At 39.0% G+C, this 71,382-nt stretch overlaps 1 protein-coding gene across 1 annotated transcript; it reads right to left on the bottom strand.

The window, feature by feature from the left end:
• Positions 1-13,520: 13,520 nt before the first annotated feature.
• Positions 13,521-53,890, bottom strand: PKIA (cAMP-dependent protein kinase inhibitor alpha). The gene is made up of 3 exons (XM_063299411.1): positions 53,525-53,890; positions 17,565-17,742; positions 13,521-13,632 (listed from the first exon to the last, which is right to left on the bottom strand). The coding sequence occupies exons 2-3, from the start codon at positions 17,713-17,715 to the stop codon at positions 13,553-13,555; spliced, it is 231 nt and encodes a 76-aa protein (XP_063155481.1). The 5' UTR covers positions 17,716-17,742; positions 53,525-53,890; the 3' UTR covers positions 13,521-13,552.
• Positions 53,891-71,382: the final 17,492 nt, after the last annotated feature.

The following is a 71,382-nucleotide window of genomic DNA, read 5'->3' as shown; positions in this document are numbered from 1 at the left end:
AGGAATTGCCCAGATGCGCTGCCCAGTCCGCAGGGGACAAAGGAGTAAAAGTCGGTTGTGGCAGTTCAGGAATGGGCACAAAATCCCGACCAAAGACAGTACGAAACGGCACCTGGCCAGTGCTCTGATGCACTGCATTGTTGTAGGCGACTTCAGCAAAGGGCAGTAGATTGACACAATTATCTTGCTGATAGTTAACAAAAATATTGCTCCAGTGTGGAATTAAGCGCCTTTGTAGATCTGTCAGTCTCAGGATGCGACGCAGTGGACAGCGCTTGTTTGGTGCCCACCAATTTCATAAAAGCCCACCAAAATTGGGAAGTAAATTGTGTGCCTCTGTCAGTCACCAAACGGGAGGGGCTCCCGTGGAGTCTGTACACGTGTACAAAGAAGAGGCGGGCTAACTGCTGTGCTGAAGGAATGGAAGCGCATGGAATGAAATGGAGTTGTTTTCAGAAAAAGTCTTTTACAACCCAAATTACAGTCTTTCTCTGGCTTGGAGGTAAATCCATGATAAAATCCATAGAGATCTCCTCCCAGGGGTGAGAGGGACTGGCCATTGGTTGGAGCAACCCTTGGGGCTTACCAACCTTCCGTTTGGAGCCAGCGCACACAGGGCAGGATGCAACATAGTCTTTAACATCACGCCTTAGTGTTGGCTACCAGAATTGGCGTCTCACCAAATGGAGTGTTTTCACAAACCCAAAATGCCCAGCCAGTTTGCCATCATGGGAACGGAGCAAAATGTCTTTGCGCAAAGCATCAGGCACATAGAGACGATCGTGCTTCCAAGCGAAATCGCGGTCAAAAGTAACATTGTGTAAATTTGCTTGCAACCAAGTGTCAGATTTCAATTGGGAAAGAAACTGTTGTTGCAAGTCTGAGGGAATTGGCAAGCGTCCCAGACGGGGTGAAAGTGAAGCGTCGGTTTGCTGTGCGTGAGTCTGGCTGCGAGTCACAGCTGCCAGACTCAATTGCGGCTCCGTCCACAGTGTACCTACTACATCAGGCACAGTGCTGGAATCTTGGGGTCTGCGGGAAAGTGCATCAGTCAGAAAGTTTTTCTTTCCCGGAATAAATTTTAACTTGAAATCAAAACGGCTGAAGAATTGAGCCCATCTGATTTGCTTTGGGTTGAGCTTGCGAGGTGCACTGAGCGCTTCGAGGTTTTTGTGATCGGTCCAAACCTCGAAAGGGTGGGTAGCCCCCTCCAACAAGTGGCGCCAAGTGTCTAAAGCAGCTTTAACAGCAAAAGCCTCTTTCTCCCAAACATGCCACCGCCTTTCTGTTTCAGAGAATTTGCAGGATAGGTAAGCACAAGGCTTCAAGCATCCCGACTCATCTGCTTGTAGCAGGAGCGCTCCAATGGAGAAATCAGAGGCATCCACTTGCACCACAAATGGTTTGTTAGGATCGGGATGCTGTAGAATAGGTTCAGCCGTGAATAGCTGTTTGAGCTTCTCAAAAGCCACCTGGCATGCGGGCGTCCATTTTAGCAACGCCCCCGGGTTCTTTGCCCTCCGTGTGTCCCCCTGCCCTTTTGTTTTGAGTAACTCAGTGAGGGGCAACGCTATCTCCGCGAACCCCTGGATGAACTGCCTACGCGTGCGTGGCGGCTCCCATGCCAGAATGGCTTCAATCTTAGCTGGATCCATTTCAATACCCTTGTCTGAAATTCTATAGCCCAAATAGTCAATTTGAGATTTATGAAAAGCACATTTGGATGATTTAGCATACAGTTCAGCCTTTCTCAGCTTGCTGAGCACTTGTCTGACCAGTTCTATAAGTTCCTCCATGGTTTCAGTATAGATTAACACATCATCCAAATACACCAAGACCCCCTTGAATAAATGGTCATTCAAGACCTCATTGATTAATTGCATAAAGACCCCAGGTGCTCCTGCCAACCCAAAAGGTAATATTTTATACTGGAAAGACCCCAGAGGGCAATTGAACGCAGTTTTCCATTCATCCCCCTCCCGAATGCGAATGCGGAAATATGCCTCTCTCAGGTCTAACTTGGAGAATATCCCCCTCGCCAGATGTGCTAACATGTCTTTGATTAATGGTACCGGATATTTATTTAATATTGATACTGCGTTCAGTCCACGGAAATCTGTTCAGAGTCTCAAAGTTCCATCCTTCTTTGGTCTAAAGAGCACAGGGGCCCCTACTGGGGATATGGCTGGTTCAATGAAACTGTAATGATTGCCTATTCTGACATACTCAGTCTCACAAGGGGGTTCTTTATGAAAACTGATTTATTGAAAGAATAGTATGCAAATACGAAGAAAGCTGAGAATGAACAAAAGCGTGCCAAATACAAACTAAAAACCCTCGCTTCAAAACCAACCCCGCCCCCTCCCTCCTAGCAACCACCCACTCCCAGGTGTTAGCAACCGTTACCCACATCGGCCTGAGAAAGTAACCTTGAACAGAATCACTAACACAAACATACATTCCACAGTTGCAGTAAGAAGATTACAGCCTGGCATGGCTGGAAATTTCCACCCCACAAACTCGGGGTAGAAAAGTGACATGCGAAACGTTACGATGTATACAGCACATTGAAACGATGAACATGACATATTGCCCCCCCTAAAAATGCAAAATTAAGGAGCAGGCTTATCAGGATAGGCAGTATGAAAACGGGTAACTAAAACAGGTGAGCGAACATGGTGGGCAGCAACCCACTCAGGATGCGGGAAATGCTTCCACCGAACCAGGTATTGTAAGGTAGAACGAAGGCGTCAAGAATCTAAAATTTCTTGCATTTCGAAATGCTGCTGTCCATCAATCATGATAGGAGCAGGTGGGGAGGGGTGTGGATGCCAGCGGTCTGACTGGTGGCAGGGTTTGAGCAAGCTGCAATGAAAAACAGGGTGCAAACGTTTCAGATTGTGAGGCAAATCCAACTTAAAAGTAACAGGATTGATTTGGGCAACAATAGGAAAAGGGCCCACGAACTTTGGTGCGAGTTTCTTAGAAGGTTGGGGTGACTTAATAAATTTTGTGGAGAGATAGACTTTATCTCCAAGTTGGAAAGGTGGTTGAGGTGCCCGTTTGGTGTCAGCATAGCGTTTATAAGTGGCTTGGGCATCAGCAAGAGCTTGCTTTATTTTTGGCCAGGAGTCTCCCAGATGTGCTGCCCAGTCTGCAGGGGACGAAGGAGGAGAAGTTGGTTGAGGCAGCTCAGGAATGGGTACAAAGTCACGGCCAAAGACAGTGCAAAATGGCACCTGAGCAGTACTCTGATGCACTGCATTGTTATAAGCGACTTCAGCAAAGGGGAGAAGATCGACCCAATTATCCTGCTGATAATTAACAAAAGCACGTAAATATTGCTCCAATGTAGAATTAAGAGCCTCCGTGGCTCCGTCAGTCTCAGGATGCGACGCAGTGGATAGGGCTTGTTTAGTGCCCACCAATTTCATAAAAGCCTGCCAAAAATGTGAAGTAAATTGTGTGCCTCTGTCGGTCACCAAACGGGAGGGGCATCTGTGGAGCCTGTACACATGTACAAAGAAAAGCCGGGCAAGCTGCTGTGCTGAGGGAATGGAAGCACATGGAATGAAATGAGCTTGCTTTGAGAAAAAGTCTTTGACAACCCAAATCACAGTTTTCCTCTGACTTGGAGGCAGATCTACGATAAAATCCATAGAGATGTCCTCCCAGGGTTGAGAGGGACTGGCCACTGGTTGGAGCAAACCTTGAGGCTTACCCACCTTCCGTTTGGAAGCAGCGCAAACAGGGCAGGAGGCAACATAGTCCTTAACATCCCGCCTTATTGTGGGCCACCAAAATTGGCGTCTAACCAAGTGAAGTGTTTTAACAAACCCAAAATACCCCGCTAGTTTGTCATCATGGCAACGAAGCAAAATGTCTTTGCGCAAAATTTCAGGCACATAGAGGCGATCATTCTTCCAAGCAAAATCCTTGTCAAAAGTAACATTGTGTACATTTGCTTGTAACCAAGTGTCAGATTTCAGCTGGGAAAGAAACTGTTGTTGCAAATCTGAGGGAACTGGCAACCGTCCCAGACGGGGTGCACCTGAAGCGTCTGGGCGCTGTGCACGAGTCTGGCTGCGAGTGACCGCTGCCAGACTCAATTGCGGCTCCGTCCAGAGAGTCCCTATTACATCCGCCACAGTGCTGGAGTCCTGGGGTCTGCGGGACAGCGCATCAGCCAGAAAGTTTTTCTTCCCTGGAATAAATTTCAACTTGAAATTAAAACGGCTGAAGAATTGCACCCATCTGATTTGCTTTGGGTTGAGCTTGCGAGGAGCACTGAGTGCTTCGAGGTTTTTGTGATCAGTCCAAACCTCGAACGGATGGGTAGCTCCCTCCAACAGATGGCGCCAAGTGTCTAAAGCAGCCTTAACAGCAAAAGCTTCTTTTTCCCAAACGTGCCAGCGCCTTTCAGTCTCAGTGAATTTACGAGAGAGATAAGCACAAGGCTTCAGGCACCCGGATTCATCTGCTTGCAGCAGGAGAGCTCCAATGGAAAAATCAGAGGCATCCACTTGCACCACAAATGGTTTGTTTGGATCTGGATGCTGCAAAATGGGTTCTGCTGTGAACAGTTTTTTTAGCTTCTCAAAAGCCAGCTGGCATGCAGGCATCCATTTCAATAACGCCCCCGGATTCTTTGATCTCCGGGTGTCCCCCTGCCCCTTAGTTTTAAGCAACTCAGTGAGGGGGAGGGCGGTGTCCACGAACCCCTCGATGAAGGACCTATAGAAATTCGCGAAACCCAGAAAACTTTGGAGTTGTCTCCGTGTACGTGGTGCCTCCCATGCCAAAATGGCCTCAATCTTAGCTGGATCCATTTCAATACCTTTGTCTGAAATTCTATACCCCAAATAGTCAATTTGAGATTTATGAAAAGCACATTTAGGCAATTTCGCGTATAATTCAGCTTTTCTCAGTTTGCTGAGCACCTGTCTGACCAGCTTTACATGCTCTTCCATTGTTTCAGTATAGATTAATATTTCTTTAAAATTTCTTTCTTTTTCCCCCCTTCATTCCAAAGGAGAATCAAAACTGATGAGTTTCCCAAGGGGCAGATTCAGTTCTTGTACTTATTCTTAAAGCTGGTTGTGAGGTATGTGTGTGTGACTGTTTGGTCTGTTGTTGTACACAGGGCTGCAACTAGGGGGGCAAGCGGGGCATGTGCCCTGGGTGCCGTGCTGGGGGGACGCCAAAATGGGCATAGAATCCATGTTTGCTCCGGGTGACACAGACCCTAGTTGCAGGCCTGGTTGTACAATCATCTCTGGCCTTACTTTTTCCATCTTTTGGTTAAATCCCAAGAAAGGCATAATGAAGGAACTCTGCTTTGGGATTTTTTCAAAGGGAGCATCCTTTGCCACTTGCAACAGTAAAATAATATCGTAAATATCACCAAAAGACATTTGTGAAAAATTTTAATGCTCTGTATAAATGCCGTTAAAAAACAGAATTATCTTTTGCAGGGAAAGGAGACATTTTGAAAATTGGAGGAAAGAAACTGCACAGTGCAAGTATCATTTTGTAAGTATGGAATTCTAAGACATACAGTAAAATGTGGGGGAAAATAAAAATGAATATATCCAAATATGTGAAAGAAGATTATTTTTACACAATTTTCCTGCACATTTTAAGTTCATAGCTCAAAAGAATACATGTCAAGGATATTTTAATGTTTGCAGCTCAACATGGGTACACAATTCCCACTGTAACAAGAGAGAGAATAGATGAATGATTGACAACAGTGGTCAGAATGGAATATTAAGCGAAGGAGTATCTGTTAAAGGGGACAGTTGAAGGTGGAGGATAGGCAGTAACATCTGCATGAGAGGATCAAAATCTGCAAGATGGCACCTGCAGTGTCCCTGTGCCATTTGTACATGCACTGATTTTGACTGCCTCTCTGCAGATACTTCTGGGCTGAAGATAGAGAAGTTGTATTGTAGATGTTAACAATTTATTAGTATGGAAGTGCAGCTCTGTGGATCTTAACTTGAAAAGGTGCTTCAGAGCCTTCTTATGGAAGCTGCATATTTTCATGGGACTGGGTAGTATTTGAGTTAAGGAGACACCAAAAGCACATATACTCTGCTTCACAAGAAAATTTGGGGTGTGTGTGTGAGGGGCTTTGGATCCCAAGCACTGCATATTCCTAATTATTCCTAATAAGTATATTGGTATCTCCCTCCCTCCCTTTCTATACTGAAGTTCTTCTCTGGATATATTAGAAGTCAGTACATCTCACCCCGTGTGCCAACTTAAAGGATCATGGCAAGGACCTGATGGCTGTCCTCATGTCCTGTTTATGGACTTTCATCTAGTTGAAGACTGGACTAGATGAACCTTTGGTTTGATCCAGTACTTCCTATGGTTGTAGTCTGGAGATCAAAATTAAATGCTGGGGAGCTGAAGTGATTCTGGTATGAAGCATGGAACAAGGATGAGAAAAGCTACAGATACAAGTCAGGTGCAACCCTTTAGGTCATCTATTAAGTATGGTTCTAACTTCTAAATGTGATAAAGAAGGTTGTCTTCTTGATTGATTCATTCAGCTTCTAAATAAATGACATGGTGGGGTATTTAGAGGACTTTCATTCCTCTGAACTGGCAAAGAAGTTTATCTCCATTCTGCCATACGTGGATAATGTGGCTTCCTTTTGTAGTACCCCTTTCTAGGAAAATGTTACTCAATATTATAAGGATAATTAACTGGACATAAACTATCAATAAATCAAAATTATGGATTTTTCCAGGAGACCAAAGGCACATATATGTTATATAAATAGTAATACAATTGATCAAGTGTCCCTTGGGGATGGTCTTCCATACCTAAGGCACCCAGAAACCTTATGGAAGCTATGTAACCCAAAGTGCACAGAGAAATTCTGGCATCCCAAGTATTAGAAGGATATTATATACCAGCAATACTAAAACTATTTGAAGCTAAATCACAGCTTCTTAATGAAGCTCAGTTCCACCTCTTTTCCAATGCTGCATCTTTGAAGTCTCTGCATTTTCAAAAGCAAATTTTCAGGTGCTTCCCTAAGCTTCAAACAGTGGTCTACAAGTAGAGGCTGTAGCATGAAAACTGACATTACCTGGGCTGTTCAACCTCCCCTTTATGACCCTTGGTTATTAGCAGGCCAAGACCATTGTTAAACAGCATGTAGTGTACACTGAGTACCAAACTGATACAGGCAGAGCACCAAATTTTTCAATTCATGAAGCCTGAGGTATGCAGTTATACTTATAGTAGGGCTTTTTTTTTCATTCCTACACACACTCTTAGTTGTGTGGAAAATGTAGGAAGTTACCCTTCCAGAATATCTGTGCCCTTGCAGTGATGGAGAAGTTGAAATTATCAAGCATGCTCTCCATGGCTCATTTTATAAAAGTATTCTTCTTATTCTTCCCTTACGATCCTGAGCAATGTTATGTTTCTTCATTACTTCCTGAAGTTTCATTCATAACCTATAATGTTATCAAGTTGTACATAGCAACACATAAAATTTGATGAGAAATGGCTGGTAGGAAGTGTTATTTTGACCTGCCACAATTTATAATTGCATTTTGGCTCTAATGTTTGTTACTTAGTCTTGTAATCTGTAATGTTGTAGCTTGTTTCTTTGAATACCATCTTTGTGCATTTTCTTATTTTTATTGTGGCATGAAAAAAGGAGGTTTCAGGTGGTTGAATGAAGGTACCTTTACACCTCCAACTTCATGAGGATCAGATAAGACCATGGAAAACCAGGCTGACTTGTAGCTCTCAGAAGCTGTATTCATACAGTACATTGACCTATAAACTAGACTAACACATTAAAGCCTAGCATGTTGTATGAACTCAAACCCATGTAGTTAGTTTATTGTTTGGTGTGTTGTGCAACCCCAGAAAATGTTTAAGTAAACTATATTTGTTTAATCATGAACAAATGTGTGCTATGAACATAGCCACAGTGAGACTGTCAGAGGTTCAGTGCTTCATCAGATATGCAAGATTATGAACAAATAAGCAAAATCTTCTAGTTAAATCAGAAAAAACATAAATTTGTCAATAAGATGTGTCTTTCTGTAAGTATCTGCTTTTAAAAATAATTATAATGGTGAAAATTTAGTGTTAGAACTCCCCCTGCTGGCTCTGAAAAATAATTCTGCAAAGGTTTTGCAAAGGTTGTACAGGTAGTCCTTGTTCAGCGGCCAAAGTTATGATGGCGCTGAATGCGGGGACTTAGGACTGTTCCTCACAGTTGTGGCTGTCGCAGCGTCCCTGCGGTCACGTGATTGTGATTTGGGTGTTTGGCAGCCGGCTCACAATGTCCCATGGTCACGTGATTGCCATTTGCAGCCCTCACTGCTGGCTTCTGACAAAGTCAGTGGGGAAGCCAGCAGGAGGCCGCAAATAGCGATCATGTGACGTGCTTAACGATTGCACGATGACAACTGCAGCAACTGCCACTGTAAGTCGGCACAGTCATGACATTGTACAACTGCGCTGCGTAGCAATGGAGCTGCTGGTCCCAATTACCATCATTAAGCAAGGACTACCTGTATTTGCTGTATAATCTATTGGACAACTGTTTACAACTTCATTGGGCTAGAAGTTATTTCTTTATACTTTGTGTTAGTGGGATAATGTTTTGCAGGAGTTTTGGAATGCAAATACCACAACCCCTAAGTTCATGGCCAGAAATAGAGTGATCAAAAATATCGACAATGGCCGAGATTGTATACTTCTGCTAGAGGTTGCACATGTGCTAGAACAGCTGCTTCCTTTTCCCCCCTCAATTTTCTTAATTAAGAATTAATTATTTGAAGAAAATTGGAAATTTATTTCTTCTGTGTTCCCCATTAAGTTTGAGGAAAGTGCTGCAGCTTCAGAATGATGTATGGGCATGTTTTCTTTTTCAATCTGTTGCTCAAAGCTGACAATGTATACCAACACATAGGCTGGGTTCACACATTATCTAAGTCGTATGATTTGTTTGATTTAGGCTGAATGCAGTACAATATGCGAAGCCAGCAATTGTGACTTATTCACGGCTTAACACAGTGTGAGATTAACTCAGTCACAAAGCTCTGTCTCTGATTATGACATGCAGGTTTTCTTTACTCAGGAGCCCTGAGCAAGAGGGAAAAGATAAGTCATTTTATCTTAGGCTTGAACAAGAGAATTAAAGCATTTTTCTTTGCTTCCAAAATATTAAAAACAGAAACCAGATTAATTGGGAAAGGGCCAGCTTTCATCCAAAGCAACTTGAAATGTGGTATGTTTTTATCTTATGTTTATCAAAGACTCACGTCCTTTTTTGATGTCACTGATGTCACTTGGTGGTAATGGAAAGATTGCTAGAAACTTACACGTATGCTGCCAGATTTGGAATTTGCAGTCGATCTTCAGTTATTACAATAGCAATTACAGTATAACTGACTAAACTATCAAGAAATTAGCCTTGCAGATGAAGCTTAGGGATTCTTCCAAATTGGGTTATTATTAATTCAAAGCAGCAGCATCTGCTAGGGGGGTAGGGGAGGAACAGGCAAGATGGTAGTCAAAACATTGTGATTGAAGCCTGTTTTGCCTGTGCACAGGTAAAAAAAGGCTAGGGCTTTGATCATTTTGCTGTAATCTCTACCTTATCTATTTTGACCCCCACTGTGGACCCTGATAATTCAAAGGCTTAATAAATACTGATTTTAGTTCTTTCTATGTCAAAACACTGATTACACTTCATATTTAGTCCATTCCCAATTATATGCTATCGGCATTGGAAGATGTGTTACATTTGGTGGTATCAAATGTATCCTTTCATGAGATAATATTTAGAACAAGATCGATTTCTGTACATTTGTAGTTTTGCTAACAGTGTCCTAAGATCATGTCCAACCTGTGGTATGGCTGACTAACATTTCTGCTCAACACATTATTGGCAGTGTGGGTATTCCAACAGGGACAGCATCTCCTAATTTCACTTTTTCCCCTTACAGTTGGATATTCACTCTCTAGAAGACTCTCTGTGGATGGTAAGGAAAAAACTGGCTAAATTCATATAACACACTTACACAGCCATTTGCAAATCTTGTGGTTTCATGACCTCTAAAATGGTAAATGAATTTGTGAACCTCCACTCTTCATGAATAAATCTAACAAGCTGCTCCTTGGTAGCAGTGAGCGTGCCAACTGTTTAGCACTAAATGGGTTCCTCATCATCTATCATTATCCCCTTTCTGTATATAGAGCTGGAACTCTTTCAGAACTTGGTCCCACTGTTGCTTTCTGAGAACAATACAGTACAATTTTGCATGTGCAAAATGAGAACTCTCACAGGCCTTTGACTTTGCAAGCATAAGGTTGAGCCAGCCAGGGAGATACTTTCTGTTCTGGACAGTAAAACAACACTTCCCATTCCCTATTGATCTGAGGTATTTGCTGTTGGCTAGTTGGCTGCCCCACATAAGAGCAGTACATCCTTGCAACTCCTGCATGCCAAACAAGTGGGGGAGTGTACACACCAGTGTCTTCTGGACTTCAGCCTTATGCATGCAAAGATGGAGTCATACAAGAACTTGGTCTTGGTCTTCCTAGGCAGCTTGTCCAGGCAAAGCAGGTCTGAGTTCTCACAGAATTCTATTTTGCATACATGATACCCCCACACCCACACCCACCCTACTTACAACTACCTGCAGATTTGGGATTTATGACACAGTTTGAGAACTTCTGCCTCAATGCATGGAGATTGAAATCCCCCAGGACCATATGGCCGGAATCCTTAATGCTAGCTCTGAGACAAGATCAAGATGACCAGAGATGCTGTCAGATAGGAGGGTAAGCTATACACGAGAAGCATCTCTAACTTGTCCTTAATACCTTCAGTTTTAATTACAAGGGCCCACACCTAATTGTTTGCAGAGCAGGACATCTGATCACCTCCAAGGTTTCCTAGATTATAGAGGTATATAAAACCATGCATGGAATGAATAACGTTACAGTAAAGTTTTTCTCCCTTTCTCACAGTGCTAGTACTTGAGGTTGACCATTAAACTAAATGCAGGGGACCAGCAAAAGGAAATAGTTTTTCACCCAGTGCATAGTTAAATTGAATATATTGCTAGCAACTTGCAATGATTTTAAGATAACCAGAAATATTCCTGGAGGTACTGGTTACTGGAAATAACAGGAAGGGGCTATTTCTCCCTAGTCTTGTGAGCTTTGAAAATGCATGTAGTTGGCCACTCTGTGACACAGAATGCTGGGACAAATGGATGTATGGGTTCAGCTCTTACATTTTTCTGAGAAAAGGGTGCTGATTACTTCAGGTGGAAGGCTGTTAGGGCCCCTAACTATTCAAAGAAAACCTGAAAAGAAAATTCTAGGTAATTCAAGATAATAAAGAGGGAAGAAATAGTGTTAATTACAATTATTGAAACTGGGGCTTCTGCATTTTAGATTTACGCAGTGGTGGGAATTTTTTCATATCCTACATTTTATGTTTGATTCTTCCCTTTTTTCCATTTCTCTTTTGACAGCTCTCATTCCATTTCTTACTTTCTTATTCTCCATGTATCTTGTTAGGGAAAAGATGTTATTGAAGATGAAATTGAATCTGTAAGGTCTGTGGAGGAGATAAACATACTGTATAATTAGAAAAACCATCATGCTTAACTTGTTCCCTAAAGGTACTGGAGTCCTACTTCCAGAGTTCTTCACCAGGTGGCTTGTTGCCAAGCTGAGAATTCAGGGAATAGAACTACAAAGAACACCCTATTGAGAAGGCTGCTCTAACAGGTGGCATAGATACGCATTTTTCAGGATGCCTTCACCAGGATTCTTCTTAAGTATACAACTGACAAGCATGCATTATTTCCAAGCTGGCTGGGGAATTCTGGGAGTTGAACTACACATATCTTAAAGTTGCTAAGGTTAAGAAACACTGGATTAGACATTCAGTTCATACTATAAATGCATATAGTAGACAGGCAGAATGTCAGGAGCTAAATTAAATGATGTAGGCTATCAGAATGGATACCTCAAGTCAACTTTTGATTGAAAATGGAAGGTTCTTCAGTCAAAACAGATATATAATTAAGCATTAAGGAATGGAACACCTATACAAGCAAAGGTGTAGAGGAGCAAACTATGCTAATGAGCCATAAACATTCTGCTGGTTTGTTATTTATTAACACTACTGAAGTCAATGCCAATTAAAGTATTTACAGACCTCACACCAAAAATGGCCATGTGACAACTATAATATAGTTATATTGTAAAAACAACAGCCATGATCACAACAGTAAATCATTAACCAATGTTTAGATTTACTAAAAAGCAAAGTTACACTAATATTTTAGTAAAATTACAAGTATTTGAAAAGTGCATGACATTTGAAACAAAGTTGAAAATATGTCTACTTTTTAAATAAACAAATGTTAGGGCTTGGGACAAATTGTGATTGCTATCCATTTGATTGCCACAACAAAAGTAACTTTTCACTTTAATATTGATTGAAAAGTGAGAAGACTCCAATTCTAAAGGCTGTAATAAATTCTTCATTTTAGGAACTAGGTGTCTACCAAAGTGTTGGAGTTTTTTATCTCTCACCAGCTATGAGCTCATTTCTCTTACCTCTCACCAGCTAGGAGCTCATATCTTTTAATATGTACTGTGCTTACTATGATACTTTAGCAGTAACATAGAGAGTTGTTTGAACAACAACAAAAATACTCCTTAAAGAATTAAAGATTCTATATGAATCTTGGATTTCCAACTATCCACAAGCAAAGAACTGTACTGAGAAAACACAAGACACACCTGACAATACATTACTTATGTTAAAGGTTTATCTTGTAAATGAAAGAATGCTGATTAATAATTAAATTAGCAATTTCATCAGTTTAGTAATTGATTTGATGAGCATGTGTACACCACGCACTATGCAGAAAACAAAAACCCCTAGCCCTTTCAAAACAAGTTGTAGAAAAATTCATAGTCACAGTTGCTTTCATAGGCATTTCAAGAAAGGGCAGTGTGGTGCATCTAAATTGTACAATATAAAACATTGTAAGTAATGTAGCTGAAAACAGAGAAGCAGAGTTCTTTAAAAACAAACAGTGCTTCCTTTACAAGTGATTTTTTTTATAGGTGAATACTCTAGCCAGACAACTTCTGAAGATCACTGAAACCATTGTGATACAACCCAATTCAAGCCTCTAATGAGCTGAATGCCATTTGCTACAAGATCTAGATCATTTTACTTTGTGTGGACATTTCACTGTGGGCATTTGTAACGAGATCCATCTGTCAACAAAGTCTCCTGATCAGCAACAAAGTCTCAACCATTGCTAACAAAGGTAGAAAAAGTTCTGTCTACTGTTACCACCTGCATTCCCCCTTTTTGTACTGGATTGTGCAGATTCTGGTAACAAGATCCATCCATTTTAATTTTATGTTTTGTTCAACTGGCTTGCTCACAAGATGCAACTTTTTTTCCAACAGGCTTTTGCAGTTGGAAAATATTCTACAGTTGTCACTGTCAGTCAAACTAAAGCATCAGCTTTCTTCTTTTGCTGCTTCCCCTTGGGCTTCCCCAGTTTGTTCAGTGGGATTTCTCTGTGCATCTTCTTCCCCTTCTGCAAAAACAAAGGTATTTTTTAGTCAAAATCATATGCACCAATGCAACTAAAGTTTGTATATCCCACTGGGTTGATATCTGGCAGATATGGAAGTCTGGGCTGGTTTTAACAACACTAACTTGTTACCTAAATTATATATTATGAGAATTGAACTGTAAAGGCACTCTACCACTTAAATAATACAGAAATGCTGCAGAAGATATTAGATGGGGCTTCATTATGTTAGCAGTGACTAGATGGCATTCTACAATATATTCTATTCCTTTATGAGCGCCAAATAACATGGCATCCCTCACTTTCTATCTACAGAAATTGATTTTAGTATTAGAAATAGGTCAGCATCTAGTATTTCAGGGGAGCAAATTTACAAACAGACATAAAATGATGTGTGGTGTAGCATGTATTTATGTGTTTTTATATTCATTTTCACACACTTCACTTGTGCCATACACCTCAGCATATCAGTTTGTCTAATGGTTGACTTTGAGAGGTCAAAGACTTTAATCTGTACCACTGTTCTTGCTTTTAAAGTAGTTAAATGTGTGCGTGTGTATACACACACACCCTTATATTTAATTCAGAAGCATTTTATAAGACATATCCATAGGGAATTGGAAGAACTCTAAGTATAGAGAAGTTACTATCTCAACTACTAATTCAAATTGTGTTATAGGATCTCCTGAGTTAACCTTTGATTCCTCTCTCTGAAATGTGCCCTGCTGGTTTTCGAGTGTGGCACCAGCCTAGGCTGCAGGGCAGGGGAGGAGGTGTTGCTGTTGTCATCCAAGAATCTCTGGTGGCTACCAGGGGTGCTGTTCCACAAATGCCTGGTTGTGAGACCTTTTTTCTTAGGTTGGGCTTTAGGGATCAGTCAAGATTTATTTTATTTATATTTATTTTCTATCCCACCTTTTTTTTATAAATAACTCAATGTGGCGAACATACCTAGTACTCCTTCCTCCTCCTATTTTCCCCACAACAACCACCAGATGAGGTGAGGTGAGAGTGACAAGGTCACCCAGCCGGCTTTCATGCCTAAGGCAGGACTAGAACTCACAGTCTCCTGGTTTCTAGCCTGCTGCCTTAACCACTAGACCAAACTGGCTCTCTCTCTCAGCAGGGATTGCTGCTGTTGTACCAGCCTCCCTGCTGTGTAGCAGCCTCCCTACTCGAGCTCCTTGACCTCACCGCAGGGCTGGCAGTGGAGTTTCCCAGGCTTATGGTTCTGGGAGACTTCACCCTGCCTTCCTTAGGAGTGGGATTGGAGGTAGCTTGGGAGTTTGTGGAAACCATGACTTCCATGGTCCTGCCCTAAGTCATCCAGGACCCAACTAGGAATAGTGGTCACACTCCTGATATAGAGTTCTTGTGGGAGCGTTGCTTATGTGATGTGGATCTGGTGGACCTATCTTTGGTCCCCGTCATGGTCAGATCACACCCTGGTGGCTATGAGCTTCTCTAGGCCCACACCCCTCAACAGGGGTATTGCCCTAGAGAACTGATTATCTGTGTCATGAATGAGGATGGCGAGCAGGGGGCTCCCATCCAGGCTGTAAAGCACATGCGTAGTACTGAGGAATTAGGTGGCCGTTCAAAGAGACACAGATTGGGCCCGCTTTAGTCTTTGGGGTTTATATGTCTGGGTTTTCCCACGCTTCTTCAGTTTGTTAGGATTCTCTGTTATGTAGCAGTAATAAAACACTAGAGACCTATTCCTTGTCTTAGCGTGGTTCCTGGCTGTTAGGACAATCTGGACTCCTTTCAGTCAGGATTCAGGCCTGGATATGCAATGGAAATAGCATTGGTTGTGCTTTTCGATAATCTCTGGCAGGGGCGGGATGGAGGGTGTGTGGGATGGAAGGTGTGTGATCATCCTGGCTCTACTTGACCTCTTGGCAGCTTTTGATACCATTGACCATGGTATCCTTCTGGAGCAGCTTTGGGGGTGGGGGCACTGTGTTGTCCTGGTTTAACTCTTTCCTCTGGGGCCGTTTCCAGTAGGTGTTGATTGTGGTCCTGCCCTCGGCCCCTGCTTTGTGGGGTGCTGCAAGGGTCGGTGCTCTCTCCGCTCCTGTTTAGCATCTACAGGAAGCCACTGGGTGAGACCGTCCATCACCATGGGGTGAGATATCATCAGTATGCTGACGATACTCAGTTGTACATCCCTGCCCATGGTGAGTTAAGCGATGCCATGACTGCTCTCTCCCGGTGCCTGGAGGCTGTTGAGGTCTGGATGGGGAGCAACAGGTTGAAGTTGAACCCTGGCAAGATGGAATGGCTTTGGGTTCGGGGCTCTTTGGTTTCCAGAGAATTACCATCTTTGGTCTTGAATGGGGTTGCACTGTCCCAGACAGATCCTGTGCGTAACCCAGGGGTTCTCCTGGACTCACAACTCCTGCTCAAAGAGCAGGTGGCAGTTGTGGCCAGGAGAGCCTTTGCACAACTGCATGTTGTGCACCAGCTATGCCCATTCCTGGACCAATAGGCCCTTCTCAGTCACTCACACCCTAGTAAGCTCCCATTTGGACTATTGTAATGTGCTCTACATGGAGCTGCCCTTGAAAAATATCCAGAAGCTTCAGTTGGTTCAAAATGCAGTGGCCTGCATAGTTTTGTGCAAGCCTAGACTTGCCCATCTGTCACTTTTGTGGGAGCCGCACTGGTTGCCAATTTGCTTTTGGGTCCAATTCAAGGGGCTGGTTATCACCTTTAAAGCCCTACATGGCTTGGGGCCAGGTTATTTGCCTTTCCCCAGTCACATATACCCAGTCCACCAGAGCGGGGAGGCAGAGCATGTTGCAGGTCCCTTCAGTTAGGGAGGTATATCTAGTGGGACCAAGGAAAAGGGCTTTCTCTGTAGTGGCTCCCTCCCTTTGAAACATCATTCCCCCAGATAGAAGATTGGCCCCCTCGCTCCTATTCCGGAAGGCCCTGAAGACGTGGTTCTGTCAACGGGACTGGGGACCCCACGCTGCTTCGGAGCCAATCAAGTGGCTGATATGAATGTGTTTGCTGCTTCCAGGGATGTCTATTGTATTTTTACGATTTTTAAGTCTGTAAGTCGCACAGAGTCACCATGTGTGAGTTGGGTGGTCTTATAAATCTGTTTAATAAACAAACAAATAAATCTTGGCTTATGATCATTTATTTATTTTTCTATCCTGCCTTTATTATTTTTTATCAGTAACTCAAGGCAGAGAACATATCTAATACTCCTTCCTCCTATTTTCCCCACAACCACCACCCTGTGAGGTGAGTTAGGCTGAGAGAGAGGGACTGGCCCAAGATCACCCAGCTGGCTTTCATGCCTAAGGCAGGACTAGAATTCTCAATCTCCTGGTTTCTAGCCTGTTGCCTTAACCACTAGACCAAACTGGCTCTCTTATTGCCTGTTGACCATACTTAGCTTATAAGTAAACTGACAATGGTCTCCTCCATGGCCGTGAAGCCTATTCTGTATGAGAGACTGTGTCCTCTCTTCTGGAAAGATGGGCCAAACTGCTCTTATACAGCTGGAAAGTCTTGCATCAATTCATCTCCTGGAACTGCATTTTTAAAATGTTCAGTAGTAATCATACTTATTCTAATTTTGGCCTGAACAACTTGTGACCCATCATATCAGCCAAAACTTACCAGTAACGCAATAGGCGTTAACAGCCCTTGTAAAGCCTTTATCCTCCCCCTCCCTCTCCCTCTCCAACTATAAAAACAAAGGGGCTCCTGAGGATTTGGCAGATGGATCATAGGTACAGCAATTTAAAAAGGTTTATCCTTTATAAGCTATGAAGTTGTTTGTATGTATGTAGTAAATGTATGTATGCATGTATGTCAAGTATAAATTTTATAGTGCATAGATATTAAAACTTAATACACTGTTTTCAAGAATATGCCTCTTACATAGTTTTCTTTGTTAAAAGATGGATACTTACCAGTTTTTTTTATATCAAGTTCTGATAACTTAAGGGATAGTTCACTAGAATTCCCACTTGTTGAAGATACCAGTATATCATGAAGAGCATTTCTTCTTCCAGTTCTCCCTGAAGCAATGAAATCTGCATATGTAGATTCCACATCAGTCATTGCTAACAAGTATCCTCATAGCAGTGTCTTAAAAGAAAACATACAGAAACACAGTCTCTTTTCTGGAAAGAAGGGCATGCAGTTAAAAGATAAATATGGAAATCTTAAAATATTTCTCAATATAAAACGCTGATTTACAATGGAATTTCACATGAGATGAAGGGTTCAGAAGACTTATCAAATAGGTAATTGGACATGAAATACACTGTCATGCCTAAGCAAGAACAGAGCAGAAACAAAAATTCTGATTCTACCATATACAATTACACTCAATGCTCCTAGTGACTATACCATATAACCTGTCCTTCAAAATAAAGGCTGAGACTATCACAAAGTAAGTGTCAAATTAAACAACATAAATGGTAGATAAACAGTAGCAAAATTGGGGAACACTATATAGCTTACAATTTAATTGCCCAATTGCCTTTTAAATAAAAAGTCTTCATTAGTTTTAGGACATGGAGGACTTTGGCAGACTTTGAAAAGATGCACGTCAATGATGCTACAGCTGAGAAGAGTGTCAGCCTCTTCATAGAGCTCACCTGAGAGGTGAACAGAAGTGGAAACTAAATCCTCTTTGCAAACTACAGTGACAGCATGTAGTTGTCTATGTAGGATAGCAGAGGATTGTTCCCTGAACTGTTCTGTGCATGCCAATGTCCCTGAATAGACACAGGGTTCCACAAATTGGTCCAAGTTCCAAAAGAATCAATCAATCAATCATTCATTCATATGTATTTGCTGCCCAGTAACTCTGGGTGGTTCACAAATAAAAACAAGGGGAAAAATACAGTAATAGACAAAAATGAAGAATAAAAGATGGCAAGGATGAAGAAAACTAGACAGGAACAAAAAAATGAATCCACACAATCTAAATAAGTGTTTTGTGGTGGTGGTAGGGATTTAGATTTTTTTAATCTCACCTTTATTATTTTTATAAATAACTCAAAGTGGCACTTTGGAGTAATACTTCCTCCTCCATTTTCCCCACAACAACCACCCTGTGAGACGAGTTGAGTTTGGAATCTTTTCAATTTCACCAGTTAAACAAGTACCCTATCAACAAATGAAGAGATGTTTCCATATTTTTTCCCAGACACCATACTGAAAGAACTTAAGAAAAATAATATAATCATGTTGGATAAAAGTCCACAGGAATATAAGCTTTTAAATGAAGGAACATTGAAGGTCCTGTTCTTTTTCCTTCAAGGTATCTTGATAAAATTGGATTTTCAGTGTTCAATATTTCAATACAAATATTGAAATAGGCTGAATGTTATCGTGATTCTAGCAAATCTCTCTCCAGACATTGGTGAAATATGCTGTCATTAAGATTTATAAACATATTAGCATTACATCATGTTTTATTTCAATAATCCTCCTCCCCTCCTTTTAAAAAATGTTTATAAATATGTTGATGCAATCATCAGTCAGGTACAGTGGGAAGGAATTTAAAACTATGTAGTTTCCCATTATTGATTGATTTTTCTCTTTTTAATTTTTTTTTTAAAAATATATTTTTCTTTTCCTTTTACATGTTTACGTGCATTTATCCTTGGAACAATGACAAATAGTGGTGACATCAATATTAATATGTTTAGAGTTTTAGAGAGATTTCTAGTTATTTCTTAAGATGATATAATGAACTTAGCTCTATACATTTAATTAATTAATCAATTACTGGAATAATGAATTTTAAATGTTATAATTGTTTATTTACTGATATTTTATTCTTTAACCAATATGTCTCTTTCTGTCTTCTTTTTTATGTAGCTATTTATTTCATTTCTTTACATGTTTTAATAAATAAATTACAACCCAAAAAGAGGAAAAGTTTAAGAAATCCATCTGCAGGGGACTGAAGGCAAGTGGTACCTAGAACTTTGCATTGTGTTTAAAACTGAACAGCAGAGCCGGGCTAAGATATTTTTGTGGAGTCCTTGGTGCCCTCTGAGCTTGGTTGTTTGCTTGCAGACGTTTCATTGCCCAGCTAGGAAACATCTTCAGTGCTAGAAGGGAGCGGGGTTTGCTCTCTGTTTCTATGTAGTAGCTTGCCCTGACAATGTTGGTGGGGCAATGTCTGCAAGCAAACAACCAAGCTCAGAGAGCACCAAGGACTCTACAGTTCAACCCTGAGCTACAGATATTCTCTTTTTGATAAGATATTTTTGTTACCTGAAGCCCCCCTCCCCTGCCCATTCCTGCAGTTGCTCATACAGGAGCCTATCTCAGTGGTGGTAGCAGTGCCTAATAAGCACTTGTCCAACATGTCACAGTGGTCCCCTCCTTAAATGAAGGACTAGATTTTGGGTTGAATGCAGATATTGGAAATGTTGGTTTGGTTCCTTTCATTCAGCTTCTATAACCCCACTGCTTTCAGATGGAAGAACTCTCTTGAGGCAGACCTGCTCTTAAGAAGTACTTGGCTATTTTTAGCTTAGCCTCTTTAGTTGTGTGTTTCTCCCCTTCTTCCTTTGCTCTGTGTACAGCCAAAACTGAATCACGATAAGAGCCTTCCTGGAGCCACTAGAAGTTATTTGATAAGTAGGCGGATGAGGATTAGGTACAACATTTTAGGCAAGCTAAATATATCTCCAAGCAACTTATACATGAATGGCATGTGACACAGCCATCTGCTCAAACACACTACTTTAATATAGTAAAGAACCTGCGGCTCATGAATTTATTAAAGCTCTCCACAAGAGAATTACCTCAAGAAATCTTCAAACTGACAAGAGCTTCTCTCATACATTGGTAACTCATATCCGACAGACCCTTTTCCTAGGACAAGGATGAAATAAAATGTTCACAAACTGCAAAACTGTGATTCTAATATGAGCCAAAATTCATCATCATTGGAAGAAGCTAAACTTAGAAACTGTAATTTTACCTTTAACAGCTCACATTGTTTTATCCCTTACCAGGCAGTTTGAGGCTGGTTTTACTTATTTGTTTACTGCACTTAAATCCCACTGAAATCCAAATCAACCTGAGAGGATACATGTCATTCTGGACACGAAGCACCAGCAAGAACAGCATGAGCTCTTTTTTTTTCCAGCACAATGTTGCTTCCAGGCCTAGAGCAGTTGGTGTGAAGAGAATGACAGCTCAACTTCACAAGATCTGTTCTTGCTGCTGCTTCTGTCAAAATAAATAGTGTCACATCAAAATAAAAAATAGAATGGGAAAAGGATACTCAGGCAAACTATCCCTTAAATATTATTCTTCTTTCACTAATCCAAGCACAGAATTTGCTCCCTCACTTTCAGAAATCTTCATCTCATTCCTATGCAGGGCTTCATTTTTGACTCCTTAAAAGTCCTTGTAGGACATGAGTAGAATGCTGTCCTCTGCAAAGCTGGAAAATAATTAAAGAGAAGCACCTTGCATCATACCTATTATTCAGCTTCCCTGAAATTTGGGTGCTTCTCCCAGGGGTGAGCAACTGTGGCCTTCAACATATTTTGGTCATCAGTGAAGGATGCTAGCTGAATGAGAAGCACTTGAGAGAGAGGAATTTGCAGAGGTGTCAGGACTATCACTTAATTTTCATAAATCACATTTGATGTTTTTTAATACACCCCCAAATGCTCAAAAGAAATTTCCACAGTTTTTGGAATTCCAAAAGTATATAAATCTTTAAAATATTTAGCCATCACTATTACTAAAAATATTAATAAAATCTTTACAAATAATCACCTACCAACATGGAAGAAATTAAACAAAGAAATGAAAAATTGGACTTCAAAACATTTCAATATTTTAGGGCAAATTGCAGTGGTAAAAATGAAAACTCTTGCATGGCTTAAATTTTTATTTCAATGCCAGTGGGTAATTGCAGAACAGGCTTTAAGACATTGAAGAGAAAAGAAAAAAAGGAGAAAGATAGAAAGCTTCTGCTTTCATGCACAAAAACTGAGAGTAAATAACAGGATTTTATACAGACCTCAGAAACAGGGAGGCTGGGGCATGCCCAATTAGTTAATATACTATTAAGCAGCACAGTTAGATTATATAATTCCATTTATTATGGAAGACTCCTCTAAGCAATGGATTCAAACTGAAATTATGTTAGAGTGAGAAAACTTTATACATCAATTGTTTTTTTCACCCAAAATATTTTTCTAGAATAAAACAGATTGAAAATGTTTTTAGTAAAACAATGCTTCAAATTTGGAAGGGTAAGGATTAGGGTTAGAGTTTTGATAAAGGATACTTCCCCTTTAACTCGTCTAACAACATATATTGATCAGATAATTATGGTTTAGCTAAAATGAAATCTTTGAGAGAATATAATATTTACAGACTAAAAGATTTTTACAGTAATAGGGAACCTTTAAATAAAGATCAGATTGAGCAACAAACAGGTGATAAGCTACCATGGCTCTTTTGGTATCAACTCAAATCACTTTTGGGCAATAAAAATATTAGAGCTTCAGCAATACGGCCCTATACCAATTTCAAGAAATTAATACTTCATTATTTAGTACAACCAAAAGGAACAATTTCAAAAATTTATAGGTTATTATTGCAATCAGAAATAGGAGGTCCACCATATGGCTTAAAGGAAGCTTGGGATACTGATCTTGGTAATCCCATACAGGAGACAAACTGGCAGAAGTTATGGAAACCAAGTAGATTCACTTCAGCTTCAATGCAAGAACTGCAGTGGAATATTATACATCATTGGCACTTGACTCCAGTTAGATTGGCACAGAAATATCACAATCATTCTTCCAAATGTTGGAGAGGTTGTCAAAAAATAAATGTCATTTTTTTTTCATTTGTGGTGGTCACGTGATAAAGTTATATCCTTTTGTCATAAAATCTTTGGGGAGATAAATACTATCACTAATCAAAGAGCTGAATGCTCTCCAGAGCTAGGCTTACTACTTTATTCACAGGACCAAACCAAAAGCTTAAAAATAACATTATTTATTTAATCTTAGCAGCCAAAATAATAATTGCGCAACATTGGAAGACTCTAGATAACGTAACAATTGAGTTGTGGATTAACAAGTCCTCTTCAATTGCTACATTAGAAAAAATCACAAAGTTAAATTAATGAGACATCACAGTCAGGAACCACAATTTTATCAAATTTGGATTTTATGGTTTATCTCAATGGCAATAGACTATAACCTGGTATACTCTCTCCATATATACTGTGTGTGTGTGTGTGTAGCAAATTTTCATATGTACAGTACTTGTCTCTCTATTCTCATTGCAGTAGATCTCTTTTGTATTTTCTATATTTTTTCTTTCTTTTTTGTTTTCTTTTCTCTATATGTATCTTGGATTTATGTTAATGTAGTTACCTGATATTGTTAAAAAAACAAAACAAAACAAAATCAATGAAGGATGCTGAAAATTATATCTTACACTTTCAGGGTATTGCCATTCCTGCCTGCAGGCTGTATGTAGTCTCCCACCACTCATTATTTTTGCAGCCCCCAGAACATCTTGGAGAGGATGGGCCAAAATGTTTGGAGCTTTTGGTGGGGGGGAGGTGGGGCAGAGGTAGCTTATGGAATCCATCTTGCTTCTTTACAAACTCCACCACCGCCTGCCCATCCAATGATGTCATTACAAGCCACATAGCCTGCAATCCTTGCAGGTAAAAAAAATGTTTTATTTAAAAAGTGCACCTGTGGTCATAAGAAGGTTGCACAGCCCTGGAGAACTACCCTGTGAGTGAAATGGTTAAAGTGTTGAACTTGGAAGACCTAAGTTCACATTCTCACTACACCATTTAGCTCCCTGAGTAATTTTGAGTAGTCACTCTCCCTACAACTTTACCCCCATTCCTATCTTAAACAGCTAAGCTCTTCAAGAAAAAAAAAAGCAAGATATACATGCAATAAACAAATAAGAAATAGTTGGAAGCCAAATGATTGCACTGGGAGTGTTGGGACGGGGAGAGAGAGGTGGATATTGCTACTTTATATGATTTCATTTCCTCTGCTACATCGGAAAAATCAACTCTTGACCACAGAGTAAATCAATATATACATACTTGAATGTGGATATAGTTTGGCTATTTTCCTAATGTTTACTGGAAAGCTCTAAGAAGGAAGTAAGACGAATAAACAAAAAGGGATGGAGAAATTGCGATTGCAAGAGAATCCTTTGGCTCAAGGATTTTTTGTGCAGCATGTCAAAACCCACATTCAAAAAATGGGTAGGACTTTTATTTTTTACTTGACTTCATACTTTATTGTATTATTTTTATTTTATAATATTTTAGGATATATAACAGCATTTTTAAAAACAAACTGCAGCTAGAGGGCAGTATGATAGTTCATGGCCTCTATAAAAGTTTTTTTTTAAAAAGATTCTTAAAGAATTAGAAGTTTCTTAAAAGCAAGTTGTTTCTTCTATCAGTTCCAAAAGTGTGGAGGGAAGGGGCATTTTCTTTTTCATCAATAGAACTGGGTATGAAACAGCATCATACAGATATGGCCTTCTACTAAAGAAATAAATGCAGCAGATACTTTTCCCCTTTTGTGCCAAAGTGCGTAAGGCAAGGGGCCAGATCTCTAGAGATTATTCAATAATCTATGGTGGATAACTTGTCAGCTAACCAAAATGTATATTGGCCAGGGATATCATTTTGGACAGAACCATTTAACATTTGAAAGTTAAGCCTATTTATAAGGTTAGCAGCCTAAAGCCAGCTAGGTTGCATTTTGTATCTTTGAAGTATCTGGGCATAAAAGGTGGTTCAATTACTCCTTCAGGAGGACAGGGATTGAAATGTTCATAAAGAGCTTCATCATTACAACCAGCTCCTGCACTGAAATCCCCACCTATTAGAATATATGCACCAGGAAACTTATTCAGGCAAAGAGTGAGGGAAGTATCAACCTCGTTCCAGGTTTGGGTGACCTATGGGTAGAGCTGCTGAGGAGGAAGATAGAAATTAATACATAAGGAAAATTGTTCAAAGATTAACAAAGCTGATATGGCATTCTCAAACTGGGCTAGTTGTTTTACAATTTGAGCACGTAAGTTAGAGTCTATAAACAGACCAAGCCCCTCCTTGGATCTGCCACATCTGAGGCTAGGTCTGTAGGTTGAGTCATGGCAACTGGATTTCTTTCTTTTTGGTAGAAACGTTTTGCTGCCTGTCCAAGCAGCTTCTTCAGTCTTGGAAGATGCTTGGACAAGCAGCGAAACATTTCTACCAAAAAGAAAGAAATCCAGTTGCCATGACTCAACCTACAGACAATTCCACCTGGATGACTGAGAATCTTCATCGACACTCTGAGGCTAGGCTGTGCAGGATAGCAGAGGAAAGTTTTGTGAAGAATTAGAGAAACTGCAGCTTCAGTAGGTGTGGGTGATGGGGTAGGAAAGGCAGTGCAGGAGGCTGGGAAGAATGGGTGGGCAAGCAGACAGCAGGTGGGCGGGATTGATGGGGGAGGGATAGGGAAAAGCAGAAGGTGGCAGAAAAGTAGAAAAACCAAGAGGAGAGGCAGAGACATGGAGGGCGATAAGCAGATAGAAAGTCACCAGAAGAGTAGAACTAGAGAAAAAGAGTACAAGGCAGAGTTTAGTGAAAAAAACAAAAAAACAGAAAATGTAGTGGGCACAGAGGGATGGGTATCACAGGCTGCATCCAACCTCCTGCCAGGTGGAAAAATGCCCCATGTCTTCACTTGCATCTCTGAACAAGAAGCTGCAGTTGTGCTCTTTGAATTGGACCTCAGGGAGCTACCAGCCTCCAAAGCCAAATAAATAAGCAAACAACAGGAGAACTTGAAAACATTGCAGTCAGTGGCAGCCAGAGGGCCTAGAACTAAGACAAGGCAAAAGCCTTATTTCTTAGGTTCTGGATGGCAGCTAGAGAGAGGATCAAGTTAAGTTGCACCCTAAGCTGTCCAAAGCTGCTTCTAAAGTTTTAAAATTAATTTTATTTGTTAAAATGGTAAAATACAAAAGAAAAGAATCTACGTTAAATAGTGATTATACAGTGAAGAAAGAAAAATCTATAGTAATTAAAATGGACTAAACATAAAAACCCTAGTAACAGAAAGATCCATACAGTAAATATGAACAGCTGTATTAGATTAATTCAGTGAAGCTTATCTTTAATTTTAGACCATAGCAACTTCTCATTTTTAAAACATGGAGACTTTTAAAAAATAAATAACAAACTTACATCCTGGATCTTTTGCTTAAAATCAGAAGAACGACTTTCGTTCTAATTATATACCCTGTTTGCCATATATCAGGTTCAGTACAGCCAAAGCTTATCATAACAAATTCCATGTTTTAGGAATAGTTCAGTATCACATGGAGATCCTTACCTATAATATATCTTATCAAAATTATATTAACATACAGTATGTAGTAATTTTAAGACAAAACAGAACAAGACCAAATCATATGAGTTAAAGAACCTTTACATTTCTTACATAGCCAACATAAAAAAATCTAGTATCTGTCCACTTTTATATATTTTGAGGAGTCCATCAGATCAGAAATAATATTTTCCTATGAATTAATTTATTTAAATCATAGGGAGTGCATTTTATATTTTTAACACCTGAATATACCAATTTTCCAAAATTGGATGTTCTTCTTTCCACAGATCAAAAATTTAACAGCTCAATTTCATTTTATATTTTATACCTTATCAATTTGATTTCTGGTTTCCATTCAAGTGCAGCATCTCTTTAAAAAGTTAGAATTGCAGGTCTGAAACATCTAGGCTTACTGTTTAGTTAATACATGTTTCAGTTGTATGTATTGTGAAATGTATATTGACCATAAGTAAATGTAACCTCTCAAAATCTTTAAATCAAGAAAAATAAAATGATTTAAAATATTCTTTGCTTAACCCAAGCATTCCAACAGAACATCTTCCCAATTATGTTCAAATTTGAGTTTCACCATGGTGTCAATTTCTCATGTGATTTGGGATCAAGTTCTAGATATGTTTCTGACAGACGATTCCCTTGACATTTGGCAAGGAAGGGAAGTAACAATAACACAGAGAAGAAGGGGTGGGGAGGAAGGGAAAGGAAGATTTTTAAGGATTGTTTAACAGATTTTGAACTTACCAAAAAGGAGACACAGTAGTAATTCTTACTCAATTTATCCTCTCTTAAATTAAAACATGGCACTAAAAGTTATGGGTTTTCCAAACTAAAAACCAAGATACAAGTCAAACACAGAGAGCTTAACACAGAACAGTAAAACTGGGAACAAATATATTTCCTGGATCAAAATCTTATGCTCTGACCTTTTATATATAAAGATGTATTATTTATACTACTATTGTTAGATTTATATCCCACCTTTTCTCCACGAACCCAAAGAGTTTTTTAAATTCCTTTCTCCAGAGCTGAGTTCTCAGATGAAGTGCAAAAGCTTTGGGTAACTGAGCAAATAACTATAGCAAACAACTCCTTTGAAACAAACAACACTGGGACTCTTGATACTAATTTAGTCCAATGTTACATACTAATTATCCCTATCAGGCTGTTGATTCACAGCAATCCGTTAAGGTGGAAGCTTACAATAAATCTTGTTTTCATGACCTACATAAAATTGTAATTGCCAGGTGGCAATGAATAAACTATTCTGTATTTATCAGTTAAAGATCCTTTAAAGCCTTTTTCTTTTCATGCTAGCTGCATACTAATTTTTTTTTGCTTTCCACACCTACATGTCAATGTTAATTAAATAATAAAATAATTTAAACGAATAAAAATGATAAATCCTGATCTAATATTTAAAAAGTAGGCACAGTGAGTCTTGAGTATATGAATTTCTAAAGCACATACAGAAATCAGAAACCCTAACCCTATGGATTACAAAGATGTCCTACTTCTCTACCTCAACTAGAGATTAGCTACCTTTTGTCTGGGTGGCAAGCTGTAATTAATACAAAAAGAAAGTGAAGTTCTCAACTTCCTCTCCTGTTTTCACAAACTGTGGGAAGTGGGGAGGGCATTCAGTTGGTACAAGAAGATGAAGCCTAGACCAGTCATGAGGACATGGAAGAGACCTTCCCTTAGTTGACTTGCTATAAGTGTGTCTGGAATTTATTCTTGCAAGATTATATTTTCACCCTGCCTAGCATTAAAGATGCTTCTTGGTATTGTCAGCTACTGGGGGCTTGATACCTCTGATTTCTGAACAAGTTTTGTAGTAAACTCCAGATAAACATTCTATTGACAGACATTAACTACATCTTAACATGTTTAAATAGGGAGGAAAGGAACAACCAGAACGATCTATACCTAGAAATAGAGTTTATTTTGTGCTGGTTCTTCAAAATACAGGTAAATTTCATCTCAAGATTTAGAAAAAGTATAGGCCCATTAGGAAGAATACAATTAACAAGAAGAGTATAACAACAAAAATCCTTGAAAAGACAGAAGGGGAAGCTATAATTGGGAACATTCTAAATAATGAAGATGGCTCCTCCTTTACTTCTAATATTATCCTGATAGCTGCTTCAGTATTCATGATTAATTTCTGTATGTATATTGACTATGTATATCAATGTGGGCCTTGTATGGGACATGGCATGGTACCAATAAGTAAATATATTCACAGTATATAGCAGTAGTTAGACACTGGTTGTAAATCAGTAGACATAGCAGCATTATCAAGCACAAGACAGACTGTTAGCAAAAAATAACTATGCTGTAACCTGTTTACAGACACCCCTACTAGGTTATAGAGGCAACCCTTTTCCACTCTGTCTTTGGGAAAGGAGGCAATAGAATGCCAAACAGCAGTGCAGTAAACTGCCAGAATCAGAAGGAAAGAATAGCCTATTTCTAAAATGTTGGTATCTTTCTGAGATATCTTCATAACACTGCCCCCTCTTTAAAAGAACTATAATGGAACTCCAACTATTGTTATGTCAGAATGCATCACACACATTGACCCACCCTAAGCACAGCCTTAGAAATGTTCTTCCCTGAAATTTATCCGAGAGTCCAGGCACCAGATGTCCTTGCTTTGCTGCTTACCGATCACATTACATGTTGCTGTTCAATGGCTTCTGATTCTTCATTACCTAATGAATATAATCCTACCAGGATTATCTGACAGTTAACTGCTTCTTTGAGTTCTTATAATATCATATTTGTGTAATCAATGATAGTGTCTTGCCAGCATGCCTTCTGTTAATCAGTTCCTGGCACATATGTATGTACATTTAAATTTATGTATACATGTGAGCAAAGCTCATCTGGCATCAGTCCATAAAAGCCAACAGGATGACACTGTCACTGCTTATTCCCTGATGCAAGTTACCCTCTACAGCAGCCTTTCTCAACCTTTTGACCCTGAAGGAACCCTTGAAATATTTTTCAGGCCTCAGGGAATCCCTGCACATTCAGGCTCAAATATAGGCCAGAAGTTACAAAATTATTATATTCATTTCCTGTACATATGCATTTACAGTGTTCTTAAACTAAGAATAACGAATGAAACTTACCTGTTTAATGTGAAGTTGTCTGAATTTGAAAATTTTAAAAATTTTGTTTAAAAAAATTAAAAAATAATTTTTTAAACAAATTGTGATCTCCCAGGGAACCCCTAGTGATCTCTTGTGGAACCTCAGGGTTCCAGAGAACCCTGATTGAGAAACCCTGCTCTAGAGCAACTTAAACATAGCTAAGTCAGACAGGAAAAATCTTTCATTAGAAATTATTAGAGATACATTAATATAACTAAGCATGAAGCATCTAAGGAAAATTAGAAGGATAGTACTTAGTTTACAAAATGGTTCTCAACCAGTGATACATCTGTTGAAGTTAGGTCTTGCAAATAATCTTGGTGGAACACAGGAGTTACGGAAGGTTTAATTAAATCTTTAGAACTTTCCTTAAATGATAAATAAAATAACAGAATACCTGTAAGCGTATACATGTTCTTCTCTACAAATATGGGCGAACACTGAAATTCTTTGACAGAGTGACTGGTAGTATTTACAACAGAAAATATTGAAAACCACAACTTTACAACACAATTTGATATATGTTTACTCAGAAATAAAGCCCAATGCGGTCAAAATATAAAATCACTTAGTGTCACAAGGAAAATTGCCATCAACAGATGCATTAAGTGTATACAACAGCACTAAGAAACATTGCACTGGAAGTTCAAGAATGTGGAGGCTCAGGTGGATTTCTTTTCATCCATTTTTCCTATCTAGAAAAAAAAAGAGTAGTGTATTGCAAATAAATAACCTGCCACACAAATGGTATCAATGGAAGAGATTTTATTTCTGAAACCATGGTCAGCACTACCTAGATGGATTGCTGGTATGGAATTAATTGCACCTCACAAAGACAGGTAAACAATATAGAATTTAATTAGAATAGCTTTAAACTGAAACTTGCTGAAACAAAAAGTTGGAAATAAGGACCTCAGATAAAATCTTGAGTACTATTGAAGTCAAAGAGAGTGTAGCTGAAATGAGGCCCATTAATTTACTCAGTGAAAGAAAAAAACACCTTGTGAATGTCATCTGTATTCCTAAAGCTCAGAGTATTGGAAATAAACACACAAGATTGAGCTATTATAGGAAGACAAATATGATTTAATAGCTGTAACAGTCATTGCTATATTGTTGATAACTTCCATGATTGGGATATAGCAACTGAAGGACAGAACTGACTCATACATGGTAGAAAAAATAAAGGAAATATTCACAATATTGTTGAGTGATCCCTTCAACAAAGTTGTGATCCCTTCAGAGAAGATGTGGATGATACATTTCAAAAGCAAACTGCAGCTCTTTCATATAATACAGGGAACTTTAATTAGCTTGAAATCTGTTGGGAGATGAACTCTGCAAACACATTATTTCCAAGAAATTCTTGACCTCTTGCTGACATATTCCTTCACAGGATGGAGGAAGGAAGATCAAATATCCTTGTTACTAATTAGCTGGGAATACTTAGCTAAAGAAGTGAAAATAAATATTGGGGGCAGTGACCATATAATGAGGGAGTTCTAGATTTTTAGGGAAACTTAATCTGAGCTTAACTGAACATGGATTTCAAAAAAGCAGATTTTAATAACTCAAGATCTATGAAAAGTAGGAATACATATTAGGAGAAGGAAATGAGAAAAGGTATTCAGGATAGGTAGGAGCAGCTCAATGACAAAATCTAATAGATAACAAAGAAAAGGCAGAACAACCTGTTTTTATGGCTGTTTCTTTTCCAACAAGAAAACAGGCATGCTATCAGATAATTTTAAAGAGGATGACAGGGCAGAATTGAAGCTTGTGATTAATAAAAATATGGTTAGATAACATTCTAACTTTGAGGGAATTTAAATCTCTAGAATGAAAAGATGCTTGTCCTAGGATACTGAAGGAACTGGCTAACGATCTGCCTCAATCTTATATATTATTTTTGGGAATGAATGAAATGCCAGGCAAGGGGAGGGAAAGCAAATGTCCTCCCCACCTTCACAAAGGAGGAAAAGAAGGATTCAGGTAACCACAAACCACTCAGCCTGCATTGATAACTGGGAAGGTATGTTGGCCCTCATCCCATAATTCAGGACACAGAATAATATTTCTAACTTACAGTAAGGCAGATTTGAACTGAATGGCAGGGAGAGAAACACTAGAGTAGTGAGAGCAGTTTGGTACAGAACAAATTGCTGAAGGAGGTAATGGACTCCTCTTCGGTGAAGATGCTTAACTGGAGACTAGACAGCCATCAATTAGGGATGTTTTAAGTTGGATTCCTACACTAAAAAGAGGGTTGGATTCAGTAAGCTAAATGGCCCTTTCCAACTTTATAATCCATTGATGAACTAAGTTTTTTTTTGTAGGAATGTGAGTACACATGGATATGAGTAATAGAATTCTGATTTGAAGCTGAAGAAATCCGAAACTGACTGCACGTATGTGTAAACAATACCATATGTGTGCAGTAATACCATATGTGCACAGCACCCTAACCTACGATGCTCGCTTAACAATGGCAAGGGGGACAGCAGGGATTGCCACCAAGCAATGTGGTCATGTGTCATCGTGCTTTACGACGTCACTTAGTGATGGAAATTCTGGTCCTAATTGCCATCGTAACTCGGACTACCTGTAAAGCGGCTTCCATCTGAATTAGATTAACTGAAAAACCATTACTAAAACATCAGTTATAACAAAAATGTTTCTTACACAGACTATTCCTACAAAAGGTTATAAAACTGCAGACAAGAACAGTTAATATCCCCGCTTTTATTTTATTTGCCCAGTCCTACAAATGGGAAAATAACCCAAGATCAAAATGCACTCAGTTGTTTGTCAATAGCTGTTATTTCTTTGGCTTTGAATGCCAATAAAAGAGAAGAGTGGTGAAAAAAACAGGACAGTTAAATACTTTCCATGTATTTATTTTCACATCATTATCAGCCAGAACAGTGCTCTGAGAGCAGTATTTTGCTCCAATTACTCACTAGTCTATAAGGATGATGTTATTAGCAACATACAAATTATTTGACATAGATTAGCTATGGATGATTATATTGAAATGAGGCTACTGTTTATTTTACATGTATGTAGAATATGAATAGATCTATATCTGTATCTGTGAATATAGGCTCTGGATGTTTTTGTTTCTTTTCTTCCTTAGATTCCTTTCTTTCTTTATAATGTTGGATAGTATTTATTTTTTTAATTTGGGGTTTTTTTTGTATTCCATTAATAAAAGAAAAAAAAGTTTTGACGTAGTCCGATATATGACCTGCCCCAATTATTATAGCTCAAAAGTTGAACATGCTGTAAAATCCCTAGTAGACATCTATTCAGACTGAAATGCAAAAATTAGTGGCTTTACACAAGCAGAATTTTTTTTGCTTAATTTAATCAATCCCCTTTCTTACATTTTAGTGTGTGCAGTGACATTATAGAGATTTCCTCATTCCTCATGACTTACTTTCCAGTTGTGCAGGAGGATGTATCAGTCAACCTGCACTGGATTCAACAATATGGAGTTCTCAAACTTTGTAGGACCACCTCTCCTTCAAATGAGAACCCTGAATAAAACCAATAATTTTATTGCAATTAGCAGGGAGATGTACTTGTACAACTGCCTGCTGTGGGTTTTCAAACACCCTCTAAGTTGCTTGGAGAGCCACTTTGGTATAGTAGTTAAAAGCACTGGGCTAGAAACAAGGAGACCGTTGAGTCCCAGTCCTGCTTTAGTCACAAAGCCAGCTGGGTGACCTTGGGCCAGTCACTCTGTCTCAGCCCTAGAAAGGAGGCAAGGGCAAACCACTTCTGAAATCTTGCTGAGAAAACTGCAGGGACTTGCCCAGGCAGTCACCAAAAATCAAGACTGACTTGAAGGTACATGTGTACACACATACACAAACACATGAAGCCCACAGGTGTGTCCTAACCCACAATCTGAGAGTCCCAGTTTTACATCAAGCCCTGTACTAAGAGTGGTGGACTTGAACTAAGGAGATGCTGTACTTTTATATTTTGTTACTTAATTTATATTTTGTTACTTAATTTATATTTGTAAGTCATACAATGCAGCATTCTCTCCTCATTCACTTGCCTCACTGGCAAAATATATGCACTTTCTAGGTTAGCGAGAATATAAATTAAGAGGATTAAAAAGCTAACACAAAGAACAATCATCCACAGTGGTATACAAAAAGGCAATGAATCAAAAGCTACTGTGATCATATCAGCTATGTTTGTTTTTACTGATCTTTTGATAAAGCATTTGAGGGAAATAAAGTCTTCCTTAAGCTGAGCTCAGTTTCTAGTGAATACATGGATAGTCCATGTAGTTTTTTAATCTAAAAGTGATTCTTCAATTTTTTTTAAACTTCCCAGTACAATATACTGCCCTTGTCGTCTTTCCTCCAAGTACTAATTGAGTCTGACCTTCCTGACCTTTTCCAGATCAGCCATAATCAGCCAAATGCTAAATAATGGGCATTACCTGTGGTTAACAGATCTGCTACTTGAAATGATTTAACTTCTTTGTTAACTGGATTTTCTGGAAAAATTACAAAACAAAACAATAGAAGCAGGATTAAAAACTCACACAAAGAAGAACAAAACAGAAAAAAAAAAAACAGCAGCAGGGAAAAAGACATACATGGATTGTCAAGGAATATGCATGTGAAAGGTGAAAGGTCCCCTGTGCAAGCACCGAGTTACGTCTGACCCTTTTTGGGGATGCTGCTTTCGCGAAAAGTTTTCTTGGCAGACTATAGCGGGGTGGTTTGCCATTGCCTTCCCCAGTCATCACCTTCCCCAGCAAGCTGGGTACTCATTTTATCGACCTCAGAAGGACAGAAGGCTGAGTTGACCTGAGCCGGCTAGCAGAGAATCCAGCTTCCACTGGGATCGAACTCAGGTCGTGGGGAGAGTTTCAGTTGCAATGCTGCCACCACCATTCTGTGCCACACGAGGCTCAGGAATATGCATATAAAATGCAAAACTCTGGGAAATGCAATTAACTAGTCTGACTAGATACCACTAACATTATCCACTTTCCTCAGTCAGCATATCAATGTACAGTAAAGCCCAATACATCTGGGAAGTACTGACTGAAGGAAGCTGGATTAAAGAAATGGGTGGGTATGCCTGCTCCAAGAATAAATTAATGTTATAGTCAGTTACTAAGAAGCTTCTTTGTCACTTATCTCTGCAGCTAAAACCTATGCGCTCTTCTGAGTCTTTTCCTAACTCAAGTAGTTATACTGTGGAGGTATTTATTTATTTATTTAATGCTGGCTATAGCAATGCCTAAAGCTCTTCGCTTCCGTTGCTATGCAACCCTGTAGTCTAATTTAGGCTATTATTTCATCAGAAAGTCCTGAACAGGCCTTTTGCTGTTTCCAGCATTATTACATGGATCGTTACAGTTCTTCCCATAGCACAACACAAAAGCCATTCTGAAATTACACTTAGAACACTTTGGAAAAAAACTTTTCTTATGTCTTTCAGTAAACATGAGAAACTAGCATTTTTGATAAAGTACAAACTTACATAGATTTCATGCTTATTTAAATATATGCTAGGAAGTATAGTTTTTTGAGAATGCAAGGAATACTTTATTAGAGATTTCTAGCAACAGTTGCTAAAGCATAAATATTCTAAAACAAAATTTTTATCATTGTTGAAACACATCTTTCTCCCTCTTTTATACTGTCAGCATGGAGAAAATCAACTTCCAAGTATTTCACACAGAGCTATTTTCTTACTGCATTCAATAGTATATCTTAAAAATGATGTTCGTTGATGGGTATTTATCTTTTTGCTCAGTTATAGTTCAGAATTGGCCTCTACATAGTTCCAAGATTAACAAATATTGATTGTAGCTGGTCATTCATTTGTAGCCCATTCAGAGGCTCAACATAAATGCTAAAAATTATATCTCTCTTCTAGCCTTATGTATTGCATCAATTGTGTTATCAACCTGTCTTGCTCTAAACAGTTATCCAACAAGTCCTGGCACTAAAAATAAAAAGTTTGCAAGTAAAAAAATGGATCACAGCACTAGGACACTAAAGCTCTGACAAGTGTATAGAATGAGGCTCATTTCCTCCCTTCCTCCTGGCTGCCAAGATACAAACATTGATTGGATGAATGCACTTTCAGTCTCTCTCTTAATATCTGCAGAAAAAGCTCTTTCATATTTTCTTGACAATAGCCAGATGCCCTCCTGGAAACAATGCAAGAACTGCCTAACCTGAAAAAATGGCCTGACTCATGCAACACATTAAGCCACTATTTGGCTTTGTCTGGTTGTGTTATGCAAAACCAGCTATTTTGTACTGTAAACCATGTTTATGACATGTTTTGTGTGAAAACAACCAGTTGTGATTTAATGAACAATCCTTGATGAAGCAAACATGGTTTTATCATGTATGAACCCAGTAAATTATTTCCTCCATAAGGCAGATTTGTTAAAAAAAATGAGATTTGCACCATATCTTAATATGTAGCTTTCTTGTGATGGTTCTCCTCAAAGAAAAATTTCTGCAAAAATATTGCATGATCTGAGTGTTTGCTTATTCAATGCTCTCTGAAATTGACTTGGAATGTGGAGTCCTTGGTGCTCTCTGAGCCTTGTTTTCTTGCAGACGTTTCATTGCCAGACTAGGCAACATCTTCAGTGCAAGGAGAGAGTTGGCCTTGCTCTCAGTTTATATACCGTGGGCCGATTTCAGGACTTACAGCAGAGATTGTAATGCAGTGTTTGGAAAGGATAGCACTCCCACTCATAGAAACCAAAGTATGGATCTGGTATGTAGATTACACTTTTGTCATAATACAAAAGAAACAACTGGAAGAAACCCACAAGACCATCAACAATATCTTTAATGGAATAAAATTCACAAGGGAGGAAGAAAACAACAACACACTACCATTCCTGGATATCCTCATCAGTAGAGGAAATGATAGTAAGTTAGAAACACAAGTCTGCAGGAAAGCTACCCACACTAACCAAGTGCTCCATTACCAATGTAACAATTCAACCTCCTACAAGACAAGCTCTGTAAGAACATTATTCAGACGAGCACTTACACACTGCAGCAACCCAGAACACCAGAAAAAGGAAAAAGATCATCTGTACAGCATCTTCTAACAAAATGGATATTCGCTCAACTTTATCAAAAAGTGCCTCACCACCCAACCCACTACAACTCAACCAATGGAAACTATGAAAAGGATAACATTGCCATACATCAGAAACATCTCAGAAACCACCAACAGACTGTTACAACCACATGGCATCACCATAGCACATAAACCAACTAAAACTGTCATGAGTACTGATGGTGAGCAGGAGGGGGCCTCTATCCAGGGGGGAAAACACATGCGTAGTACTGAGGAATTAAGCAGCCATTCAAAGAGACACAGATCAGACCCGCCTTAACTTTTGGGGTTTATCTGTCTGGGTTTTTCCCACGCTTCTTCAGTTTGTTAGGATTCTGTTTAATGTAGCAGTAATTGTCATGAGTAAGGATGGCGAGCAGGGGGCTCCCATCCAGACTGTCAAGCGCATGCGTAGCACTGAGGAACTGTTCAGCCATTCAAAGAGACACAGATCGGGACCGCCTTAACCCTTGGGGGTTATATGTCTGGGTTTTTCCCACGCTTCTTCAGTTTGTTAGGATTCTTGTTAAGTACTAGTAATAAATATTAGAGACCAGTTCATTGTCTCAGTGTGTTTCCTGGTTGTTAGGACAGTAATAAACACTAGAGACCTACTCCTCGTCTCAGCGTGATTTCTGACTGTTAGGACAAAAACTCTTCAAAACATATTAAGTAACCCAAAAGACCCAATAGCCCAAGAAGAAAAAACGGGAGTTATTTACAACATACAGTGCAAAGGCTGTAACAGCCACTATGTAGGACAGGCAGGCAGAAGACTAGCAGAGCGCATCCACGAACACCAACTAGCAGTCAGAAGACATGATGAGAACTCCTTAATCTCACAACACATGGACAGAGTCAACCATAGTTTCAGCTGGGAAACTGTGAGCATCCTAAACCAAGCCAAATCCAAAAACGCCAGAGAATTCCTGGAAGCCTGGCACTTAGACAAAGCAGCCATCAACAGACACATAGAGGTAAACAACATTTACATACCATTCAAAAGAGACAATAGAAAAGCCAAAAGACCAGTATACTCCCTTGCCAGCAATCAACACCCAGATATGCAAAAACCAACACTAGGATTAACACCAGATGAACCATCAAACAGCACAATACACCCTAATCAAGGAACTATTAACTCAGTCAATCAATCAAGCAGCAAACAACAGCCCAATCAAAGAACTCCCAAGGAGAGAACACCCCCCCTACCAACACAAGCAGGGCAAGCCACGGTATATAAACTGAGAGCAAGGCCCACTCCCTCCTTGCACTGAAAATGTTGCCTAGTCTGCAAGAAAACAACAAGGCTCAGAGAGCACCAAGGACTCCACAATTCAACCCTGAGCTACAAATATTTGCTTCGATTGGTGCGATTTGGAATGGAATGAAGAATCAATTCTTCAGCAGAATATAGAGTTCTGAATTGGACTAGCCTACTTTTGCAAGTAAGAAAATTTGCTGCTTTATGAGAAATGAGTAGGTTTCAGCCTAGGTACCTGGCTTTGTACTGTAAAATATTGTGTTATCACATTTAGCATTTCTTGCTGTCTTCTGTAGACCAGCATTTGTGAATGACTCTGGCTTTTTGGAACTTATTGGAAAACAGATTATTTTATAAAATATATTGTCAAGAGCAATATATATAAGACCTGTGTATAAATTAATTTGGAGCAGAAACATACTAAAATCACCCACTTTAATATTTTCCAATTCTCAGTCGGGGGCAGGGGCAGCATAAACATGAAAATAAACAGAAGTAGAAATGCAGATGACTTTATACTTCAGCATTCAAATGTAGAGGATAGGAAAGAAACTTAGTAATATTTAAAGGATAAACTACGTATAAGTCCCAATTCTTCTCAAACTCATCTTTTCTCAACCACAATTAATTTCTTTTCTATCTTTTCTTCTACTCATTCTGCATACCCTGATCCTTGAGCCCCATGTAATTGGCTGGGGTAGCAAGCAAGCATGAGAAAGCAAAGGAGGAGATATCCTATCCTCCTTTGTCATCGGTTCTTGCAGTTACTAGTAAATTAAAAGATTATAAAGATTCCTAAAGTGGGAAATGAGCTTGATGAGATACCTACTGGAGATTTCAGTATAAAATATAATTTAGTTATAAGCACACCACAGGATGTAACTTTGGATGTAAATCATGTGTTGGGATAAGAAAGTTAGCACTTTGCTGTCTCTGAACTGTGCCCTTGCCTGCAACAGGTCCAGATGGTTTCCTCCAGGGCCCTCTGGAGCTGTAGTCTTTTCAACAATCATACCTAAAAAAAGATTGGAGAGTGGACAAAAAACGTCTAGAACTGTTTGAAAAGCTGTACAGAACTGTACATATTAAAAGGACATGAGCAGATTTTTAACCTGTTGCCATCTTTACTCTTTCCCCCTTTATCTCTATGCCTGAAAAAAATCTGCTTTATGTTTATATGCCTGGCAGATTTGCTGGAACTAAGAAATGAATAACCCTTGAAAAGTCACAAATTACAAGTGGTGTACAGTTCAATCATGTCCATACCACAGATACTTCTTGAGCTTCACAAACTGCTCCTGGCCCAGCCCCCCTCAAAGAAAATGGAAAGTTTTCTGCTATCTCATATGAGAGTTTGGTTCTCTCTCTTTCTCAAGAGCTTTCCTTGCTTGTGATAAGTATTTATACTTATCAGAGTTGAATCCTTTAATCATTGCCGCTGAAGCTTCAAGATCTGGCCAGGAAAAGCCTGACAGATAGGTTAATCATATTACTTTCCAACTCTAACAAAACTCATTTATTGATGCAGGTTTGAAGTACTTATTTTGATTTATATGCTTGCTATCTTTTGTTCACTGCTTTGCTTTAAACTAGACATGTACTGTTAAACATTTTTTTAAAAAGAAATTTGGGTGTATTGACATGGATTGGTACAAATGAATTGACTATGTCCATGAGCATGCCTTTGCTTAATTTAGGTCTAAAGACATAAGAAAATGATTAAAATCATGTCTATGTCTGATCTGGTTCAGTGGCAAAGTATGAATGCATAATCAATGTCAGAGTTCTTTTACATAATAACAAACTCTGTATGCTATTTTAACAAATGACACATAAAAAAACTTAAACCAAGTCAGAACCTAAAAATATACCAAATCATCTATCCAGACGGTAACTACTTGGATAGAATCATTTATGCATGGCCTACTCCCCCTCAAAAGAATTAGCACCATCAAAAGTCTGAAAAGAAGTTACTAAGTTATACAGAACTTGTATATTGAAGTCTGTATGTATAATACCCATGAATACATTCACATAAACACACACTTATACACAATATACCTTTATATCTATATATGATTACATACAGCACATACAAATAAAGAAAATTCCATAACCAAATAGTGGATATTTTGCCAGAAGCAACACTGCCTTAAAAATAAGAAATCATTATCCATTCTCACATCATTTTTTCAAGAAAAAAGGAGTGACTGAAAACATATAACCATCTTCAATTCAGGCAGAGCTCAAATCAATTAGGGTTTCCACATAAAAGTCGATTTGAAATTCAGTTAGTAAACAGAAATAGACCAAACTCCCCTATCAGGTATATAGTTCCTGCAATTATTGAATTCTCTTAAAATAGTAATTTCTGTAATATATGTTCAGCAGTACAGAGACAATTTCTACTTTGAAATCATGATGAATCAATGAGACACAGGCTTTTTTTTTTTTTTGAGTTCTCATTTTATTATCTCAGACTTCCTCAATCACGTGCTTTCCAGGTGTGTTAGGATAACAATTAAGAATTGTAGGGTTTGAAGGATAGTATGATAGGAGGAAAATTGTTGTATCCTTGAAATCTTTTATCTCAAAAATTAAAATTCTACAACTGAAATATTTTGAAGGTGGTCTGGGATCCTCCATGATTAATATTTATAATACTGGGACTGGAAAACAAATTATACTTTCCTCTAACAAATAATTTTTAAAATATTGCTATAGCTGGAATTTATCAGTACCCGAAAAACTACTTTCTCCAAATAATCTCACCCAACCATGCATAATTTTGTAACCAATGAAGCTCATGAATTTATAGGTCTTTTGTAATATATTATAAATTATGGCCTGTCGTGAACTAAGCCAACCTGTTTGTGCAGCGCCAGATAACTGAAGTAGGTGGTTTGCTGAAATAATACTGCAGCTGGCCTGGTGGGCTACTAGTTCTGCAATTTGTCTTTATTTAAATATATAATCTGCCCTCTATTGAGAGGTATAACTATATTCTATTGCTTATTGCTAATGGGAATCACTGAGAGGTGGGCTTACATATTGCTTATATTAATGTAGGAAAACTGAGTGACTCAAACAGAATAGTATGGTTAAGCTTCAGTTTTGCTTTGTTATAGTTGAGTCTCAGGTGAGAAAGTGGGCTTGCTAATGAACAACCCTTTAATAGGAAATAGTGGGATTAAAAAATCACCAGCAACTATGGTGACTTTTACCTAAAGCTAGAGTTTCAGAGAAGCTATCACAGAGTGCAAAGACATTAGCTAATAGAGATGCTGGGTATTTGAGCATAAGAAACGTTCCTACCATGCCAACTAGGGGTGTGAAAATACTTTAAATATGGTTCAAATTCAAATTATTGCATTCTAAGTTTAAAACAGACATTAACAGACAATGAGCCAGTTTGGTCTAGTGGTTAGGGCAACAGGCTAGAAACCAGGAGACTGAGAGTTTTAGTCCTGCCTCAGGCATGAAAGCCAGCTGGGTGACCTTGGGCCAGTCACTCTCTCAGCCCAACTTACCTCACAGGGTTGTTGTTGTGGAGAAAATAGGAAGAGGAAGGAGTACTAGGTATGTTTGCTACCTTGAGTTATTTATAAAACTAATAAAGGCAGGATAGAAAATAAACAAAATAAATTTCAAAACAGCCCCTGCTTGGAGGTTTTAAAAAAAAGAAAACTATTTTAGAAACATTTCCAGAACAGATCATTTTAAGCTTGTTACTCACTTTGAACTCTTTTTTTTTTCAGATTTAAAAGTTTACCTACCCAGAACATCAACTTCCATCATTCAAATTATTTTAAACAACACACCAAAGTTTCCCATTCTGCTAGGCAATACACTAAAATTAATGCAAGTATGAAGGCCCAGACTCCATGCTCACTCTTTAATACACAGGAAAGAACAGCTATCAATACCACCTATGGGTGGACATTTTTTAAAAAAGCAAAATGAGATTCAGGCCTTGCTCTCTTAATCTCATATTCTATTTGTTTTTCTAAGCACATCCAGTGATAGAACTTGCCTGAAGAAACTATTACAAAGGGAGGTTACTTAAAATTCTGAACTTAAGGTTGTTCTTTATTTCACATTCTCCATGTGTATTCTTGACAACTTTAAAAAGAAAACGCAAGACTGAATTTTTCACATGCTCCACTATTTTATGATTTAATGAGCCTTGTTTTATTTACTGATTGTGATCTAAAGCTTGGCAACAAACTCACTCAGATACAGAAACTGCACTGAAAGAAATTCAGAAAGAAGAAAACAAGCTAAACTTTCTCACCCACAAGTCCTTGGAGTGATCAGTCCTGAAGAGATATTTCCCTGCTTGTTACTATCAATTCAGTCAGCTTTTTGAGGGTGCAGCATTGCCTTTAACTCTGGTTCAGAATTATGAGTGGACTGAATGATCCCATTCCCTCTGCTTGCACTAGCTTAAGGATCTGGTTGAATACGTATTAAATACTAATTAAGAAATAATGTAAATTTGTGCCTGTGTCCCAGAAATTAGGTATGCCCTTTCCACTCTTAAAGTTATCAATGAACTGCAATCTTTCATGTGTCAGATGAAGGAAATTAAAGCAAATTCAACATATTTCATACTTGCCCATCAATGAATTAAAGCTTTTCATTACCAAATTTGAAAGTTACTATTTTGATATATCCTTCAGGGAAGAAGAATGGTACAGTATATAGGTAAAAAAGCAAATCATATGAAAAAGTGTACTGGAGTAGAACAAGATAAAACATAAATGTTACCTTATTTTTATTATTTGTTCAAAGGATGTATAAATTGTGTTTCTGCTGCAGAGTTCTCAAAGGAATGGACAATTTAAAATACAATACAATTACAGTAAAATAAAAACAGAAATAAGACTCACCAATTTAGTCTCTCTTGATAATGAGATTTGGGGGTGGGTGGGAGTTGTTTCCTTGGACAACTGCCTGTTATGGACTACTCTAGTGATACAAAGAGCCCTAGAGCCTCACCAACCTTCCTATCATGTCGTGAATTCTCACCATCCTGAGGAAGCTGACACAGAATAAGGCTACTGGTTCTCTTACAAGCAGGTGTACCTCAGGGGATGAAGCTTCCAGCAAAGTTATTTTGACCTGTTCAAAAATCATCTCAATTGTGCTAGGCGCTGATGGAATAGGTGTCTGCTCTCCAAGGTCCTGAATCCAAAGATAGTTGAAGAACTGGGTAGAAATCTGCTATCTCTACTTCCCCATTTGGCTGCCTCTTATTGTATACTATTATCTGAGCTGTCATCTTGAGCAGATAATGAAGTACTTGATGAATCAGGACAGAAACTAGTAGAGAGAGCCCCTAAAGCACATAATGAACAGCATGATAATCTCATTTTATTGGTATAATTTTTAAGGACTACTGAAGGGCAATCTCACATGATGCATTATGATTGTCAAATGAGAGGTAATTAAGGCATGGATCTCTTCGGCCAGCTTTGTCTCTGTAGGACAGGACGGTGTCTAGTGCACAGGCTTAACCTGGGCAGTATCACTTGTATCCAGACAGCCACTTAACTCTCTAGCAGTACTGCTCAATTCAAGGACACACTTAATTGTGAATGTAGTTCACAATTACAGTAGAAATGCAGTCCCATCCTAACCCAGGTTACTTTCTCTCTCATCAAGCTTCTTTTATTACTTGAACGGAGTCTTCATTTGTTCTCCCATCTCTGATATCTCACTGCATCTTTGGCATCAGTTGGAAAAGACAGCTTGCTCTTATCAACTTAGTGATTCCACAGAATCCTAATGCTTCAAGTACACTTGCTTATACTTTCATAGTGAAACAATTCTTTCTCTGCTCTCTGATTACTATACATATAAAACTTTCACAATTATTAACAAACTTGTGATTTTGTGATTATACTAATGAAAATTATAACTACTGGGCTACCATTATGCACCCTCATTTTTGCCACTTCTCTAGTTACAGAACTGTATCTAAGCTCTTCTGATTTCACTGTAATTATCTCTGGATAGACATGCAAAGGATTTCACTGTAATTCTCATTATAGGACTTTTGGTGCACACGCTGTTATGAATCATTATTTTCTATTCTCTAGTGAATACAACAATTCCACTGACTGCCCAAATGCTGTGTCAACATCAGCACCCACATACAGCATTTTACACGAAGAGAAAAGAAAAGAAAAGCATTGCAACAATGTATTGTGGTCAACAGAAAATCAAATGAAATATGCACAATGTATGAACAATATGCAGGAATGGATAAGTGAGAGATATATTCCAACTATGCTTTCCTAAGACATCAAGAAAATCTTTAGGAGCAGCTACAGCTAAGGACAGAAGCCAATAAATAATACACATGTAATTAAAACTTATTGTATGTTCAAGGGTAGCACAGGAACAGCTAGGTGAGAAGAAGTCAACTAATCTGTTACTGATTTTTACTATTCTGGAGTTCTTTCAAAAGAACTGTTTTAGAGCAGATGGGTCATATTTAATAGCTATGATTTAATCGACATTTGTCTTCATTAAAATAAAATTATAATAGAAATCATGTGTCATGTTTATTACAAACATGTAACAGGAGATAAGTATTTTTGACCTCAATGATGAGAGTTCCTAAAACATCTAGGAAGTATTGTTACAGGCATCACTAGTATTGTAAGAGTATAGCCTCTGTTCAGGACATAGTATTAACCCAAACTGCCCTTTCAATTCAATATTCACATGGAAGCTATTTACTTGTACTAAGTTGATGCTGCTTTCATTTCTCCTCCTGCAAAATGACTTTGTCTCTTTGCCTTCCCACAAACATCTCTATGTGTTTTACTTCTCACTGGGTGAAGTAGTTTTTCCTTATCCTTTATAATTGCCTCCCACACTTATATCTGCTTTAAAGGGACAACAGTATCCTCTCAGATATACTGGGCTCAGAGAACAATTTTTGAGAATTATGTATTCCTGATTTAATAATACTAATAATAAAAATAAAAATTGATTACATTTATACACTGCCCAACTCCTAGCAACTCCGGGCAGTTTACAATTGTTAAAAGATTTGTAAAACAGAGAACTTACAAAAAACACAAAAATTGCAAAAGACAAAGGAGCAATGATGTCAAAGAAAATAAACCCAGAAGGGAACAGAAAGGAAGAAAGGGGCATCAGTTGTCCTCTCCAAAGGCCTGGGCAAAGAGCCAGGTCTTTAAGGCCCTTTGAAATACCAGTAGGGTGGGAGCCATTCAAATTTCGGGGGGAACCTCATTCCAGAGGGCAGGTGCTGCAACAGAGAAGGTGCGCTTCTGAGGTCCGAATAGGTGGCATTATTTTACTGATGGAACCCGGAACAGCTAACACTGCCAGGTTGAACTGCTCAGGCACTATGGGAGACAGGTGGTCCCTCATGTAACCTGGCCCTATGCCATGTAGGGCTTTACAGGTAGTGACCAGCACTGGGAAGCAAACTGGCAACAAGTGCAGCGCGCGAAGCAGAGGTGTTACAATTCTTGTACATGTACTCTATGTTTAGACTAGTTTTCTCGTTCACAGAAAATCCCATGCTTCTAGATCAAACCACATGGTTTAGCACTAAACTGTTTTCTTCTACAAATATACTCACAGAACCTGCAAGGCTGTAGTCCTTAGTGGCAGTCCTGTATGCAGGGTGAGCAAATCCAGTTTACAGTACTTATGTTCCAGGGTTTTTGTCAGCAAATATTGGTTCCCCACCTTGATTCCTTGCTAGTTTATGAGCAGCTTCATTATTTTGAATTGCACATTTTTCTCCTCCCACAAACCACAATAATCTGCAAACAAACTATAAATTCAGCAAATGATGGCGGTATGCCAAGACTTCAGTAGATTTCTCTTTAATATTCATACCAACCTTGGTCACACCGCCCAACTAATTGCCTTTCTACTACATAACAGTCACATTATAAAGCATTTATTCTGAATCTATTTTACTCACAAATGACTTTCTGTAAAGCTGTAGGTCCAAAACTGTAACACTGTGGCTTTTGTAGGTAGAAATATGGAACAGTGTTCAGTCCAATCTCAAAGAGATCAAAACATACAAGTACAAGAATTGTTATATTTGTGTATTGGACTTTTAGACCAAACTTCAGCAAGGTTTAATCCAGTTGTATGAGAAACTTAAAGCAGAGCAAAATACAATCCTGCTACAATTTTCATGCTTACTCTATTCAAGGAGTAATCTATGAACATTTATGTATTTATTTATATTTTATAACATTGTTTCTGCTTAAAACAAACTCAGGAGAAAAGTGCTGATCAAAATAAAATATAAAAGGAACACAGAAATACAAAAAATAAAATAAAAATGCAGAAATTCCACATTAAAAGCAGTGAAGACTTTGAATGTAATTTAATAGGCCAAATTAAAGAGAAGCTTCTTAAAGATTTTCATGAAAGCTAAAAAAGGAAGGTAGCAACTCTGAAAGAAGCATATTCTACAATGAGAAGCACAGGAACAGCCTCATACCAAGTCTGACCCTTAGTTCACCGTCATTACTGACAGGTCTTCGGGTTTCAAACAATAGAACTTCTAGCCCTGTTGGTAATACTGAGTGTTCTACAGCTGAGCTACAGCATCTCCAATTTGACCACAACACAAGAGAAAACTATCTCCAGCATGGCCATCAAATGTTTTTCAGCAAGTAACAGACTTTATTAATTTGGCAGGTTCATAAAAAGACAGGCAGTACTTTATATAGCCAGACCGTAAGCCATTTAATATTTTAAAGAGTTAACATCAACCCCTGGGACTTGAGCCTGGGAATCAACTGGCAATTAAAAGGCTACTGTGAAGTTACCTCACCCAAATCCCAAGTTCCACAAAAGAAGAAGTAACACAATGAAATAAGTAGGCTGATAAATCCAGATTCATAGACCACAACTACAATGTGAACCCAGAAGCAAAATTAGCAGAAGAACATTTCATGTGCTTGCCTGCAGCTAAGTTTCTTAAGCAAAATGTATGGTATCTACATATAGCTGACAAAGTAAAATATCTCTCAAGCCTGACGCAGGATGCCAATTTTGATTGCAGGTAGCAAGAAAACATGAAACCGCTACTCTGCAACTGCATTACCTGCTTTATAAAAACATAGATGAAGGAATAACAGCTTTCCACACTTCTACCCTAACCTTTCTTTCCCAATGCTATTCTTGGATTTGGCAAGTGTAAGCTGTACTCTGAATCTGCAGCTTGCCTGCCTGTCCACAAGCATCATGAAATGAGCTGTCACCTGAAATTTAGCTAGACTGAACTTATAGAAGAAATATTACACAATCCTTTACCTTAATCTCTGGCTCTGTAAGTTAATCAGTGTCAACAAATGATCAGAATAGGTGAGAAAATCAAGTTACTTAATCAATTCGATTTCTAAGAACCCAAAAAGATATAAAACAACTTGGTTGCTATGATATTCAAAATAGCTTTTGTATTTCAACTTTGCAGTATATTTTCTGTCCTCATTTGACTTTGATTTTGGCTTCTCCCTAGCAGTATTTTAACTTGTGTATTTCTATAATGTAAAATACAGTTTGATCAAAAAAATATTTGCCCTTTTTTGGATATTCTGAATTTTTGCCTATTTTTGACACTGAGTATTATCAGACCTTCTTATGAGCCCTAGTAATATATGAAGAGAGTCTGAATAAACAAGAAACACTGAAGTTTGGTCCCTGTTTCATTTCATAAACAAAATAATCCAACGTGTTAGTGTGAAAAAGTAGTTCCCCTCTAGATTCAGTTAACTGGTTGCATCACCTTTAGCTACAATAACCGCAATCAAATATTTTCTGTAATTAGTGATCAGTCTCTCACATCATGCTTTTGAACTGTGGTGTTGGAGGAAAATTCTGAGAGTGCCTTGGACTGCAAGAAGATCAAACCAGTCCATCCTCCAGGAAATAAAGCCAGACTGCTCACTTGAGGGAATGATATCAAAGGCAAAACTGAAATACTTTGGCCACATAATGAGAAGACAGGACACCCTGGAGAAGATGCTGATGCTAGGGAGAGTGGAGGGCAAAAGGAAGAGGGGCCAACCAAGGGCAAGGTGGATGGATGATATTCTAGAGGTGACGGACTCATCCCTGGGGGAGCTGGGGGTGTTGATGACCGACAGGAAGCTCTGGCGTGGGCTGGTCCATGAAGTCACGAAGAGTCGGAAGTGACTAAACGAATAAACAACAACTCTCACATCACTGTATAGGAATTTTGGTCCATCCTTCCATGGAGTAATGCTTCTGCTCAGAAACATTTGAGGTTTTTAGCAGGAGCTTATTTCAAGTTCTGCCAAAACACTTCCATGTGGTTTAGGGCTGGACTCGGACTTGGTTCTTCCAAAACATTAGATATGTTTTTCACCCATTCTCTTGCAGACTTTCTTATATATTTAGGATCACTGTCTTGCTATATGATGCACTGTTTCAGCTAACAGACAAATGGCTCCTCTGTAGAGCAGAATTCACACTTCCTTCAATAATGGCAGGTCATCTGATCTCCAAACCATGCATGATTGAGAGTTGGTGTGACATTATTATTGAGGAATGCAGTGTTTCATTTCCACCAGTCATAACACCACCCATGTAACTGGGAAACTTCCATTTTTGACTTAATAGTCCATAAAACGTTCCTCCAGAATTCTAGAGAATCACCAAAGTGCTTTTTGCCAAACCTGAAAAAGCATCAATGTTGCAATTACTTATGAGCAGTGCCTTCTGTCTTGCTGTTTTTCTATGAATCCCATTATTACACAGAGATATTTTTAATGGCAGAGTAATGAACACTGACTTTAGCCAAGATATGAGAGGGATGAGGATCCCTGGATGTTGCTCTGGGGTTCCTTGTAACTTCCTGGACCTTTTTATGCTATACTGCTGGAGTGATTTTGACAAGATAGATATGCTTCAGAAGATACACTAACATTCCAAACATGCTTCATTTCAAGACTGTTGCTCTTCTAAATAAATAAGCATCAGTAACTTTTTGATGGAGGTCTTCAGAAATTTATTTTAAGCCTGACATACTGTGTTTCTAGAATCTGTGCAGTGAAAGCTTTATTGTGATGATGGGAACCCAGATTAGAGCAGGGCTGGCCCAAATAAGACTTAATTGTTCAATGACAACTGACTCAGCTGACTCTGGTCACTATTAAATGAGTAGATTGAACTAGTGAGGAAATTATTTTTTTCACAGTGACATATCACATACTGGATAACACTGTTTAAGAAAGCAGCAAACTTTGGTGGTGTTTGTTCACTCAAGACCTACATGAAGCTCTGACAACATTCAGTACTACAGATATGTAATCATTTAGAAAATTCAAAGTGGGCAAATACTTTTACAAGAACTGTTTTTGGGCATTTCTGACTCATTAGGTACCGATTTTTTTCAGAACATTTCGTAATGTATTAGAGGAGTCTTCCCTAAGTTGGCACCTTCCAGATAGGTTGAAGTTCAATGCCCATAAGGCAAAGCCAGCATAAATCATGGAGAGTGCCAGATAGAAAAAGGTATGTTAGGATCAAGAAGTTTATTTATTAATGTAGTTTTTAAATCCATTTATTCCTGGAATTGTATTTGTAAATCTTTATTTCAAAAACATAGTTAAAATATTATCTTCGTCCAGGTTGTTCAAAGAACTAGAATCAGACATTCTGCCTTTTTTTCTGGGAATTCAAAATGGGCATAGAGCAGTTTCTTCTAATTTCTTGTTTTAATTTATTATTCTCCACCCAGAATCACACTAGTGAACTGAGTGGCCAAATAAAATTATTTCAATATATAAATAAACACCTAAATCCCCTCAACAACCTAGGGGACGCGGTGGCGCTGCGGGTTAAACCGCTGAGCTGCCGATCGGAAGGTCGGCGGTTCGAAACCGCGCAGCAGGGTGAGCTCTCGTTGCTAGTCCCAGCTCCTGCTCACCTAGCAGTTCGAAAACATGCAAATGTGAGTAGATCAATAGGTACCGCTTCGGCGGGAAGGTAACAGCGTTCCGTGTCGTCATGCCGGCCACATGACCACGGACAGGTCCTTACGGACAACGCCGGCTCCAAGGCTTAGAAACGGAGATGAGCACCGCCCCCTAGAGTCGGACACGACTGGACTTTACGTCAAGGGAAACCTTTACCTTTACCTAAATCCCCTCAACAACCTGGTGTGATAGCTTAGAGTGAGAATGAGTGAATGGCCACACAAGTGGCTCAGGAGAGTAGGGACTTGAAGCTGAGTCTTCTTTGTCCAAGTCTAACACTTAACCCCTACACTATATTCTGCACAAAAGTCAGACACTTGTCTCTCCTTAGAAACTGGGATCTCAGCAAAACGGATGAGGTTTTCATGAGACTAATGGAAAATGAAGACAGTCCTGTAATATTAGGCATGCTGTCCGATTTTCTCTACAGGAAACAGTGTATTGATATGCTCAACTAAGGGGGGAAACCTTCACGTAAACAAATGCTCATATGTAATCCATGAAGTCAATTACATCAGTATCCTTATCATGCAGAGGAAGCCTAGATATAAAAAGTTACTTTCTCAAGGGCTTTCCTTTACAGACAAAGATACAGTATTACTGCATAAATGTCTGTAAGTGTGGCCAAACAGTGTACATAATATCGGGAGTTAGGCCATGACTATGTTCCTCACCTTGCCCAATGCCCCTTTACATTCAAAACACATAGTGAATTTTCAAATGGACAAGCTATTGTTGGATTCCCATCTCTGGCTGCTACAGTGCCTGTAAAGAACTCTTAGTGCTGGCCAGGCTTCCTACCCCACATGATTTTTCATTATTTTTTAAATGGGAAACTGGCATGGTATAAAACAAAGCATACCTGCCTCCAGGGTTTTCCCCCCAAGAATTCCTCAAATAGTATGCTTAAAGTAGGAGGCTGCAGTCCATAGCACTTCATTTGGTGATATGTCCACCTATCCAGAAATAGGACAAAGATAAGCAGAGATAGAAGGGAATATCCTGCAGGAGAATCTGACCAAGAGAATCATCTGGCATTCTAGTAATGCTGTATTTTGTAGCTTCTTATAATTCTATGGCAGCCATGTTATGAGAGTTCTCCAAGTGTGATCTCAACATTCCTAGTTCCCACAACTCAAAAAGGTTGCAGATCCCTGAGCTATTCCAGTTTAGGAATATGAACTTGGGTGATTCACTATAAGAGTCATGAAGCCTTGCACAAAAAACACCCTAAATACTTTGAATACTTCCAGAACACTTTGAAAACTATAATTTTGCACATACAGACATGCAAGACACACAGAAAACTAGTAAAATCTGAATGTGCTATTTTTTCATGCTCAACCGTATATCAAGTTTAGCTCAGAACTAGTATTCTAACCTAGAGCATACTTAATCTGTGTGCATGTACAATGCATATGTCATCTCTCGATCATGGTATCATATTTTTGAAATAAGCTTAGCTCACCTTACTGATGAGGCTGAAGGCATTTTCTGTATACTGTGCAATGACTAAAAGCAAAAGAGTTCCATACAAACACTGACTAATTTTGTTTCTTTAAAGCTTCTCCTTTCGTTTTCAGATGCCATATTTAGTATGCTTCCTTCTGTTTGAGGACTATCATCATCTGAATTCACTCTATTCTTTCCTCAGCTCTTTTTGAAATATAAACCCACACAGAAAAACCCAGTACTAACAAAACTTTGATTGTTCAATGACCTCAGCTAATATAAGAGCAGCTGAACCATAGTACATATTGAAGAACTAAGGACAATTAGGCACTTAACCAAGATTTATACATGTCAAATATAAGTTCCCCTCATAAGCACCTTTCTATTATAAAACTTCTCAATTATTTAGAAAACACAGGCCTATATTAAGGAAGGTAAATAATAAACAACACATGTTTGTGTTGCGCTTGCAATAGTCTATATGTAGAGTGCCAGGAATTACAGGTCTGTGGCACCATATGAAGGACAAGACACTTGAAGCATGTATCTATGGATATAGATCACTTTTGCACCACGTTATTCCCCATTTTAATTAAAACAAGATGGGTAATCTGACTTACTATTCCTCTTGGAATAAAGAGGGTAAAAACTATGAAAGAGGGTTTCATCAATGTTTATTAATAGAGTAAGTAAAATATAATGCATAGGCAGAACTAGGAATGCCTTCCAGTCAGCATTTTCATCATCTAGTTTTGCTAAACAGAACAAATGCTGATTATTTATTCCTGGTTAATTGCTTTCAACAAACAGAGGAAGCTTCCTTGATGCTTAACAGACTATTGGCATAACACATTTCACATTTTGGCACAAAGTGCATTTTCAAGCTGGAGTTTCATTTATTGGAGGAAAATCATCTAGACAACCACCAGTTTGAAGATGGGGCTGTTAACCCAAATGCTTCCAATATTGGAAGCATCCAACAGCAAATATGGGGGCTGCTTCTTGGCATGTTTTCTGTAAATGAGGAGCACAGCTAGAATCAGGAGTCCAGAAAACTTTAATGAAAAGTAGCTGGTGGGAATCTCTATGGATTGAATTATCATGGCTTTGTTAAATAAATTTAAATGGATGTTACCAAAAACTATTCACCTAAGATCTAAATAACCCAAATAAGGCAATCCTACATCTGGCAGGGCTTCAGGAATAGCAGATCAAGGCTGTAAAAAAACAGATGAACATTAGAAGGCAACAAAGTGACACAGAAGCCAACTCTCTGTTGCTGTCTAGTGGTCATCTGACTTTATACAGCCCAGATCTGGTAGTCCTATTCAGCACCAGAGTAGGGCTCGCTCAACAAAATGTACAGCCTCCACCAAACACTGAACCTGTTTTGAACTGAGTAGGTGAAGTACTGCATATGTAATAAAAGAGGCCATATACTCCATGCTCACTCATGCAACCATTACATCTAAAATTATCTTTCTGAACCATGGGTCTGGGAACCAAATTTTTGATAACAGGTTCTTGTGAATGCATGCCATCAACCACTCATGGATACTTTACACCAACTGGCACTGCAAATTTATGTGTATGACATTAAAATGGCTGCTTGTGCAGAAGAAAAATGGAGGTAAGGTAACCTTAAGAGCAACTCTCAGCGTGGTAGCAGGAAAAAGGAGAAAGCAGTGGGGCAAGCAACAGTAGGATCTAGGAAGAATGATTAACCCCCCCCCCCACACACACACACTTGAACCCAATCCTTCCCACTGTACTCAGCCTACCTTTCTATCAACGTAGAGCTATCATAGATCAGCTATTTTAAGCTTCGTAGCCATCACGATGGAGGTTATTTCTGTCCGTCGAAATCCCACGGACCACCTCCGATGCCTTTTATTTAAGCAACACGCAGGTTCCGAGGAAGCGCAGTCCACCGTTCGCCACTGACCTTCTTCGCTTTTCTCCCTGCCCCCACCGTCCCTCCGACTTGGACTATTTTTAGGCGGCTGAGAAAACAAGCGCTGACCCTTCCTGGGCTGCGGGGAGGCGTCTCCACGCGCGAAGGGCCAGGCTCCGAAATTCGCGGCGCTCGGGGCTCCCGCCGCTGAGCCAAAGGACGCGCCTGGGCAGCCAAGGCGCGCGCCGCTCTGCGGGAGAACAAGCGGCCGTCCCCTACAAGAGCGGAGGGGGGCTGGCCCGAGGGAGACTGACGGGGACCCCGGCTTGGATTCCGACAGAGAAAGACTCCCCGGCTGAGCAACGCCTGCAAGCGGCTTTCCAGCAGCCCCGCAACGCGTCTTTCAAGCTCGACGAGCACATTAACGGGTCACCCGCACACGCCTCTAACGAAGCACGTGCTACGCCCGCCCTCCCGTCCGCCGCGGGCTCCTTTCCCTCCCCCCAGCGCCGTTTTGTAACGGCGGTGGGTGAGGCGGGAGAAGAGCGACGTGCGTATCGACTCACCTTTCCGACGACCGATTATTTAACGCATCTGCTTGCCCCCTCGCTGCGGCTAAGCCGCCGCTGGGCTCTTGTTTTCAGCAGTTTATGACCCAACCACCCCCCGTGGCTGCGGTTTTAAAAGAACGCCGGGGCAGGAGGGATCGCCAGGCAAATGCCCGGGGGTACTCCCGCTGTCAGTCATTCCCCAGCATACAGCTGCAGCTGCTGATTCCAAATTCACGGCAGTCCTGCTGCATGAAGTCATCTGCTGCTCCTCCCCTGGATTACCGCATTCAGCTTCTACACGCGGAGGGGAGGGGTGACGAACAGGTTTTCCCTCCCCGTGGAAGGCTGGATGGGTCGAGGATGCGCTTTCCCGGGTTCCAAGGAGATGGGAAGCTCGGCGTTCCTCTGGAAGATCCGCGTGTACCAACGGTCCTCCCTAGAAATAGGGGGCGCTTGGAAGGCCGAGGGGAATTCCCGACTTCCCCTGGCTCCAACCCCGATTTAGGAGGCTAAATGGACTCTCCCACTCACTAGAACGCCTCTTTTTCCCCCTCCCCGAATTTATCTCAAGGGCCGACGGCGCTGTGCAGAAGGCGCGGCGTTTAGGTGAAGAGGGAGTCACAGCACTGCTGCTTCCCTTTGGGCTGGAGAGGCGACCAAACGAAAACCTGTTTTTCCTTTTGCCCTGCATCCCGATCTGGGGAAAAAGAGATAAGCAGGGCAGAGTCCTCCCCCACTGAAAATTCTCCCGGAGTCTTTGCACAACTCCTTTTCCTTTCTGCTTCTTAGGGCAGGAAACAGTTTTGTGTGTGTGTCCACACACATATGCATTCCTATATAATATACACACTCCAACACAGTGCAGAAAAACTAATGTATATTCTATGTTCTCTTTTCTGAGTGTTTCTCTCTTCTCCACATGCTCAACTGGGTACTATCATGTTAGCGCACATTTCAGGGACCATCAGCCATTCCCTCTGCATGCTCCTTCAACTATTCTCGCAGAAAGGATTGGACAATTGGTGGTGGCACATCTGCATATTTGCTGTACCAGATGATCTTAGGCTCCGCAGGAGGAAGGACTGTGTTTAATCTTAAATCTTTAATTACAGTCATTGACCAGTACAAGTAAAAGTACACCACATGTGTCTGACAGCAATTCTCAACTAAACAAAAGAAATGCAATCCATGTTGAAAATTAGTTAAACAGGGTAATTATCATTTATGTATAAAATCAAAAGTGCTGCCTGTATTGCAGGATATTAGTACTCCGTAAATTGTAACATCCTATAATTATCAATTATTAACCGTTAAAATTAAGTGTTATTTAAAAATGTTCAGTACATAGTTATAAAAGAAAGTGAAATATTTAGAATAAGTTTTTCATTAGGTTGCGACGACCCTTAAGAGCTGCTGCACAGAATCTTGCTACCTGCACTGTAACTGTAGTCCACTCATCTTGGAGCAGAATCTGGAGATATTTGGTATCAGAATGGCCAGGATATCTAGTAATCATCAGATAAATGAATTTTGTACATATGTCGCTGTAAAATGAACATCGTAGAAGGACATGTCTGATAGTTTCTATCTCTCCAGAATCACATGGACAGAGCCTTTAAGCCAAAGGAATTTTTTTGTATTTGCCATCCAGGACAGCAGAGGGGAGCACATGGCATTGTGCGAACGAGAAGGCTTTCCGGTGGTTCACTACTTCTAACTGGCTAAGATACCTGGCAGAGATAAAAATATATCTGATAGAGTCTGGAGTGAAGAGCAATGGGGCTTTCTCTGGGTCTGCTTGCCTCTCCATATCCTCTACCCTTTGTCTCAGGCTTAGTTTTGCCCTGTCGTAGTCCATCTCTAGGACTGAAGACGGAGAAAAGCCTAATTTTGTGAGATTGAACTCAACAGCCTTGATCCATGTTGAGGAAAAATTGTCATGTAGAATTAAAGGTGCAAGGCCTTGAGGAAAAAAATTAAGTTTTAGCCATAGATTTAAGGAAGCTATGCAGATCTTGATTCAACTTTTATCAAACCTGTCTATTTCTCACCACACACTAGCGGGCGACTATTTCAGTATATATGGTTTTACACATGACCACCAGAAGGCAGTATCTGAGCAGCTTCATCCTCACTGGGATTCATCAAGTAGACACAACTATTATAGTTAATACTACATTTTATGTGGTTCAAACCCCTTTACTAAGAATTGAACGCTTAGGCTACCATGCTTTATACAATGCCCCTGTGGTTCCGTCAGATCAAAAAGTAGACAAACTTTTATTGGATTTTAATGGCAGAGCAAGGGATGGCACAAAGTGTTGGGTGCCCAGTAGTTTTGCTACTGGGACGACACAAAGTTTTGGGTGCTGGATGGTCATATGCTCAGAGTGATGAATTTTGCTGGTTATCACCTTTAAATCCTTGCATGGCACAGGGCCTGGTTACTTGCAGGATTGCCTCTCTTCTAGGGTCCTGCCCATTCCAGCAGATCTGACAGGGTGTGCATGCTCCAGGTTTCTTCTATTAAACAATGCCACTTGGTAGGACCTCAGAGATGTTCCTGCTCCATCATGATATCTGCTTAATGGGTCAGATTTTCCCCTGAGATCTGGAGAACCCTGGTCCTCCTTACCTTTTGGAAGGCCATGAAGAACTGGCTCTTCCCCCAGGTAAGGATGTTAGTTGATCCTGATATAGGTGTGATTGTGTTGTGAGTCTGTTATGGTGCCTTCATTATTGTATTATTTTAATTTTGTTTTTTATTTTGTAGATAGAAGTTTTATTATATTGTTTTGTGGATTGTAGTTAGCCACCCAGGGTATGTATTGTATTGTATGTAAGATGGACCGCTGTATAAATTTTTGAAATAAATAAATAATCTCTCTAAATGAATTACCACTGCCATGGAATCTTGATCCAAGTAGGATCATAATTAGCACACCAAGCAACACTGGGTAAAAGCCTCCCTGATCACAGCTTTTACCTGCTTCTTGAACAGGTGATGCAAGTCTAGGAAGACCCCCCCCCTCCAAATCATGAACCAATTCCTTTGGGGACTACATGACCCTGTCAAGAGGTAGATACTGTGATGAATTTACTGATGACTACCAACTTCATCTTTCTGAGATTTAATCTGAGCTACCCTATTCCTAACTGCTTCCAGATACTGGTTCAGGTATTCCATGGCATCATCAGCTTGGATTGGGGTGATGTACAGCTCACCCCATACCAATGGATAACCTTTTCCAATGATTTAATACACATGTTAAATAACACAGAGAACAGCACTGAGTCCCCAGGAACCTGACACTCTGTCAGATCTGGTGGAATGTTCAGGAACCCTAGAAAAGAGGTGGTCCTGCAAGTAACCAGGCCCTGTGCCATGCAAGGATTTAACGAAGGCCTTGAGTTCTTCCTTCCATAACTATAAACTAGAACTTCTCGTTCACATAAGGGCAGAACCATCACAGCCTGGTGCCCCCAACTCTCAACTCATGTTGGTAATCCACTAGGATACTGCAATTGATCATAGTGAATGCTAAGAAGTCTAATAGGATCAAGAGGAACAATCTCCCATCTAGGTCCAAACAAAGATAATTGACCACAGTGACTAATGATGTTTCTGTCCCATTTCTTTGTCTGATTCCTGACTGACAGAGGCCTGCATAAACTATTCTAGGATTCTCTGTAGCTGACTCTCCATAACCTACTCAACAGTAGAAAAGGAAGATTGGAGACCAGGCTGAAGTTTCAGAAACTACCAGATCCATGGATCTCTTCAGCAGACTATGAACTTCCAGCTTCCTCAGTGCCAGTGGCATTAACCCATCCTTCAAAGAGACATTGACTATCTCCCATATGAGAGACTACTATTATTACCACCACGTAGCCTCAGATATAAGCTCTTACTGGTGCTTGGTCACATCCACTTCTGGTTTTTCACCACACTTAACCTAGGCATCTTTTCAGTTGCTTCATTTCCTCTTCTTCCCCAGCCATTTGGCAATGTCTTACAGGAGCATCTCATCCAGCATGTTGACCAGGCATGAGATGGAATTTCTCAGCAAATTGTGGGGGGACTCCTCAAGCCTCCCCTCTGGAATCCCTCTGGGTCCATTAGTCTGGACTGAACCAATCTTAAAAGTCCACATCTGTATTTCCCATTTATTGAGTTGGATAAGGAAATGATCTGTCTGTGACAAAGAACAGGTGTCAATGTTTTCCATTTTTAGAGCATGTCTCATCTAATCTGAAGTAAAGAGCAGGTTTAGCATAAGTCCATAAACGTACGAACATATACAATTATTTGTGACAAGCCCCTAGTCACCATAGAGGCCATGAACTCATGAACTACAGTGGATCCTTCTCCCACGGTATAGAAATTGAAGTCACCCAAGACAAAACATCTCCAACATGCCCAGGAGCTCATAATTAAAATAGGAAGGTCATCTGTTTGTTTCGATTCCCATCATACTTGGGCAAGTAAGCAAGTACTCAAGTGTTGGAGGGCTGCAAGGCACAAATGATTTGATCAAGAGTTATCAGGGTTGCAAGGAGGTCTGTACCTATAGTCTGATTTTTGATCTCTAAGAGAAGGCTTTCCTTTACAAGCATGGGACAAATCTAACTATGAGATTTCATATAGGCAGCTCAGTTCTCCAGAAGACTCATGTCAGAATTTGGCAAGATTAGTCTCTTTATTGCCATATACAGATTTGTCCCCTATAGTGTACAGAAATCAAGGCACTTACATAGGTCTGTGTTTCAGGGTTTAAATTCTAGGGATTTTCCTACTACCTTTCTCAGTCTACAGAGACTTAGCCATTTTCTTTATGGCCATGGAAAGTACCTGATCTATTTGACGTAACAGTTTCCTCTAGAGGGGAGACCTTATCAGCTCCATTCTTTATAGGACTGTTGGAAATTGGAGCCCTAAGTGTCTACATGAAGTAGGCTGCCTATCCTTGTTTTATATGATTCCCCATCAGTTCTGGGTCTGGGATGGAATTTAAACTGAAGTTGTCTGAAGTGTGACAGGATGCCTTAGGGTTATCAATCATGGGAACTCATCCACATAGCACTGAACTGCGTGTAGATACCTTACCTTTCTAGAAATTGAGAGGTGGAGCTGAGAAGGTTTAAATAGAGACATGGTGCTATTAGGAATTTGTAGCTGCTGCTTGGAGGAGAAACGAAGCTGAGGGTTCTCAGAAAGTGTGAAACTTCTGTTCATCAAAGGAGTAGGTAATATAGTATGTCTGAATGATGGAAGACATAAAGATTCAAAGCTTGAAAGGAACATTTGAAGACTTCCAGAAAGAGGCCTGCTGCTCTTCAGCAATTGAATGGTTGAAGAGAAAGACTATGAACAACAGAAGAGACAGCAACTGGTAAGTCTCTGTTTCTGTCATTATCTAATTTGAAAAGCCGAGAAGAGAGGGAAAGAGAAAGAGAAGGAGCAAACAGCCCCTAAACCTATTTAGTTAAATGAAAGTTAAAAAAAAAAAACTTTCCCATGCTAAGTGGGAGAGAATAACTAAATAAAATAGAGAGGGGAGAATGAAAGTAAACAGAATGTATAGATAAGCAGTGGAAGAAAAACAGTTAAGAAATATAGAATCCTTAAAATATGGGGGAAAAATGACTTAAGAAAATAAAAGGGTTTTTTTTTTTGTAATATAAACTTGCTGTAAATAATAACTCATGTAGTACTGAACAATTGAAGGAATAAACCTTAGTTTGTAAATACATAAATTCCAAAACATTTGAAATTGAAACATGTAGTTTGGTCAGACATACAGAAAATGTAAATGTTGTTCATTACAAGTAGTTGATCACGTTTGTGTTTATATTACCTTACATTACACATTCCCTTTAATATTGAGCAACTGACTTTGAACAATTGAGTAGTGGACTGCTCAATTATTTTCAGGGTAGACTGTTTTACTTGCATTCATTTTATTCTGTGACCTAATGGCCCTTCCAACTCTAATATTCTATGCATATTCTAAGTGGAAAACTTTATGCGGTAGGGAACCCTGGTAAAGTAGGATTCCCCAAATCCTCAGCCAACCACCCTGTTCAACATATGGAGATTGGGAGTGGAGTAACATTTCCCAGTATTTACTACTAATGATGGCTCTATGCTGTCTCCAGGATCAGAAGTAGTGTATATTGTACCTCAGTTAGAATTTACTGCAATTGCTAGATTGTCTCACTATAAACCAACCTGAATGCTTGAGGCTAGCTTTGGCTTCTTCTGGTTGCCTAAAGCTTACAACATCACTTCCAATCTGTTACCTACTAGTTGTTTTGGACTAAAACTTCCATTGTGCAGCTAGCATGGACAGCTTCAAGTTGAAGAATAGCTCAGAGTAATGTTATTTCTGATGCTGGATGTGTAAGTGTACTAATGAATATCTTTCAACATGTTCAGAGTTATTGTCTCTCTACATAAAATAACAGCAACCAGTTCTACACACTTGGAAAAGATGCCAGATTACCAAATAAGTTGTAGTATCTTCCATGTAGTATCTACAACAAACAGCTTTCAATACTGATCAACATGCCAGTCCTGAAATAAAATAAACGCAGTCGTTCTCTGTAGATTTAATCCCATTATACCACCTGAAGAGAATAGTCCATGTCTCCCATTGGCCACACACTATATTTATAGTGTTTTCTACCCTTTCCCATTCTCTTTATTACCACGCCTATAGTGCAGGTTTGATTATAAACATCAGTGCTCCTCAATGGACTTTTTACAACTATTTTTATTGCTTTCAAAAATAGCAATTGTATATGCTGTGCATATTCCATGTTTGTGTTCAAGTAATTCTCAGTGATTGATCATATGGATGATCATATGCTTTTTGACTAAAGCATCAGAACAATCAAGAAAAGGGTGTTTTGGAAGTACAGTAAACTCACAAAACAGAATTTAACAAGAGATTTAATTGTAAACCATTGTTTTCTTCAGACGTTCTCAAGGCTTAAAGGCAAAAAAGATAACATTGGTATCCTAATCCTTTAATATCTGCTCCCAGGAAAGGAACTCTGAACCTTTTGGTCTTGTCCACTCCAGTGGCATAATTATGTCACCAGCTACACCTCCTTCATCCCCCTGGCAAAGCAAAAAGAGAAAGTTCAGTCAGAAAAGTTCACCTGTTCTGTGGCAGAGACATTGCTAACTGAAATAGACTCTATTGAGTCACATGGTATCATAAAATATCCATTGGGAATAACCATTTTCAACCACGTTAGAGTTCTTAAAAGGCACAAATGGTCAAACCTGCTATTTTTAGAATTTCATGCTATTATTTTATTGTTGGATCAATATACAAAATGAGTTCCTGACAAAATGGGTTTATGAATTTCCTCTGTTTGCTGCTGAAGCAGGCCTGGAAGGGCCATTCAATCAAAATGAGTGTTTATATGTGTGTGAGTGAAAGAGAGGGAGAGTGACAGAAATAATAGTTGTGTGTTTTCAAATGCTTCTTGGGGACCTCGTTACATCTCATAAATAAAATAGGTCATATCTGGTGAGTAACAAGCAATAGAATAACAAGCAATAACAAGGAAAACTCATATGAAAACCAAAGTTATGTGAATGCAACTTTTCCATTGGCTGCTACATATAACACACTAGTTCCACTGAACAATTATAAAGGTAAAAACCTGTGTTTGGAATGGTACCCAGAACAATGGGTACCCAGAACAATGGGAGCAGCTGTGTTTGGAATGGTACCCAGAACAATGAAACATGAAGAAGAGCTTATAGCCAGCATTTCACTGGTGCTGTAGCCAAAAGGCAGAATCAGCTCATTTTGTACAACTTCAAACCATACAAGCACACACAAACACACTTTCTGAAGTTGTTCAAGTGGTACAGATTAAGGTCATGATAGTTTTTGATGGTCTAGTTTCAAACATTGTTTTGAATGACGGTTATTCCCATATTTTACTTCATTTTTCCAGTTGCCTCTTGTAACGGGATCCATCTAGAATTGCAAAAACAAAATGGCTGCCATAGTAGAAAGCTTTCCTTATCCATAGAATACTTATTTCTCAGAAGGCAAATAGCTGAGGTAAAAAATATCAGAATTGACTGTATGGACCACAGCAATAGAAGCTTACAATGGATGCCTACAGCTTTAGCTGAATCTGGAATGAACAAATCTAATTTATTTCTGAGCTCAAAAGTATTATAGGTTGGATTGAATGAACAGGCTGAATCTTTTCTGATGCACTTTTCTGATATATTACCACATGTTAGCTGGTTAATCATATATGAAATGTGCAAAACTGTCTGTTGCCAGAACATTATGCTTTCCTCACAGAATGGGATGATCTGATCACTTTGGAAATGGTTCATCCATTTCTAGAAATGTGTCCTCCAGGCAAGGAAATGATTTGTGATATTCTTGAAGCATTTTAGGGCTGGATCATTGAGTTTGGTATACCACAAACCACATTATTCTAGAAGACATGCTTCCAGGAATAGACAAAACATCTTCAGAACAATTTGGAGTGATACATTCTGAAGGGAACAAGAAAATTCCAAGAAAGGATCACATGTGTTTTGTACATTCCTACTTGATACAACCCTTTTGCAATATTCCAAATTCCAGTGTTGAATGTTTCAGGTGTCTTTTAAAATTAATTTTAATTTTTTCCCTATAATTAATTACCTCATTTTTAAAGGATGAATGGGATTGTTAGTTATGAAAAGTATATGCATTTCTAAAAATAAATAACACATAAAATTAATACGAGGTGAAGTATCTTTTTTGCTGTAAAATTAATGCTTTAACCCCAGAGAAAATAGGATCATGAGGGACACCCACTGACTAAATCAGTCTTTCCCTACTCCAAGAAGGCCATGCTGGTTAGAATTCTGAAAGCTATAATACCAATGCATTTGCAAGGCAACATATTGAGGCAAGCTTATCTGAACAAATACATTAACTGTCTAGCTAGTTTTCTGACAGTGTACAAAAACTGATCTCTGGAGATGGCTTTAATGCTGGGAAAGGTGGAAGCAAGGAGAGGAGGATGAAAGCAAGGTGGATGGACTCAGTAAGTGGTGATGGGTACACCACTGAAAGACCAGGTTAGGGACAGATCATCATGATGAAAGTCTATCTATGTATTTGATAAAAGTCGACACCAACTTCATGGCACATAATCAATCAATCAATACAAAAACACCTGGAAGATGAAAATATGATTTCAGTGGAGTTTTATCTGACAGAACTCTTTTTGATTAATTGTGCTTTCTGTAACATTATGATACACATATATTTCTTCAAAAGAATATATATTACATGAGAATTTTACTACTAATTCACTTTGTTATATGTTACCCATAAGCTCTCTCAACCTTTTCATGTATTGCTTTCATTGATTCAACCTTCCACTGAATGAAATACTGTACATAAAGTGTTCTTTGAATGTTACAACTAAAATATAGACAATAGATGTCCATTTTACTTGCACATCTATTTTTTCTGCTTTCCTCCTGATGTCCTCGACAATTTTCAAATTAGTTTAAGTGATTTTATGCTTCAGCATCTGCTAGAAGAATTAAGCAATCATATTTGATGCTTCCATCATATGGCACCTATTAAACTGGAAAAGTTCAGTGCAGAATATATTGTATACATATAGTATGTTGTGTTACTATTCTGGGGAAGGAAAAAGAAGATATAGAAACATGCTAGAGCTGATAGGAGATGAATAATTCTGTGTTGAACTGTTGGCTTCCTCTTAACAATCTATTTGAGGAGGTGGAGAACAAATTAAAAGGAAAACAAACTAAAATGATGGTAAGAGTATAAAAATTCCTTTGAAATTTTCAGTCAGAAAGGCGGGAAGGAGAGGTTTGTTTACTTTGAAAGAGATAGTTGAAGATGTGTCTGTCTTAATGTTCCTTAAGGTTAAAGAGCCCCAGTATGAATATTCAGTGACTCATCAGCTTCTTTTTGTCTTGCAATGTGTTCCAGGAAGGATCAGGGTCAACTTTATATAGTCAGATGATCATTCTCAGAAGAAGCAGTAGCAAGACAGAGAAGCAGTTGCAAGTGACTAGCAAATTTGTAGGGAGGGCTTCTTAAAAAGAAAGACTGAAAAGAAATAGAAAAGCTTACCTTCACTGCCAAGCAAAAGCAACGTTGCCTGCCCTTCTTACAGTGACTTTTTATACCTGCAAAAATAGCATGAAATTCTTTTTCCTAAACAGATCTTTGAATGGAGGGGGATGGATTCAGCACAGCATTATTCACATGGATTCCCTTGAACCTAGCACCATTATCAACTCATAAGCCCTCATCCACTGTTGTTCTTTAACAGTTGGTTTTATGTTGCCTTTCATATAGGAAATAGAATACAACTCTCAAAATTATTAGCCCCTGACAGTCCTATATTCCACTCGTTTTTCTGTTCTCTTCTGGACACCATCTAACTACATCTAGTAAAAAGGCACTATAAAGAAGGACTTTTCTTTCAAATTCAACCTCATGTCATGTTCGCCATTGCAATGGTTAATGTCCATCGTAACATTTCTCATGCCATGGTGCTGACGCGCATTCCGGCTGGGAGGGAGCTGCTGGGAGACCTTGTACCAGGCTGTCTATCTGTTTTCATGGGGAAGGAATGGGTTTGGGTTATCATTTGTATTCAAGGTCTTTTTCACCCGTTGATTAGCAGAACTCGTTAGGAGCACCTGGGATGGGGAATTTGAAACGGTTGTACGGGGGGAGGGCTTACGTTCGCACCGAGGGTTTTTAGTTTGTATTTGGCACGCTTTTGCTCATTCTCAGCTTTCTTTGTACTTGCATACAGATTTGATTCAAGCTCTCGCTTGTGAGTCTGAGTGTAATCTAGGATAGGCAACCATTAGACCTCACTACTTATACTGTAAAGTACATTGCTGCCCCTTGGATGTCTGGGGAAAATGGAGAGTGGTGGTATTAACTGGAATACTTCATAGTTGCCAGGAGAATGCTTGGGCATTGTTCCGTTCTTCAATATTTATACAGTTTCTAATGGCCCTGATACCTGTCAATGTGCTTTAAGCAGCATGCCGTGATTGAATTTTTGATTGCTGAAGGAACTCTTCCAATTGAAATTCACCACCAAATGCAGGTTGTTTATATTGATGACTGTGTTGATGTGAGTACCGTGCACCATTGGGCCAAAAAATGTAAAGACTGTGAACTGGTAAGAGCTAATTTGTGTGATCAAGAACAAAGTGGATGACCTCTGACCATAGCCAATGACTTTTACATGAGAAAGGTTGATTAACTGATTAAGGATCATTGGTGGATCACTCAAAGGGAGATTGCTGTCAAGCTGGGCATTTCACAGGAACATGTGGGTCAGATTATTTATATTCTTTATTTATTTGTTTATTAATCAAATTGTATTGAAAAGTTTGTGTAAGATGGTTTCTTCACATGCTGATGGCAGAGATGAAAGCTTCAAGAGTTGAAATTTGCCAGCGATTGTTGTCACGCTATGGAATGAAGGTGAGGAATTTCTTCACAGTGACAGTCAATGGAACAGTAGTCCATGGAATATCATCACAAAGCTTCATCTGTTAAAAAAAAATCAGTATTCAGGCTTCAGGTAGAAAACTCATGGTTACAGGTTTTTGGGGATGCAGATACAGCAGTGTTATTCACATGGATTCCCTTGAACCTAGCACCATTATCAACTCATAAGCCCTCATCTGTTGTTCTCTAACAGTTGGCTTTATGTTGCCTTTCATATAGGAAATACAATACAACTCTCAAAATTATTAGCCCCTGGCAGTCCTATATTCCACTCGTTTTTCTGCTCTCTTCTGGACACCATCTAACATCTAATAAGAAGACACTATAAAGAAGAACTTTGGTTGATTCTAAAACCCTGCATTTAGTTTTACTGGATGATCCAAAGTTTTTATATTATGGGAGTAGAACAAATGTCTCTGTAAACATCTTATATTCCACATATAAATTATATACATCATGTTACCACCACCACCACCACTCTTACCACCACTTCCCCCTAAGCTGAAAACCCAACTGCCCTCTTTCCTTTTTTTTAAAATAAATTTTATTGAAAATTTTAAAAACAAGAATAAAAATTAATACAAACTAAAATAGAGTAAGAAGGAAAAAATAAAAAGGAAGAAATAAAAGAGCAAGCTAAAATGCAAAAAGGAAAAGAAGTAGAAGAAAAATAGAAAAAGGAAAATGATACAAAGAAATGGCTTCTGATCTTCTTTACAGCAGTTAAAATGCTCCTCACAAGAGAAAAAAATCATTATTTGAAAAAATTAAAACAATATATAATTTGCTTATAATTCTCAATATTGGAGTCTTAACCTCATGCATATTGTTGGTATTTTTTGTTTCTGCTTGGACTAAGTTGCAGAAGAGGTATCCATGGTAACAAATCATTTTCTTAAGTGTTTGGCAGAGTCAAAAGGTCAGGCCTCATTTGGTTAACAAGGTTGAAGTGTCCAAATGACCTTATATGGGAAACTGAAACCATTTTCCACTTCCTCGCCTGATTTGCATTTAAATAAGCCAGCTCTGCCAGTTACTTGCTTCTTTGCTTGCTTGCTTCTCCTGTTTTTGCAGCCTCTCTTTCTGCTTAGCACACTTGCATGTGTGTGTGTACTTGTAAATATGCTTTTTTGTATTTAAGGATTTTGCCTATCCAGGGCTCTGGATGAGGAAACTGTTTATGTTCTAAGCTTTGCTTGAATACAATTATTTTTGTTGAAATGCCTGGTGTCTTCTTTCTGTTCTCTCTGGCCAAACGCTTTCCAGCACTCTGCATAAACTCCGACACATATCTACCATGCTCATCTGTCAATATAAGTTCTGGTTGTAGTTGGGGGTTTATATACAAAACACGCTTCCTTCCTTCCTTCCTTCCTTCCTTCCTTCCTTCCTCCCTCCCTCCCTCCCTCCCTTCCTTCCTTCCTTCCTTCCGAGATAAATTCTTAACCCAAATTTTTGTAAGTCAAATATTTTATATCCTTTTTACTAATATTTATTTATTTGTCAAATTTATGTCAATATGTATTTCTTGTAAGCAAATTATATCTTGTTTTAATTTTTTTCAAATAATGATTTTTTTCTCTTTTGAGGAGCATTTGCTCTATTTATATTCCATGTTAAGCATTTATAATCCATAATCAGGCCAAAAATTTAGAAAAGTCAATACCTGTAGCACCTAATTCAGTATCATCCCTTTCACCTTCCTGCTGTACTAGTGGAGGCTTTTGTGTGGTCTTATCTGTCACATCCATCTGTATTGTCTCCAGTTCTTCTTTGCATTTTTCTAGAAATTCTCTCCCTTTCTGTCCAGAATTCAGTTGAAACCTCTGCTGTTTGAAAGTAAAAATCACTCCTTCCAGTTTGTCCCATCAAAAAGGAATCTTTTTTCTGTTTAAGTGTATCAGTCAGAAAGAAGTACTCTTTTCTCTTATGCAGCATTCTAATCAGGATTTCTTTAAGCACAATTACATCTGTATTATCAGCCTTCAATCTTGTATTACAATGTTGCTGCAGAACTTGGTCTCTTGTCTTCTTCCTGACAAAGTGCACCAGGATATCCCTTGGGACATGCCTTAATTTTGCAAATCTTGTATTTATTCTATAAAGTTTGCCAATTTCTGCTCCTGTATCCTCTTCATCCCATTCCAAAAAATTTGATAAAGCTTTAATTACCTTTTCTCTAAAGTCTTCAGCAGAATCTTCTGGAATTGCTCTGAATCTCAAGCAAAATTCCTTCTCTCCAGTAATGCCAGATAAATCTCTATCTTTCTATTTATAACTTTGTGTCTTTCCAAAATTTCCACTTTGTCATTAATTTGTTTTACATCTTCAGTCACTTGTTTTACAGAGTTTTCCATCTTCATTTCTTTCAGCTTCGAGTCTTTCATCCATTCTTTCTTCAAAAGCTGTCAATTTAGTATTGACAACTTTTTGCCTAATTCCTCAAACATTTTCTGAAGCAACTCTGGTGTAATTCCTCTTTCTGCAGGTTACTTTAACAATCCTCTCCTCCCTTCTCCTGTTTTTGCTGCTTTTCTGGTGGTTGCCATTCTAATATTGTAATCCAAAAGTGAAAGTTTATATTTCAAATTTTGTAACCGCTCATCTTGCACGAAGTGAGAGTGTCTCAATTACAAGAGGAAAAGTAAAAAAGAAGGCTCTCCCCTTTCTTTTCTGTTTTGTCTTTCTGTGTTCTTAATACTTTCATCTCAAATGGCACTCCATAGTTACAGTCACCATCACAATCTGGCTCATATTACCTTTACCTTTATTTTGTAAAATCCACCAGATGTCTACGCTCTTTAATGCTAAACTAATAACATTCCATTTGTTTGTTTAATTCCAATATTTTCAAAAGCCCTTTCACCTAAATGTAATCTTTCAAATTTACTGTCCCCTTTATCTATTTTAACCTTTCTTACATGCAATTGTTGTTAAGCCTTTTGCTGAAAATTTAAACCCTTTAAACCCTTTCCCCCCTTCTTCTTTAGTCCAGAAAGAATGTTGACTCACCAAGTAGATTTCTTTTATCCTGCCACTCAAAAATCTCTCTTTAACTGTAAATTGATTACATCTGATATTGATTAAGAAAGTGAGGCTTTTGTGAACCTTGTGCCCATATAGACTGCATTATGGCTGTGAGCTTGATTGAAGTTCCTGCAGCCTCCTCACAAGGAGCAGCTGTCTGGAGTGCAAGTGGGCAATCTCACAATCACTCCTTGCCCAGAGAGATTGCACTGGTCAGAATTCACCATCTGGTCATCAATCTCTGCCGCAATGTCATCCCCACTTCTTCAGGGATGTCTAGTCTACCGTAGAACCTCACTTAGAAGCCCCAACTGCCCTTTTTCCCATAGAAATGTCACTCACTCTGATTCCTTAATAATTTTGGTTGTTATTATTTATATATTTTTTCAGCTCTACCATATCATTTCTGATTCTAGAGTAACTGAAAGGTGTGTGCTGATTAATGATGGAAATGCCTGCTGTACAAAGTGATGGATTTTTTCTAAAATTTAAGCAGAACTTAATTGTCACCTATCAGAGATGTTCCACTGACAAGAGTTGGATTGGATGTGATTGTAACATTTGTTTCATGAATAAACAAGTTAAAATAAATAATTAGAAATTAATGATATATTAAAGCATCTAATTCCTAATCACCAGTACTTTTTCAAGAGTTGAGTGAGCATGTCCTTACTCTACATATCTTCTTGGTATGTACCTGATGGATTTTTTATGAGATCTTCCCGGAATAAAAACATGTTTTGGAGGTGAGAATATTGTTATTTCTTCCTTTAAATATGAATAACCACCTGAAGTTTAATAACTTCTGTTTTGTGTGGTGGAAGACCAGCTGGCTGGGAGGGATCATTGAAGGTCAAGAATACTCCAGCATCATCTTGTGCTCTTTTAAAATACCTGCTTCTGAAGAATATTTCTGCTACAAGCAGATGTGAACTTTGGAGATTTTTTGCTTTCAAACCAAGTTTCTAATTTCTTCGGTGATCCGTATGTGTCTAGCAGAACCATGCAGAGGCCATAACACATTGCTTAGGCATTTCCTTTAAAACAGCTTTCAGAGCTCTATTTATTTTCTGTTTCCTTCACAATGTGTTTATTGTTGCAACAGTGACAATATAATGAATGACCAGACAGTTCCTGTATTGTTTAGCTTTGTTGCTCCAGTGTGTACCAATATAAATGATTTGTACTAAAATATATGTTTTACATTACTGGTTCATTGTGGCAAACCTCATTAAAATTGTGGATTGCTATTCAAAATACAACAACAGACACAAAAGGCCACTAACGTCATGCAGATTTAACAGGATGGTTTCACAAAAGAATGTTGTGGATTTGATAAAATCTTTAAGAATGGTATAGGTAGCAGAACATGATTTTATTTTATGTTTAATACGAAGTGGGTCTGTAGAGCTAATTAATTATATTTTGCTATCTCTAATGGTTGTGCTGCATAATCCAAGAGTTATACATGGACATTTTTGCAACTTGCCACAGGGTTCTGGGGACATGTTCTCTGGGTACAGGTTTCGATCCATAGAATAGGAAAGGACCATATAGATCAGTGTTTCTCAACCTTGGCAAATTGAAGATGTGTGGACTTCAACTCCCAGAATTCCCCAGTCAGAATGTTGGCTAGGGAATTCTGGGAGTTGAAGTCCACACATCTTCAAGCGGCCAAGGTTGAAAAACACTGATATAGATCATCTGGTCTTGAAGGCATAGTTTCCAGGACCTTCACTTTCTTGATAGCCCTCCTATGAACTTACTCCAGTTTGTCACTGTCTTTTTTTGAATGGTAGGATTGGACACAGTGCCCCAAATTAGGTCTGATCATTTGCCTCCCCCCAGTCCCCCAAATAAATCATATTTGCCTCCCTGTGGCTGATTACCTTAAATATTCTTAAACATCTTAAATCAGAGAGGCTGCTCTGTCTATGTGGGGAAAATGCAATAGACAGCTAGAAATTAAATGAGTACACTGTTTATTGCAGAAATATATGTATGTGCAATAACTGAATAGGGCTGGCGGTTATTCAATTATAGAAAGAATTGGGATGGAAAGAGAGAAAGGGTGGTGAAGGAGAGAAAACACATAAAGAAAATACTTTATGGGCAGAGAGACAAATGCTCAGTCATAAAAAGCAGAAAGGAAACAGATGTTAACTCCCTTATTGGCCAGTAGAGCAAGCAGTGATGCAGCCATTTTTACTGATAATAAATTACTCAGGGTGATCAAAATAAAAACAGATGGATAAAGTTCTCTTCAAAGTAAATGGATGGGCAATATTTAAAAAAAACCCAAAACAAACCAAAAAACCCTCTTACTTCACATATGTGTTAATGGGTTCTGACTTGATGATTGAACTGATTAAAGAAGGGATCTTGGAACTGTAGTGATAAAATAAATGTCAACATGAGACAGCTGTAAAAAAGTAGTCTGGCATTTTTGAACATCTGTAAGAAAAAACTATGTCACTGCGTCTTAAAGATGGGTGTTATCAAGCTAGAAAAACATCAAAAAAGAGATGCCAAAAGGAAAAAAAAATCTGGTTTTTTGCCTATGGGGAAAAATATTGGAATTTAATATATTTCTTACAATCTGTGTAAGATAGAAATGACTATTTGATTTATCCTTCCCTATAATAACATGCATTCATTTTTCAATACTTTCTAAAAACCTTATTCCTAAAAGTAGGCATCCATGGGGTGGGGGTGTATGTGCATGTCAAAAAAGTCAAGATGGCAGCTGCAACTGTGGGAATGGAGCCTCTTCCATTTTACATGTGTTATGAGTGTCACACATGCAAAAAAGGGGCAGAGTTTCAATCTACTGTCATACCTGCTATATTCTGAGCAGGGTTAAAAAAGCTACGAAGGAAACAAAAAGTCCAGAACGCATTTCGTCCAGCAGCCTACACCCAGATAAGCAGGGATTAACACCAGGCAAACAATCAAGCAGAAAACAATACCCTAATCAAGGAACTACCAAGGAGAAACCATACCCCCCCCCCCAACACTGGCATGGCAAGCTAGTATATATAAACAGGGAGCAAACCCCACACTCACTCGCACTGAAGATATTACCTGGCTGGGTAATGAAACGTCTGCAAGCAAACAACCAAGCTCAGAGAGCGCCAAGGACTCCACAGTTCAACCCTGAGCTACAGATATTCTCTTCTACTGAAATTGCATACTATCTGCACTCTGAAAAAAAAATCAACTCCTTCAAGTCAAGCTTAATTACTGGTAAATTTGCAATATTACACAAAAATAATAACAAAAAATCAG

This window comes from Candoia aspera, chromosome 3 (assembly GCF_035149785.1).
Source record: "Candoia aspera isolate rCanAsp1 chromosome 3, rCanAsp1.hap2, whole genome shotgun sequence".
Taxonomy (NCBI): Eukaryota; Metazoa; Chordata; class Lepidosauria; order Squamata; family Boidae; genus Candoia; species Candoia aspera.
The sequence above is the reverse complement of the archived record's forward strand: the minus strand, read 5'-3'. Positions and strand labels throughout refer to the sequence as shown.

Coding starts and splice junctions, on each gene's coding strand:
- PKIA (XM_063299411.1), bottom strand. CDS start 17,715: ATGACTGATGTGGAATCTACATATGCAGATTTCATTGCTTCAGGGAGA. Junction 13,633..17,564: donor ACTTGATATAAAAAAAACTG/GTAAGTATCCAT, acceptor TTGTTTTTGCAG/AAGGGGAAGAAGATGCACAG.